We start from the raw sequence: 72,089 nt of genomic DNA, 5'->3' as shown, positions 1-72,089 counted from the left end.
TCTCAACTTTCATGGCGTCAAGCCAAAGGTTTGATTCAGAACAAGCCATTGCTTGGCTATAGGAAACAGGATCATCCATGTCGGAGACGGCTACAAGAGAGTCTCCATAAGACATGTACCTGTCAGGCTTTTGAGTAGCCCTCCCACTACGTCGAAGTACTACTTGACGAGATTCTGATGAGTTAGGTTGTGTTTCAGTTGGGGTAAGAACAGTTCTTACAGACGAGGTAGAAGCTTCCTCACCCAACTTTTCTTCAAGCACAATTTTGCTTCTAGGTTTCGCATCCTTCATAAAGTCCTCCTCAAGGAAACGAGCATTCATGCTAACGAAAGTCTTATCGTCCTCGGGACTATAGAAAGTAAAACCTTTGGTTTCCTTCGGATATCCTACAAACAGGCACAATTCTGACCTACTAGCCAACTTGCTAGTCTTTTGCCTCAGCACGTGTGCAGGGCAACCCCAAATTCGGATGCGGCCAAGATTCACTTTACGGCCAGTCCATCGTTCATAAGGAGTACCAGGAACCGTCTTGGACGGAACTTGGTTCAGAATGTAGGCGGCTGTTTCGAGGGCATATCCCCAAAAGGAAAGCGGGAGTGATGAGTAACTCATCATTGATCTAACCATCTTCATAAGAGTTCGGTTTCTTCTCTCTGACACTCCGTTTTGTTGAGGTGTGCCAGGTGCGGTAAGCTGAGAAGCGATACCTTCTTCTTTAAGAAAGTCATCGAACTCTCCAGACATATACTCACCACCTCGATCAGATCGAAGGGCTTTGATCACTTTGCCAGTTTGCTTTTCCACTAAAGCCCTAAAGACCTTAAATACGTTAAAGGTCTCGGATTTGTGTTTAAGCAAATAGACAAACCCATATCTTGAGTAATCATCAGTGAAGGTAACGAAGTATTCGTATCCTCCACGTGCCTGTTGGTTGAGCGGACCACATACATCAGAATGTATTAGTTCCAGCAACTCAGTGGCTCTTCGACCCTTATCGGAGAAAGGTCGCTTAGTCATTTTTCCTTCTATACAGGATTCACAAGTAGGTAGTGAGCCTATTGCAGAGGCTTGGAGTGGACCATCCCTCACAAGTCTCTTAATCCTATCTAGACTGATATGACCAAGTCTTAAGTGCCAGAGGTATGTTGATTTTGTTAGATCGGAGGATTCAGAAAGTTTGATCCTCTTTGGCTCCCTAATTAGATCGTTATCTATTTCGGTGTCTAAGAGAGAAGGTTGAGTGGGATAGATGTAAAAAAGACCATTCTTCATACATGCATCAGTGACGAAAGAATTAGAAAAAGAAATACGAATTCCATTCTTTATAAACTTTAAATAATAATCTTGCTCGAAAAGTTGAGCAACAGATACTAGGTTTTTCCCAAAGGAAGGAACATAGTAAACATTATTCAAATTTAAAGTTCGATCTTCAAAAGATAGCGTCACGGATCCCACAGCCTTCGCAGACACCACGCTCTCATCACCCCACTTGAAGCAGAAGTCGCCATCCTCTAAGCTTTTGCTTTTCCTAAAACCAGTCAAGGAGCAGCAAATATGGTTAGTAGCAGCGGAGTCAATAATCCACGATGATACATTATCAGCTACTAAACAGGCTTCAGTAACAAGTACAATACCTTTAGCTTTGGTATTGAGGTAGGCGGGACAGTTCCTACGCCAGTGACCAGGCTCGTTGCAGTGGTGGCACTTGTCTTTAGACTTGTCCACCTTCGGAGCCTTTGGCGCCTTCTTCTTCGTTTGAACCTTAGGTTGGTTCTTCTTCTCGGCATTGCGAGGTCTCTTCTTAGATCCAGAGGTGGAGGCAGTAGCATGTACTTCTCCTTGAGCCCTCTTTTTCTTAGTGAGTGCCTCAGCGGTTTGAAGTTCCTTCATGAGCTCGGTAACAGTGTACTCTAGCTTGTTCATGGAATAATTCAACTTGAAGGTATCAAAAGTTTCGGGGAGAGTTTCCAAGATCATATCTATTTTAGTCTCCCCATCAATCTCAGATCCAAGAATCTCCATCTCGTTGAGATAGCTAATGATCAGCATCATATGATCTCTAACGGGAGTTCCATCCTTCATACGACAGTTCATGAATTGTCGGACCGCTTGTTGCCTAGCTTGACGTCCTTGCCCTCCAAACATCTCATGGAGATTGTAGAGCATATCGGTGGCAGTTTCATAATCACGATGTTGTTGTTGCAACACATTGTTCATCGATGCCAAAATATAGCATCTCGCAATCTCATCGGATCGAAGCCAGGCCGCCAGGACGTCTTTCTCCTCTTGCGTCGAATCATCATTCGTTTGAGGACAGGGGGTGGTGAGAACCCATTTGTGCTTGTCGACAGTAAGGACTATGTCGAGGTTACGTTTCCAGTCGACGTAATTGTCGCCTTCGAGTTTATTTGAGGAAAGAATTGTAGAGAGAGGGTTGAGAGACATATTGCCTATAAAAGTTGAAACAAGTTTATGATTAGTCTTTGGTTTAGGATTTAAGTTTCATTAAGACTTTTGTAAAATCCAAAGGTGTTATAAACTAAACGATAATTTACTCCCTCAAGAGAAGGCCGCAAAAAATCTTCATTTATAAGTAAATGACACATCATTAATGCTAAGCCAAGATGTCAGTACATCATTTTGACTAGCCACCTTGTAAATTGGTTTGATCACTCACATCCTTTCGGTTAGCCTTAAGGAAGGATACTAGGGATTGAGCCTAAGTGTGCAACCAACCACTTAGTCCAAAAGATCGGCTTTGAAAAACAATCCCCCAAGGGGAGGCCTTGCCATCATTGCATCACTCTCGGACGTAGCTCATTGAGCAATGATCGAAGCAATAACGCCTTGGAGTACTCACATTTAAGTGAGGGTCGCAAGAGCGGCTCTTAGTCCCACGTTATTGCATCTTTCACTAGTGTTGGGGATCGCGGGTTACAAACAACGAATATAACCCTCCCACTTAGTTTTTGGAGTTGGTTCATCGACTCTTTTAAGTTCGGAAACAGATTTCCTAGTTAGAGAGCGACAGAGCGGACAACTAGAAGAGAATCCTAGATCGACATGTTCAGAGCAGTATTAGTGCATAAAGGCACAAGGGACATACTCGATCTTTTCCTATTTTCTATTTCGGGAAAGTGCGTGAGGGAAGTGTGAACTTCAACTCACTCGAACACTTGAAAGTTTGAGATTACACATCTTTTTATTTTTCGGCTTGTGAATAAGTTAGAAACAATGTATTGACGAGGAGCTAACAAGTCACATTGTTTCATCCAAAAGAGTCAAGACTCAATTTGGACACTGTCCAGTTCATTTATTCACACTCCAAGGAACAAAGCATGAGGTGACATACATTGCATTTCAGCAATCTTGTACATGAATTCCATATCTATGAGAACTTCACAAAGTTACTCATGACAGACTCACAACTTAGTACTTCACCAATAGGCCTTGTTCGGAATCACATAGTGAGTCCGAACTTTGACTTTTTCAAATGAGAATACTAAGGTGTGAAATGGCATGTCTCATTTCAGGATTAAGGTAAGCATGATGCAATTCATACATAGTGACTTCGAGACATAAGAGGTTAAATGGTTTGTTCTTATCTTGTCTCTAGAAGTGCACTGGTCAATTCAGTACCTTCGGAAGATACCTAGAAGAACTATAGAGTTCCTAACTCTCAATGCCTCATAACCAGACATCATAGATTCTTCTAACAATCATACTGAGGTCAATAGTCCTTTGACCCTAAGATTGCGAATATATCGTTTTAAGCAAACTACGAAGAGTTTGTTCATGCAAATCTACATTTGTCTCTTCGTAAGTTGTTAAGTTTGTTTATGGACTAAAAGACTATGGTTTTATCATAAAGCTTCAGACAAGGAAGATTGAATGAACGTTTCAACTTTATTAATGAATGAATAGGCAATTACAAGCAAGAGTCTTCATGAGACTTTATTACATCAAATGTTCAAAATAAAGACTACAACTCTTCTTGTGGGCACCATTGACAACAAGGAAAAGCTAGAAGAACTCCTCACCTCCTTCATCACCGAGTCTCGAACGCGAATGACAAATCAAGAGGCGCAAATCCTCGAGACGACGGTGGGGCAACTAGCGAAGGATTTCCATGCGAGAACCCAAAACGTGCATCCTAGCACCTCCAAGGTAAACCCAAGAGAGCATTGCAATGCCATCTCACATTATCATGTTGCAGCTGTCGGAAACTCGAAGAAAGATGAGGGAAAAGCTCTCATGATCGTTGTAACTCCGAAGCCACCCTCTCCGGTCCACGTCCACGAGCCGCCACATCCGTTCCTGCAAAGCACCACGATGACATTTTCTGCGGAATGTAGCGCGCTTCTACAACAAGAACTTCCACCAAAATTGGAGGATCCCGGCCAATTCACGCTGCCATGCACCATTGGAGACGTCTGCATCGACAACGCTTTGTGCGATCTAGGTTCGGGCATCAACCTCATGTCTGTGGCCATCTTCAACAAGCTAGAAGTGGGTGAACTAAAACCCACGCGCACCATTCTCCAACTGGCGGACCAGTCTGTAAGGTGTCCGCGCGGCTTCACGGAAGACATCCTCGTCAAAGTCGGAAAATTCACTTTCCGAGCTGATTTCTACATCATCGACATGGACGAGAACCGCGACATCCCCATACTCTTGGGACGAAGTTTCTTAGCCACGTGTGGTGCTCTCATCAACGTGACAAAAGGTGAACTGAAGACGCGAGTGAAGAATGAAGAAGAGACGTTCGGGATCTACAAAGCCCGAAAGCGCGAAAATGAGAAAGAAGGGGTTTTCTTCCTCAAGACAGACGAAGTCAAACCTCTGCCGCTCCCATCACCACCACGTACTCCTCCAGACAAAACTTTGAAGGGTAAGAGAAGGGATGCGACGCTGAAATCACCAATCAAACCGACGCGAGGACAATGGCCAACACCATTTAAAGAAGTGCGGAAGAAAACAGAGCATCAGAATGAAAATGAAGATCCACCGCCGCTTGAGCGCGGTGGTCACGAGTAGGGGCGTTCGGCCACCCCCGCAAGGTAAGTCCCTCTATCCATATTTTGCATAATTACATTGGGGTCAATGTAAATTTTAAGTTTGGGGGGATAATTGCTTGTGATAAGTGAGATTCATTCACACTTATCTATGACTCTTAGATAAGAATCGAAGCTTGTTCTTAATGTTTTTGATATTATTTTGTAGTTTTTATTGCATTTTCAGGTTTGAGAGAGTATGAGAAGGTGGTGATGCGAAAACGGGCTGAATCGGAGCTAAATCGAGCAAGTTATGGTCATTTGAAGTCAAGTCAACAAAAGTCAACGACGGTCAATGGAGTCAACGTTTCTCGAGAGGCGTGCCGTGCCTAAAACATGGCGCGCTCCGCCCTGGTGCCAAAATTTATACCGAGAGCTCGAGGAGATGACGCGCGAGAGAGGCGCACCGCGCCTTCAAAATTTTACGAGAGGCGCGCCGCGCCTGTTATGTGGAGCGGCGCGCCTATGTGATTTCGCTTAAGGGGCGCGGCGCGCCTGATAAGTAGCTCACCGCGCCATATCACTTTTCAGCTTTTCCAAAAGCTCGTTTTGAGCTATTTTTTACCCTTGGATTCGATCCTAGGGCTGATATTTGTTCCGAAAACCCTCCTTCAACCCTCATATACACTTGTTTGAGAGAGGGAAAACAACTTTTACATTCATAACACTTTTACATTTTGTTCTTGAGAGTTTGGAGAGAGTTTTAGAGAGAGAAACTAGGTTTAGAAGGAGATTTCTTGGAGTGAAGAAGAAGAAGGAGAGTGACAACCTCCATCATCATCATCAACTCCATTTGTTCACCCTTAACTCTCTCTTTTTACTTATTTCTTGTTTATTGAACTTATTACTCCATTTATTGCTTTGAACATCATTTATTGCTTGCAATCTATTTCTATTGAGTTTTAGTGATTACTTTAGTCTCTTGAACATTGAATATTTGTGTTTTGAATTTATTGTTTTGGTTGAGTGGATTTTTGGAGTTGGTGGTAGTATATTAATGAGAGCTGAAGTGTTTGTTTATTTTAGCACTAATGTCTACTTATTTTATTGCTTTAATTCTTTTGTTAATTTCTATTTTGCTTTGTTTATTCATAATCATGAGTAGCTAAGTAGATTTAGGGGTGCGATGTAGTTAAGTAATTGAGTTGGTTGGTCAAACTTTTAGATTAGATTTTGTGCTTCATGGTTGGGTTGAGAGTGAAACATTATGGGTATGGGTTGTGTGTTAACGCTAATTAGAGTAGCTAACTAATTAGTGAACCTTAGACGAGTTTAGAAACCGAGAGGTAATAAACGAGTGAGCTCTACTCGTCCCATCATTAACCTTCCTAGAGCTATAGAAAGACTAGGGGGTAGATGTAGTTGATTGAAATCCCGGGCTAAATGCGGTTTTGTGTTTTAGTAGGACCCAAACCGAGAGGTGTAAGTTCGACACGTAGCTAGATTCCTAAAGACTCGAGAGAGATTAGTGAATGTTTTAAGAGGGATTGAGACTAAATTTTACAACTCTAAACCCGAGCTTAGAATCGTACCAAGACCGACCGACTCGATGAAATAACGAAATCGTGCCCCTTCCTTTTAACTTGTGCTTAAATAGTGTTTTCACTCTTGTTTACATTTCATCTTGTTCTTAAAACAATCAAAAACCCCCATTTTTCATTTCCATAACTCGAAAAAGAAAGCTAGTGAGTTTGCTTCGGAAATAGTCTAGAGTCCTTGTGGGATCGATATCCGTGATTTTGCACTCTATTACTTGACGACACGTTCGCTTGCGTCGTGTAGAATTTTTCTTTAGTTAAGAAAATTCCCATCAGCTTGTCTTGCGGGGGATTTTTGTACATTAGTAGTTTTTTTTTCTAGGTTGTTTTTGTTTTGTTTTAGGATAATTGGTAGAAATTGGTGTTTGTGTGCTTTAACTGACTCAATAAATGTTTGTCGATGATATTGATAGTCTTAAGGCGTAGACATGTGAAAAAAATCCGTGAATTACCGAGTGAAAAAGAATCTTGTTGAGTTTTGTGTTATCACTTAAAGCCCGAATAATGTTTGTCTCGATGTTTAGAAGACCTTGAGTAGTAGTCTAACTAAGTTCTGAAAAGTGATCACCGAACACACTAAGAACCTTTTCGGACCCCTAGTCGAAGCGAAATTGAGCGCACATTGATCTAGTAGGAATGATATAGGCGTTAGGAATAACCCGTCGAGCCAAAAAGCCAACCCGATAATTTTTATCAATTAGAACTCACTCACAAAAAGACGAACGATGTACCTTTCTCGATACTTAGTCAGAAAAAACCGAGCCAATAATTTTGAAATCCCACAAAGAACCTCATTGACTTTAGCGACTCTTGAGTGACATTGTGGAGTGAATATTTTTTTTTTATGACATGTTCTCCGACTCGTCTCTACATATTACATTGTCCACTAGACACACCACGCCGGTGTTTATTTATATTGTTACGTACCGAAAAAAAAATCTGAAAAAATGCGAAAAAAAAGAAAAAAAAAAGTGTTTATTTATGTCATTTATTTTTATTTTGGCGTGGTGTTCTATGTTTTTGTTTTAGAGACTTGTCGTTTATTGTTGTTGAGTTGAAGTTTGGGGGGAAAACATGGGAAATAAAAGACTAAGGAAAACGTTCATGTTAGGCAAAAGTTGATGCCAAGAACGTGGGGGGTGAGTGAACGAGCTTTGTATGAGGGTTGTGATTTTGGTGAGAGATTTGAGTCGCTAAGGTCGATGTTTGAGCCACTAAAAATTCCATTCCGTACCTTTGACATTAGCCTGTAACATTACAAGTCTTTAAGACCTATTGACGAGCTAGAAAGGACATGTGCGCATTAGTGGAGATCAAGGGTGAAGAGAAGGCTTATGGTGTGTCAATCGAACAAACTATCATTCAAAGAATCGATTCTTGTGGTCGCATATTAGGATTGGGAAAGGCTACGAGACTTGGGAATCAAAAGCTAATCGAGACAAAATAACATTGCAAACGGCTTGAGCTAACACGAACTTGTATAGATTCTTTTACATTTGGTAGTTGACTTAGAGTTTAAAACCATGAATTTCCGTGTAGATGTAAGTCTATAGGTTTGAAATTGAGGCAAATATGAGTCAGTTATTTTACTTAAAGCATTGAGATTTACCAATTTAGTGTAGGTAACTTCTTTTGTGTGTTTTATTTTCTGTTATTTGATTTATTGCTTGAGGACAAGCAACGGTTTAAGTTTGCGGGTATTTGATAGGTGCGTTAATCACACGGAAAACTCATATTTTCCCGACTAAATCCGAGCTTGTTCTCGAGTATTTGTGATGTTTTTTGTGTGATTTTGAGAGATTGTAGGTTTTAGAGGCCAATGAAATATTAAGGAGGTTAGTAGAGCATCACGTGAAGCAACGGAGCCATTTTGAGAAGATTCGAAGACTTTTCGCCAAGTTATAGCAAAGAAGAAATACAGCGTCCTCTTGTGAACAATTCTGAGAGTTTGAATTAAAGATTTTGGATGATCCAATTCCATGATTGGATAGAGCTCTCTCTTAGCTTTCCAACGCATGTTTATTTGCAAGAATCGGACATCGGAGCTAGGAGTTATGGCCGTTACAAAATCGGTGCGCGCGGGAAGAAAAAGCGCGCGGGTCGCAGGGTCGCGCCGCGAGGTTTCGAAAATCGCCGAAATCGATCTCCGAGCATGAAGCGCGGAACGCGAGGTCTTCCGGGATGTCAACCTCGCGGCGCGACCCTAGAACTGCGCGCCGCGAGGTCCGCCGAGACAAAAAAAGAGGAAACGCTGATTTGGAGTCAATCTGAGCCGTTGGATCACTTTTAATTACCCAATCAACTCCGAAAATTAAGAGAAACCCAAGGATTTTGACCTAGGCCTATAAATACACCTCTCAATCTCCTGTTTATGACTTTTGGCACTTTTTCATTGTTTTTCTTAGTGTTTGGGAGAGATAGAGAGAAAGAGGAGAGCCGTTCTTCATCAATTCGCGCCAATTACAGTTTTCTTCTTCTCTTTTACTCTTGAACTCCCGTATTTTAATTTTCAATTTAGTTTTCAATTATGGTTTCTTCTTCTTCTTTTTCATTTATTTTATTTTTGTTTTCTCGCTACGCCATGAACTAATTCCATTAAGGACTATGGCATAGCGGGTTTAGGATTCGGTTATGGATATGATTTAATATATTGAAGTTCAATTTCCATTCTCTATTACTTTCCTTAATTCAAATCCGTTTTTAATGCTTGATCGAGATTAGCTACCTTGTTCATGATTTTATACTTCAACTTGATGCTTGAGAAAGATTAGGTTGTTAGTGTTTTGGTTTGAATTACTATGATGCATGCCTAGGCTAGAGATAGTTAGGTTGCCATAGAATCGTGTGAATACTCTTGATATGAATGCATGTTTTTGTTAGGGATTTAGTTCGAGAGAAGATTTTCCTAGCGTTGACATAGGTTGTTAGATGCTCAAAAGAGATTTAGCAATAATATTATGTGAGTATGGTTAGCAAAGAGTAGTGAGTTGATTATTGATTGTGCGTCAAATTTGTGTATCCAAACCGTTGAATAACCCATGAAGCCTTGGTCATTAGCCTCTCTTTCTGCTTACAACTTTTATTTGATTATTTTGTTATTTAAGTGTTTTAAAACTTGTCAATAATTTGTGACATCTTTCCATCTTTCCTTTTAGTTCAATTCGTGCTAATTGATTTGTTTGCTAATTAAGCTTGTTCCTCGTGGGATCGACACTCGTACTTAAATCACTATATTACTTGAGCGACACGTGCACTTGCGCGCGTAAAAATCGCAACAGGGACATGCTCAGATATTAGAAGATCAGTCACTGGTTACTGCGTGGTAATTGGGGACTCTTTGGTAGCTTGGAAGTCCAAGAAGCAAACTTCAGTATCACGTTCTTCAGCAGAGGCAGAGTACCGATCATTAGCTTCAGCCACAAGCGAATTGATTTGGTTACAAAACTGTTGAGAGACTTCATGTTGTTCAACAAAGTCCCACAGTCCTGTTTTGCGATAACCAAGCAGCGATCTACATTGCTACCAATCCCGTGTTCCATGAACGTATAAAACACATTGAGATTGATCTCTATTTTGTACGCGATCATGTGCAACAAGGTGATTTGAAGTTGTTACCAGTTCGTTCCCAGCACCAACTGGATGACGCATTTACAAAACCTCTTCCTGCTCCAGCATTACGTTCGTTTATGTCCAAGATGGCTCTCAAGGGCATCTTTCGTCCATCTTGAGGAAGAGTAATGGAATCTAGTTGTTTTTATTTGCAGCAATAGTTAGTTGAGTTGCTTAGTCTGCAAGTCATAAGACTTTACCGGTTTTATGATTTGTTTCAGCCTTTTCTTTTCCCTTTATTAGTTTACGATTTTGCCCTCTTATTGTGTTAATAAGTGAGGTTATTATCGTCTTTTACCAGATGATGTGTCTAGTAGTTTCGTTCGTTATATACTCTGTATTTTCTTTTGGTATGGTCAATAATTCAATTCAATTCAGTTGTTTCATTTTCATTTCTTCATCTTCTTCATTTCTTCATTTTATTTTTGGTATAATTTGTAATAACATTCACAACTAAAAACAGGTTTTTATTGTGATGAAATAAAGAATTTTCCAATGGTATTATTCTCTCTCTTCTTTGAAGAAGTTTGAGTATTGTACATTGAAAATAAGTTTGGAGGGTATTTTTATCCTTGTTTACTATTTTTAAAAAATATTAACGGATATTTTGATTTCAATTGTATCCAGTAGTTTCCTAAATGTTTATTCCAATTTGTTGTTACGATCGAGTTGGCATTATTTTTAGTGCAAGTTGTTAAGGAAAGATGTTGGTGTACATGCTTCAGTATCTGTCGAGAATCATTCTCCTTGTGTGCAGACTGTTTTTCTGGCAAGTTTCTTGTTTTGCCAGATCGTACCGCCGAAGACTCTCCTTGGTGATCTTCTCGCATTTATGGGTAAGGAAACCCTAGATTTACTTCCAGAGATGTATAACTGCTAAAAAATATGTGCGCTCCCCCCTTAGCAGTCTTGAGGCTTTAACAAAAGAATTAGGGTTCCTAGACGTGCACGATCGGCGGACTGAGAAACTAGTTGTTTTGTTTAGAGCGGTGTTATTCCTCAAACACTATTCCAAAAGTCTGAGTGTTTGTGAGATTTGGGTTTTGTGATTGCGTGATTGAAGTCTTCACGTGCGTTAAGATTGATGTTGACCAAGCATAGGCGCGTGCTTGAAGAGTAGAACTAAAAGGGGTCTCAAATTCAAGAGGAGTCACTGTTCTTGGTAATCAATAGTAGTAATAGTTTCTAGGGCGTTGATATTTGTTGTATTCATATAAGTCCTGTTTGTACTATTGACTACTTGATAGTGAAATCCTTTCCACTGGCTATGAGTCCCCTGACTTAGATGACGTTACACCAAACTGGGTATCCATATTGTGTGTCTTTTACTTTTACGCACTACTTTGTTGATTATACATTATATGTGTTAAAGAAAGTTGTCGGACACATTTACTCTACATTGTGTACGACATCTTGTATTTCACTCTAAACAGAATTTCAATTGGTATCAGAGCAGACACCCAAATATTAGGGTGGTTTCCTGTTTATTCTATTATGTTTGCCTGCGATGTATAGTTCCAGGGAAGAAGGATCCGTTAATCGTCCTCATGTCCTTGAAGGAACCAACTATGGTTACTGGAAAGCTCGTATGGGCGCCTTTATGAAGTCCATTGACAGCAAGACATGGAAGGCTGTGATTTACGGTTAGGAAGCCCCGATAACTGTTGATGATAAAGGGGCAGAAACCGGTCTCAAACCTGAGAATGACTAGAGTCCTACAGAGGATGAAGCTGCCTTGGATAACTCTCGTGCTCTTAATGCTTTTTTTAATGGCGTTGACAAGAATGTTTTCAGGCTCATAAATACCTGCACGAGTGCTAAAGAAGCATGGGAGATCCTTGATGTTGCCTATGAAGGGACCACCAAAGTGCGCGAGCAAAACTTCAATATATTACCACAAACTTTGAAGCTCTCACCATGTTTGAAGATGAATCTGTTGCCGACTTCAACATGCATATTCGAGATCTTGCTAATGAGTCCTACTCTCTTGGCAAACCCATGACGGATGAGGATTTGGTCTATAAAATGCTGAGGGCTCTAAGCCCAAGATTCAAGATGAAGATCACTGCCATTGTGGAAGTTCAAGACCTGAAGACATTGAAGTTTGATAAACTCAGGGGATCTCTCATGACATTCGAGCTATCTCTTCCCAAGATCGAGAAGAAAAATAAAGGAATGGCTCTTCAGCTCTATCCTTGATCAGAAAGAGCAGGTATACTCAGACTCGGAGAATGAAATTGATGACACTATTGCTATGCTTGCCAAGAATTATAACAGGGTGATGAAGAGGTTCAACCAGATAACCGGGAAGAATGTCCCTCAAGATGTGAAAGACAACTTTCAACAAAATTTCAGAAGAATGGGAACTTTCACAGAAATGGCAAAGGTGAAGATCGCTCTCACAACAATGCTGGTAAAGGGAAAGGTATTCAGTGTCATGAATGTGAAGGTTATGGACATATCCAAAAAGAGTGTCCGAATTTCCTGAAAAATAAAAAATAAAAGAGGGGTTACAGTGCCACTCTCTCTAATGAGGAAGAAGAAGGGAGTGATTCTGACCAGATAAGCAATTTTGTTGCCTTCACTGCCACTATTCCTAATCAAAATTCTGAAATTCATATTGATGCTGCTAGTTCCTCAAAGATTAATATTGTTTATGTTGATGAGGATGAACTTTCTGATGATACTCTTGATGATGCTTATAGTATTTTGCATACTAAATGGGTTGAAGAATCTCAAGTTCTGGACAAGCAAAATGATCTTATTCTTGCTCTCACTGAAGATAAAGCAAGGCTCCTGGAAACCATTGTTGAATTGAAGCGCGAAGTAAACCGTCTAAATGGCGAACTTGATCAGATGACTAAATCCGTCAGAATGCTGAATTCAAGCACTGACAGCCTTGAAAAAATTCTTACTGTTAGAAAACCTTCTAAGAATATGAAAGGGCTTGGGTATACTCATGGTGTATCTACTTCTCATACCACTTTCATTCATCAGACTTCTGCTTCCCAGATGCCTCGCAATATTGCTCAGACATCTGTCTGTGACAAGTTCCAAAATCAGCCTCAGCGGCAATTCAATAGACCAACCAGACCTCGTTGGATCTGCCATCATTGTGGGTGTATGGGTCACATCCGCCCATTCTGTTATCGTCTGTATGGGAGGAATCTTCATCGACATCAATCCCCCCACAGGAAACCTCGACCTCGACACATGTCACGACCCGCGAGCGACAGCTCGCCCACGAGCCGCGACCGATCGACTCTCATATTATACATATTAAACAATAGATCATAATACTTTTATATATTAAAATAGTTAGCGAAAATCCGGGGAAATTTTTCGCGTTTATAACTTAGAGTCTTATAGCGACTCCTATATAAATACGTTCCGGAACGTTTTAACAAAAGACACTAACCCCCGGTTCAGAAACCCCATAGCCCATAGGTCAAGGCAATACGTGCTCGGTCTCGGTCTTCGATCTCGTTTCCCGCTTACAAGCTTTTCCTTTATCTACATTACCAAGGGTCGTAAAACTATGAGTCGATTGACTTAGTAAGTGGGAATCTAACTTAGGAAAAGAAAAACAACTAATGCCATGTGACGTGCAAACACATAAAATGCAGAATGCATAAGCATATGATTCAAGAGCATGCCTAACGCGAGGCCTCGCTCTACGCTATCACTTGTCATTCCACAAGGTTATACAACATCCACTGCTATAACCCTTGGAATGACAAGAAACCAACCTCAAACTTCGAGCAGTAGTCATCAGTGGCTTAGTGTTTTAAGACTGTCTGGGATCCACTAGTGGTACCATCTTCGTCAGGCGCCGACGCTACGTGCCGTCATGACACAGCAAATGGGCTCGCCGGGGCGACCTTTCCCATTGCAGAACGGGGTGCTCTCAGCAGCGCCCGTTGAGTACTCAGCGCCATCAGGACCGTCTTAGTCCTCAACACGAGTCGGAACTCGTGGGTACCACCGACAACATTATTTATTATTTGGATACTCTAGCTTATAGAGTATACAACTAATATTAATTACAAACAAGAGAGCGTCTCGGGATTAATCCCGAAAGAATTATGGTTTCACTTTCATGCTCGTTAAGTGTTTTAGATCGAAGACTCAGGACATGACTCCTGGTACTTCTACCCTCGGCTCGAATCCGAGAGTCCAACCTGCTCTCCTGTCACCTCAGATCTAGCCAAACTCTATGGTTAGCAGAGGGATCTAACTATAACAAAGTAGCAACGTGGCTGGTTCAAGTTAGCGTTTGAACCTATGGGTATAAACCCAACTAAATTTTCCATAAAGAGTGGCCGAAGCCTTAATCTTTGATGTTTGTGTCTTTTAAGGCTTTTCCTACTCTCTATTATTCTTAACACGTAAATGCACGTAAACAAGATTATTCTCTTGGTAAGTAGTTGACTTATGTCTCCACACTTACATGGAATAGTCAAACTGTTAGACTTGCGCGTCCTGACATTTCGCCTCGCGTTGCACGTCTCCGCACGCTCCTCGAAAGAACTTGGCACGTCCTTGAGTTCGTTAAGAATATTAAAATTCTTAACTGAGGCTTCGTTAATTATTGGGTTCGGGAAAAAGAGAGTTGAATCTGGGATCGTTAACGGAACAAACGCGTTTTAATTTGATATTCGAGAATTTAATTTATTAATTTCCGATCCTCGGAAATTAATCGTTATTTAAGACCCGTCATAGACCAAAGGTACCGTAAAACGATACGAAAAATAATTTATACTTGGCAAGAGTCCAGCGATTATTTATTTACCGCTTAACCCTTTTTCGGGCCTTAAATAAAAATCTAAAAATCCTTTAAACCTAGATTTTCAGATTATCGACCAATTAAATTTTCGAACATCAAAGAATAACCATAACATACGAGAGAAACTAAACGCTACTCAAGCGAATAATATTACTCACGTTTTAGTCCAGATCGGAAGCTCGTCTTCGATTTCCCGTTATTCTTCGCGTGTCGTCCCGGTTCGTTCACACCGTTCTATAAGGTTAAATAAAACCAAATCGATCGTCAGATTCTCAAACCTCAAAACGAATCACCATTGCTAACCGAGACCCAAATAATTAACACCGACTTAGTCTCATATTCGATTTATTTTTCCGGGACTATTGTTCGGCCGAGTGAATCAGGAAATTTCACCGTAATTAAATGGTGATATCTCTGAACAAAACTCATGCCAAAACAACATACAAAACACAGCCACATAACAAGTCACAAAATCCTTAACTTGTCACAAAATTCACGGCCCGACCATTCGGCTCGTACCGATTCGGACAGCGACTGGAAATTGAATCATAACTTCAGCTACACAAACTCAAATCAAACGATTCCAATTCCATAAGAAAGACAACTTCCGTAGCTTTCTAAAAACATATTATAAGACCAATTTCAAGAATCATAGCTATCTGAAAAACTGTCCGCAATTTCGGGTCGCTGTTCTGGAAATTCACAGTTCACAGCTTTGAATACCAGATTTCAAAAATTCACAACTCTTTCAATACTCCACGGATTTACACGTTCTTGGTCATTTTAGAAAGCCCATAACGTCTACTTTCCAGGAAAAATACTAACAAAAATAATCTCATAACACATCGGACTGCCCACGTCCGTTTTATTACCCTGTCCGAAACATATTCATTTTCGTCCAAAAATTCAAACAAAAAACCAACAGCGATCTCAAACAACACCCGAGCACCAAACGAGTCACAAAACGTCTCATAAACATCAACTAACACGCAGGAGCAAAAACCCCAAAAAAATCAAACCATAAACCCTTGTTCATGGAAAATTTCGGCCAAATCATCACCACACCAAGCAAATTCACGTTCAATTGACAAAATCAAATCATAACTAACAATAACCGAGATGAACAAATAAAACCACCAAAATCTCAGATTTCATCTCGGATCAAAAACCCCCAATTCTCCAAGAACCCTAGATTTCAATCCAACCAAGGGGAAGAAATTACCACTTCCAAACGTGAGATTAAGCTTCCTTGGCGAGCCACCACGCCTTCCTCGGCGGTTTCTTTTGCTCCGGCGTCGCCGTGGCTCTCGGCGACTTCGTCTTTCTTCTCAGGTGGCGCGCGCGGAGGAGATACTCGGCTGGAGAAGATGGAGCTCGGCGAAGAGAGAGGAAGAAGAGAGGTAGAAGATGGCGGTGATGATTTTGGGTGGCCGGCCGGGGAGAGATACCCGGTTGTTGTTGTCAATTTTTTTTTTTCTTGTTCTTTCTTTCTTGCAGAACCGCGCGGCCAAAGAGGAAGAAGAAGATGACGTGAAGCATAAAGAAGAAGAGATAAGAAGATAAAAGGAGGGAAAAAAAATGGATAAGACTTACACGTGGCCTCCTCTCATTGAGCCACCTATGCACTGTGGGCCACCACAATTTTTACATTTCTCTCACAAACAACCCCTTTTTTTATTTTTCTCTTTCAATCTCATCCTTCATTTGTTGCACATAAGTCCTTCCAAAATAAATCCTCTCAAACTCGTCCTTAATTAAAAAAAAATAATCTTGAAAAATAACCAAGAATTTCTCATTAATTCTCGTTATTGTAAATATATTTAAGGGATTTCGTAATTTATTTTCACTCTTGAGATTTCAAGTCTCCGAGTATGTTCCGAATAATTTTATTCGGAAAATAATATCGAGTTTACTCGAATATCCTTATTCCAAAATTTCATCGACCTTAAATATATTTATGATTATTTTTTTTCAAGATATTTAAAAATTAAGGATGTCTCATTTGCAACAAGAATTTGATTCAAAATAAAACTCGTTTATTTTATTCAAATTCACAAGTCGAGCGTTACAAAAATTTGTATATTACAACACACCCCCCACCTCAAATGGAGTGAAGAGTTAAAAATACGTCTTATCGCGCCAACATTGCCTATACCTCTCTTCGTGCTTCCACTGGTAATGATTGGTATTTTGACAGTGGGTGTTCTCGTCACATGACAGGTGTCAAGGCCTTTCTATCCAATATAAAACCTTACTCTAATTGCCATGTCATCTTTGGTGATGAAGTCAAGGACAAAATTATTGGTAAATGTCAGCTTAACTATCCTGGATTATCTTGTTTAACAGAGGCGTTGTTGGTCGAAGGTTTCACTGCTAATCTCATAAGTATTAGCCAACTCTGTTATTTGAACTTATGTGTTAACTTTACTCGTGATGAGTGTGTTGTGATAAACAAGGAACATGATGAACTTATGAAAGGAACCAGATCTCAGGACAACTGCTACATGTGGTCTCCAGTCAAAGATTCCTAGGTCACCAAGTGTCTCATTTCTAAAGCTGATGAAGCAAAGCTATGGCATCAAAAACTTGGCCATCTAAATCTCAGAAGCATGCACAATATTGTCTCTGAGAAGGCTATTGTCAGGCTCCCTGATCTTAAGATTGTTGAAGGAAAAATCTGTGGCGATTGTCAAGTAGGGAAACAGGTCAAGAAGTCTCACAAGATGGTGCAACATCTTACCACCTCTCGTATTCTTGAACTCCTACACATGGATCTGATGGGGCCGATGCAGATTGAGAGCCTTGGTGGAAATAGATATGTGTTTGTGTGTGTCGATGACTTCTCTAGGCACACTTAGGTTGATTTTATTTGCGAGAAATCTGACACTTTTACTGTTTTTGAAGCTCTATGCAAGCAAGTGCAAAGGGAAAAGGGAGAAAGTATTGGCAAAGTAGTCAGAATCCGAAGTGATCATGGGAGAGAATTTGAAAACATTAGTTTTGCTAACTTTGTATTGCAGAAGGAATTTCTCATGAATTCTCTGCCCCCATTACCCCGCAACAAAATGAGATTCTTGAAAAGAAAAATCGTACTCTTCAGGAAATGGCTAGAGTTATGATGCTTGCCAAAGACATTCCTCTACACTACTGTCACTCATCATGAGATATGGAGGGAGAAAAAGCCAAATGTTAAGTACTTCCATGTCTTTGGCTCGGTGTGCTATATCCTGGCTGATCGTGATCCTCGTCCGAAGTTTGATCCAAAGAGTGACGAAGGTATCTTTCTCGGTTATTCTAGAAATAGTCGGGCTTATCATGTCTTTAACAAACGCATAAAATCCATGATGGAATCTATAAATGCGGTTGTTAATGAGTCCTCTGATGTTTCTGAAAGTATTGATGATTAGGATGAAGTTATGCCTAGTAGCACAGATGTCAGGATAGATGTCGGTGACAAGTCCAACGGCATTGTGCCAGAAGATGAGCCTTGCTCTGAGGAGTGAACCCCTGACAAAGGCACAAAATCCTTACCGGAAAGATGGGCTCCATCCATGAGAGTTCAGAAAAATCATCCTGTTGATGAGGTTATTGGTGATGTTGAAGATGGGATACGAACTCGCACAAAAAATCCAGTCAACTACAGAGAAATGGTTGGTAATATCTGTTTTGTTTCTAAAATTGAACCTAAGAATGTTACTGAGGCAATTGATGATGAATACTGGATTACTGCTATGCAAGAGGAACTTATGCAATTTGAAAGAAATGAAGAATGTGAATTAGTTCCTAAACCAGAAAATGTAAATGTCATTGGAACTAAGTGGATTTTTAAGAATAAATCTGATGAGCATGGCAATATAACTCGGAACAAGTTAGGCTTGTGGCACAGGGTTATACACAGGTGGAAGGGGTGGATTTCGATGAAACTTTGGCTCATGTTGCTCACCTCGAAGCCATCAGATTATTGCTTGGTATTTCTTGTCATCTTCATTTAAAGCTCTTTCAGATGGATGTCAAAAGTGTCTTCCTAAATGGGTACATGAATGAGGAAGTGTATGTTACACAACCTAAGGGATTTGTTGATCCTAGCTCCACTCAACATTGTGTACAAGCTTCAAAAAGCTCTCCACTGACTAAAACAGGCACCTCGCGCCTGGTACGAAAGATTAACTCAATTTTTTGTGCAGAATAAATACATCTGAGGCGGAGTTGACAAAACCATGTTCATAAAGAAAGAAGAAGGAAATCTCATGATTGCACAAATATATGTTGATGACATTGTTTTTGGTGGAATGTCGAACAAGATGGTGGACCTTTTTGTGCGACACATGTAATCTGAGTTTGAAATGAGCATGGTTGGTGAGCTCAATTTCTTTTTGGGTTTTCAGATCAAACAGATGAATGATGGTATATTTATCTCTCAAAGTAAGTATGCCAAGAACATTGTGAAGAAGTTTGATCTGGAGAAATCATCTCACAAACGGACTCCAGCTGCCACTCACGTGAAACTTACTAAGGATGATCTTGATGAATCTGTTGATCAAAGTCTGTAAAGAAGCATTATTGGAAGTCTTTTATATCTCACTGACAGTCGTCCAGACATTGCTTACTCTGTTGGGGTATGTGCTCGATATCAAGCCAATCCCAAAGTTAGCCATCTTTCTCAAGCTAAGCGTATTGTGAGGTACATATCAGGAACTGATGATTTTGAATTATTATACACATTTGACACTACTTCTACTCTTGTGGGATACTATGATGCTGACTGGGCAGGAAGCGCTGTTGATAGAAAAAGCACATCTGGTGGCTGTTTCTATCTTGGAAAAAATCTGATTTCATGGTTCAGCAAGAAGTAGAACTGCATTTCTCTATCCACTGTTGAGTCAGAATATATTGCAGCAGGAGGTAGCTGCACACAGTTGTTGTAGATGAAACAAATGCTTGCTGAGTATGGTGTTGGGTAAGATGTCATGACTTTGTTCTGCGACAACATCAGTTCCATCAATATCTCTAAAAATCATGTCCAACACAGCAAGACGAACCACATTGAAACCAGACACCACTTTATTTGTCATCTTGTAGAGGATAATAAGATTAGACTCGAGTACATTCACACTGAAAGACAACTCACTAACATCTTTACCAAGGCGTTAGATGCCAGTCGGTTTGAGAGTCTCCAATCATCTCTTTGTCTATGTGTTATTGATCAATAGCAATTACAGAGCTATTGCCAAATGTGTGCTTGTGAGTCTCCTCTTTATTGTGGTAATTCTTTTCTGATTCGTGTTTCTTTGTGCTACAATAGTTCTTTTTCACGGGCCCATGTATCTTGTTGGCCCATTTAACATGTTTACAGGGCTATAACACCATTATGTTCTCGTTTGGGCTGTGGATGGATTACGACCCAATTGGTTATACGTTGTCGTTGTACTCATCGTCAGATCCTAAGCATGCAATATATGGTTTGTATTTCGAGAAAGGTTGAGAAGTTACTCTTTTTCAAAATTCGATGAGCTTCCGATTTCCTGTTTTCTCGCCTTTCTCTCACACGATTTCTTTGATTCATGTAACCATCTCTCGCAACGGTTATTTTTGTGGTAGTTATCTTGTTATACTCGTCAGAATAGTGGGAACAAGAAGTGGAATCAGTACCACAGTCTTTGCGAAGAAAGAAAAGACTAAGATGAGACGAAGAATGTCAAGAAGAAATGGTCTACGTCAGAAAGACAAGCATGGTGTCCGGGCTCGAGGAATGCGCGCGACCTAGTGACAGCACCGATGGTAAGTCCGGAGATGCTATCGTTGGGTCCTCAGTTCCTCTTGCAAACCCCTCTCTCGTGGTCGCCAAAAAGGCGATGCTCGAGAAATCTGCTCTCTCCATCGCCTACATCTTTGGAGATGTTAGTTCGAGCTATTCTTCAGGAGAAATGGCTGAAGAGACTGCTGTCGTGGCTGAAGAAGATCCCACAATTTTCTCTCCCCTTGAAAGCCCTCATGTCTTGATTCAAGGTAACCCTATTCCTCTCATGCGTTCTGATATTGTAGAGGGAATCTAAGAGATAGTGAGAATCTGGAATCCCTCTTTGTCGATCATGAACCCTCACAATGATGTGTGCAATTCTGCTCTTCTGTCTGAAAAGAAGAAGAAAAAGAGGAAGATCTCAGAGGTCAACAAGCCTAAGGACGCCCTTGTTAAGTCCAAGAAGAAGAAGAAGGCCAAGGTCGGCCTCAACAAGAAATTGATGAAGAAAGCTGTACTGGAGGATGTGGTCAATCCCTCTAACAACTCTGCAGATGTTGAAGAAGAGGTACCTCCTTTGTCTCTCTCTCTCTCTCTCTCTCTCTCTCTCTCTCTCTCTCGAATAGAAGGTATGTGGGAGGACATAAGCTTCCCAAGAATTTCCCGGCTGCTCCCCTAGACAATGTTTCCTTTCACAAGGAAGACTGTGTTCTCAAGTGGCGGTTTGTTTATCATCGTGCGATCATTCCTGAGAAAGTGCTATCCAACGAAGTTCTGAAGATTGGAGTCATTATGGAGCTTCTGCATGATGCTCAGTTGATCAAGACAGTCACTGATATTGGCGTCTACTACCTACTTTGGTGAGAGAGTTCATAGTCAATCTCTCCTCGTCCTTCGATGTTCCTGATGACGCTGAATTCAGGAAAGTGTATGTCAGGCACTGTTTTGAGATTTCTCCTGAAGTTATAAACGACTTCCTTGGTTGAGGAAAAATCATCACTGCGGATCGTGTTCATTCCTTGGACATCATTGCTAAGGAAATCTCAGGTGATGACACCAAGGTCTGGACTACCAAGGTACACTGCCTTCTTCTGATATTTTTGCTAAGTACTCTGTTCTTTATCGCATCGGCATTGCAAACTGGGCTCCTTCCTCGCATGGTTCTAGCATCAAGGCAAAGCTGGCCTGCTTGATCTACCAGATAGGTACACGCTCCTCTTTTGACTTTGGAGAGTTTGTATTTGATCACTTGGCAAAGCACGTCAAGTTTTATGCTGTGAAGCTTTCCATTGGCTTTCCTTCGATCATCACTGGTATTTTGCTCAATCAAAACCAGAATATATTGCGGAGTACTGATATTGCAGGGAAAAAGCCTAGCGTCCTTAGTCACAAGCTCTTCGAAGGGAAACATGCCCGTGATCTTGTTAGGCCTTCTATCGCGGCATTTGTCGCCTCTGGCAGCACACTGAAGATGGCTCATCTCTCAGAAGTTGTGCAGAGCAATCTACTGAAGGGAACAGGTTACACTAATTTAATTTACAAACAATAATTTACATCACTTGGAAAATATATATATATATATATATATATATATGATTAGTATCTGATATAATATATTTGAACTTCCATTTTAGTTGTACTTTCTTGAGGTTCTTCAGTATTTCCTACATCTGATCCAGAGTTCTTCGGAATCATCGGTCAGTTGACTTGTTTTATTTTTGCAGTTAGTTCTTGTTCTGATTCTATAAAAATCAATGATCGTTTACTATATATTAGACATAAACCTCTTAATATTGTAACAGGAGTGTAAAAGAAGAGGCTGTATATGAAGTTTATCTACACGTCTACAAGTATTAAGGTCAGCCATTCTTCTATCGCCTAATTATAATATACATCTAGTGTCCTATATCCATCATCATTTATTGTTAGAAAATTTTTGAACTATAATTGAAATATATATATATATATATATATATATATATATATATATATATATATATATATATTGATGAGAAACGAAAATTAATTAGAGCAATTATCTGTGTGCAAACAAAATGCAAATTGAACCGGGACGATTTATGTATTAAACCAGTGGTCCAATTTAAAATGATTTTATGCAATCTGATCCCATCCAATTCATAAGACCGGTCTATAATGATCGGCACATCTTCAAAAAATTAAAATCACGGTTTTTTCAGTTTTAAAATACTTTTTTTTTTAATTTTAAGGTAATTATATTTCATCCGATCTTGATTCTCAAGTATATAATCAAGCTCAATTATAGATGTTGTAGCTACTCTCTTACTATTAAAGACCATATTAATTGATCACGTAACTTCAAATAATTAAGGTTTAATCTTAACTATTCCAATAAAGGTAGCAAACACAAAAAAATAATTATTGATGTAGAATGCATCTCAAACAGTCGAACTTCATTTTGAATTTTCGTGGGTCACAAACTCTTAATTAGGATATGATCTTTCCGTCTCGATTTGTTATAGATATTGATAATGATAAGTATTCAAAATTTAAAGGAATATTGAATAAAAATAAGTACGATTTTATTGGTGATCAATGAACAATACAAATACACGAGAATCGAGCTTGGAAGCCTGAAATACAAAGAATAAGTGAATTACAATATGATAACAGAAAGATTGGGGATGCCGAATTTGACTGTCTGAGGCTACCACAACAATCTGAAGCTTTATAGATGGAAACATCAGTTGCGACATAAAGTCGTAATTCGACTTTTTCAAAATATAAAAAGACGGCATTGAGTCACTGCTCAAAATAGCATTTTAGTCATTTTTGAAATTTTTATTTATTTGTAAAAGTCAACACCTAAACCTATTGTACAAACCAAAATATCTTGTTATTTTTTTAAAAGAAACTAATTAAATTTTATATATGGCCTAAAAGTATAAACTAACAGTGATATTGTGGCTCTATTGCAGTTGGCATGCCCACACTAAATGTTTCGTTCATGTTATTATTTTTTTTAAAAGTAAAACGCAGTACCTGTGCGAAGATCCGAAACTTTTAAGGATATATAAAATGATCTAAGCTTTTTATTATATATAAAAAAAAAAGTCCAATGGTGCAGGGACAACTATTTATATAGACAGCAATGGTGATTATTGCTACAGTAATTGGCCCTGTTGTGGAATGTGCATCGCCTCATGTAGCCAAGCGATGGAAACACCATAGAGACATAAAAAAGAGCATGCACTTTCTGAATGAGGCATGGGAGAAACTCAGACGTCGAAAAGCAGATCTTAAAATAAGACTCGAGACCGAGGTCATCCCTGGAGAGACCGAGGAGGTAGAGGAGCTCAAATTCTGGCAGGAACGTGTGGAAACTAAGATAAGTGAAGTAAGAGAAATAAAAAAAGAAGTGAGGAAGGTCAAATTCTTATCCCGGGCAAGGCTGGGGAGAAGAGTAGAAGAAATGATACTGGATGTGAAAATGTTGTACGATGAAGGTGCTGAATTTCGAGAAGGAAGTTTGGTCAGAACGCTAGCGCGACGTGGGAGCGAGAGGCCAACGTCGACATTGATATTTGGAGATGAAGCAACGGGCCAGAAGACGAAAAGAGAGATCTTGCATTGCTTGGTGGACGAGAAAGTTATGAGGATCGGAGTTCATGGTATGGGCGGACTTGGTAAGACAACCGTGCTCGAACATCTCCATAACGGCCTATTGAAACTCGGCGACGAAATTGGAAGCAAGTTTGACAAGGTTATCTGGATCACAGCGTCAAAGGCATCCGGTGTAAGAGGTTTACAGGATAAAATCGCGCGTGAGTTTAATTTGAGTTTAGACCAAGGTTCGACTTTCCGGGGAAACCGGCCGGAATCCGGCCGGAATTCGCCGAACCGGAGGTCCCCGGGAGGGAATTCGAAGAAACCGGTGCCGTTCGGGAATTTCGGCCAGATTCCGGGAATTCCGGCCAAATTTCGGGAATTCCGTCGTTTTAGGTGTGCATCCCGCCGGATTCCTCTTAGCTCAAGCCAATTTTTCTCAGATTTCGGGGAAACCGAGAGGTATCATCCGAGGGTTTCGTTTTTTAGGGGTTTTTTTTCAAATTTTCATGATTTTGTGTCTTAAACTTAGAATATGATGATGGATTGATATGAATTGATGATTATTATGATGATATTGTTGAATTTGAATTAATTTCGAGATTATTTGATTATTGTGATGGTGATGGTGTTAAAATGTTGAATTAATCTTCATTAGATTATGACTTGGTGATGAGAGGTTGGCTAGAGCCGTCAACCGGTTCTTCAGTCACGAGTGACGAGACACTCAAGACACTCCACGTATAATTAATTACTAAGTAGTGTGTTTTATATTTTGTCGTACGTGTGTTTATTTAAACTATGAGAAGTGTGTTTATTTAATAACTCAATTTTTGTTTGGTTTGGTATATTTGAAGTTTGAACTATATGAGAAATGTGTTTTTTTAAGAACTCATTTATGTTTGATATGTTTAAAGATTGAACCTATGAAAAGAATGTTTGTAATTTCAAAATATTTTCCTGGATACCCCTCGGTTTCCCCCACTTTTGCCGGTTTCCTCTCCGGTAAACGGTTTCCTGTCGGTACCGGTTTCATTTTTCTTTCCTGAATTCCCCCCGGTTTTCCCGACGGTAAGCGGTTTCCCCTCAAAATTGAAGTCCCGGTACGAAAACGGTAACGGTAAGTCGATCCTTGGTTTAGACGAGAAAGACGATGAAGAAAATAGAAATTAGGGCAAAGTTGCTGTTAAGGGAGTTCAACATGCCCAAAGACAAGAGGTACCTACTCATCATCGATGATATGTGGGAAGAATACCCACTTAAAGAGGTCGGAATCCCCGACCCGACCCTTGGAAATGGATGCAAGTTAGTACTAACGACTCGTTCTCGCAACGTCTGTAGCAAGATGTAATGTGATGAGATAATACAAATGGGACTTCTACCGCAACAAGAGGCAGTGGAGTTGTTTATGGATAAGGTTGGGAAAGACGTGGCTTTGGACCCAGAACTCTGCGAAATGGCAAGGCAACTTGCTAGAGAATGTGCAGGTCTTCCTTTAGCGATCGTCACCATGGCTGGAAGCTTAAGAGACAAAAAAGATGTGAGAGAGTGGGAGGTTATGCTAATGGAGCTAAAAGATGCCACATCTTCTATGTCAAAAAAAAATCACGGCGATTTTGAGGTTTAGTTACGATCGGTTGAAGGATGAGAGACTAAAAGACTATCTTCTTCATTGTTCGTTGTACTCCGAAGACCAGATGATCCCTAGAGACTTGTTGATCGACCAGTTGATCAGCCTAGGAAGTGGTGATGGAGCTAGTACATGGAAACAAAAGACGGACAAATGTCACGTTATGTTGAACGAGCTCGTGCGTGATAGCTTGTTGATCGAAGCGGTCAACCACATGCAGGAAAAATGTGTGAAGCTCCATGACTCGGTGAGAGATATGGCGATACAAATCATGCGCGAGAGTCCTTCCCGGTTCCTGGTGGAGGCATCCGGGGCAGAAAAATGGAACGAGGGACTCGAGAAGGAATCGTTCACATGAAACAAAGAAATCAGCGTTACCGGACCTCCAACGTGTTCCAGACTATCGACACTATTGTTTATCAATACAAATGGATTGAAAAGTATCTTTGAAGATTTCTTTATGCGGATGAAAGGACTGTGTGTTCTTGATCTATCTCACACAAGTATCCAAACCCTTCCTGGTTCCATTGCTGGTTTGGAAAATCTTACTGTGTTGTTGCTTAGAAATTGTACACAATTGACGTGTGTGCCTGATCTCTCAAAGTTGACAAACTTGATTAGGCTGGACATGAACAATACGGGAATCATTGAATTGCCTCGAGGATTAGAAAAGTTGGTTAAATTGACGTACCTTGACTTAGGTGGTGTCGAGACTAAGAATTACCCCAAAGGGCTTCTCTCTAATCTCTCCAACGTTCGTTACCTTTGGATTGAGTTGCCACGTGAAGCTGAACTTGATAGTGTAAAAGAGTTGGTAGCTCTGAAGAAGCTGAAGACTCTAAAAGTGGCATTCAGGAGTTTCAGCCTGTCCAACGCATATCTTCGGATGATTCCTAGCGGAGCGGCAACGACGCAAGTGTGTGATTTCAGATTTGAAGTGGGAAAGAAATCCTGGTTTTCATTTGGCGAATTCCCGAACTCCATAAACCTATGCTGCTCCCGGCCCAGAATGGAAATTCATGATGATGGCTTATACGATTTCCCGATTCCAATACCCAAAAATGTTGAAAAGCTCACTGTGAATAGCTGCAATGCAGAAAGTTTGTGCCGTTTCACATCCGTCGAGAACCTAACAAACTTGCAGAGCCTCTATATTCAGTGTTATAGTGCGATGGAGTACATGTTTATTCACCGGCAGTGTTTCCCCTGCTTCAAAACATTAAGGAGTTGGAACTTCTTGATTTATATAACATGCGCGCACTGATCGGTCCCGAGAGAGATGAAATTGCTTCTTCTCCACCGCCATTGCCACTCGGGGCATTTTCAGCTCTCAAGATATTGACTCTCCAATTATGTGAGAAATTGACGACGTTGTTTGTTGTTGACAAAGAGGCCTCGTTGCCGAGTCTGGAAGAGATCACTATCAAAGGCTGCAGCTAGTTGGAGGAAATAATAGCATATGAAAATGAGGATTCAATAATAGTGAACCTTCCCAGTCTGAAAAAGATTTCCTTGATCAATTTGCCCAAATTGGAGAGCATATGGTTTGTTGCAGATTCCGTATCGCACGTTGAAATAAGTAAATGTCCTGAACTGAAAGAGGTCACCCCATCTTTCTAACCTTTCTTCGATATCTAAGACCCTTTTACCAAAAGTGAATCAGCAGAGGAATGAGCCTCTTACAAATGCATGTTGTTTTAATAAAAAGGTATAAGTTTATGCCTAGTCATTTTTCGTTTATTTATTTCTAAGCATTTGTGTGATGATAGGTTACACATGGAGAATTGATACTCTCGGTGACATCGTACATTCATTTGGATATTTTTCTTTGTTTTGTTTTGAATTTTGTAGCGGATAGTTTTGCATTTGAAGAGGCTATTATAAGTTGATCGTCGGTAGCTTAAAGAACCCAACAGCTGAATCAATACCTCAGTCAAATGATGGCTTTGTTGATGTTGCTTGAGAATCTATATACCTCTGCTATGGCATTTCTTTCCTTTCTAATTGACCCTTTTCTATTTTAAATTTAATGAAAAAAAGAGAGTAAATAAACTCTTGTCTATACTCTAAAAGTGTTCAAATGTTACTGTTAGTAAGTTAAGCCTTCATATCCTCTTCTACACGTGGCGAGCTTCTGAAGCTCAATCAGGATGCAGACGGGACCGTTGGATCATCAGAGAGGGGTTGCTTAGCTGGCGAGCTTCCGTAGGCGGGTGTATAAATATGATAGTCTTGTTGGTTTGTTTTATGCATTGTAATAATCTGTACTCAATTATTTTTCTGAAAACACTGAGAGTCTTGGAAGAGAAAGTTCTGGGTTAGAACTTAGATCAAGAGGGGTGTGCTGAGAGAATTGTATCTGGTGAGGTTCAGAGTTTTCTTCATTGATAGTTGATTGACTTTGAATGCTGGAGTAGGTTCAAGGCCGAACCAGGTAAAAGATTGTGTCTCTTTCTCTTTTCTTGCTCAAATTCACAAACAAAGCTAGGTCATAGAGATTGCTTGCACTGGAAGTTATCTCGCGCGGAGTGAAAATTCAATTCAAAAGGGGTTTTTACATAACAGTTACAAAATAGAGGAAAGCGCATAGCTTACGTTGACGGAGACAGATTTTTGTTATATTTCGCCAAATAGATAAAATTTTATACCCAAATTTTCAGGGATTTAAATTCAGTCCATCAAAGAGAGAGCATAAATTACAGCTCGGCAGTGACGAGAGGTGGCGTCGGTGCGAGTTTCCATAAGTGGGGATCATATTTTTAAAAGCTTTTCACATAAATATTTTTGTTCATCATTGTAGTCTAAGCCAAGGAGGGGACATAAATACATGTCCTGATATATGACCATTATTTGAATAGACAGGAAAAAAGTGTAATTACACGATAGAGTGAGTGTTATTTAGAGTTAAACAACAGATTGTTGATACGTTGTTTTGTTGGCTTTATTTTTTAGTGCAAGTGGTATGGAAAGATGTCGGGTGTTATGTTTCCACTTCTGGTTTGACATCTTTCCTCGTGTGTGCAGACAGTATTTCAGGCAAGTTTCCAGTTTTGACAGATTGCTTCGCTGGTGACTTATTGCTGAGTTATTGCCTCGCTGCTGTCTTCATTGCAAGATATCTGCCTCGCTGGAGCCTTCATTGCAAGATATTCTTCGCTGCTGTATTCATTACTCGAATATTCACCTTGATGGAGTCTTTACTTTGTGATATTCGCTTGAGGCCGGGTAAGGAAACCCGAGATATCTTCCAGGATTGTCCAGCTGCTATAAAAGCCATGCGCTCTCCCTTAGCAGCTTTGACACTTTTGATCAAACACTTAGAGCTCTTAGACGTGCAAGATCGGCGGACTGGGAGGCTGTGTGTTTTGGTTATAAGTGGTGTATTCTCTCAAACACTATTCCACATAGATTGAATGTATGTGAGAGTTGGGTTTTGTGTTCTCGTGATTGAAGGTTCACGTACTGCTGAAGACTAGAGGTCATCCGAGCCAGGAGGTTGCTCGAAGGGTGGAATTGAGACGGAGCTCAAATTCAGGGGGAGTCCTTGTCTAGGTGATCACTGGTAGTAATAGTCTCTAGGTTTTATTGATTTGTTGATTGTAATCAGATATAAACCTTGTGTGTACTATTGACTACAAGATAGTGAAAATCCTTTCCACTGGCAGCGTGCCCCCAGATGTAGGTGTGTTTCACCGAACTGGGTAACCATATCGTGTGTACTTTGTTCTCTGCACTGTTTTGTTGTTTATCCATATCTTTGTTCAAGCAAGTTGTCGGACACATTGTCAACACATTGTGTGCGACATCTTGTCTTTGCGACTAATCAGAATTTTAATTGGTATCAGAGCAGGCACCTTAATCTCTTTGGTGGTTTCCTGGATTTTTTTTTCTGATGACTTAATATGGATAGTTCCCGAGAGGGAGGTTCTGTCAATCGCCCTCCAGTACTCGACGGAACCAACTATGGTTATTGGAAGGCACGCATGACTGCCTTCATGAAGTCCCTTGATAGCAGAACCTGGAAAGCAATGATACACGGGTGGGAAGCTCCTGTTCAGGCTGATGACAAAGGAGCCCCTATTGGTGCAAAACCCGAAAAAGACTGGACTCCTGCTGAAGAGGAGGCGGCCCTTGGTAACTCACGTGCTCTAAATGCTATATTTAATGGGGTCAATACAGATGTTTTCAGGTTGATAAATACATGCAATAGTGCCAAAGAGGCCTGGGAAATCCTTGCTGTTGCGTATGAGGGTACCACAAAGGTCCGTGAGCAGAAGCTCCAATACCTCACAACCAATTTTGAAGCCCTTACTATGCTTGAGGATGAATCTGTTGCTGAATTCAACATTCGCATCCGAGACCTTGCCAATGAATCCTACTCTCTTGGGAAACCCATGACCGACGAAGATCTTGTTCAGAAAACTCTGAGAGCTTTGAGTCCCAGATTCAAAATGAAGATCACGGCTATTGAAGAAGTCCATGACCTCAAAACCTTGAAGTTTGATGAACTTATGGGGTCTCTCATGACATTTGAGCTCTCCCTGCCCAAGACAGATAAGAAACACAAAGGGGTGGCCCTAAAAGGCTCTATTCATGAACAAAAGGATCAGGTATACTCAGATTCTGATAGTGACATTGACGATACTATAGCTATGCTTGCAAGAAATTATAGCAGGGTCATGAAGAGATTCAACCAGATGAATGGAAAGAATGTCTCACAAGATGTTAAGGACAAGTTTCAACAAAGATTCCAGAAGGATGCCAACCCTCACAGGAACAGTGATAGCGGTGAACGACCTGGCAAAGGCAAAGGCATTCAGTGCCACGAATGTGAAGGTTTCGGACATATTCAAAAGGAGTGTCCCAACTTCCTCAAGAAACAGGAAAAAGGGTACAACGCTACCTTTTCGGATGAAGATAGCGACTCTGATAAGATAAGTAATTTTGTGGCCTTTACTGCTCATGAGTCTACTGATAAACTTGGTGAGTGCTCTCAGAAATTTGTTCTAGATGGAGAACTATCTGACGATGTCATGAATGACGCATACAATACCTTGCACACCAAATGGGTTGAGGAGTCTCAGATTCTCGACAAACAGAGTGCTCTTATTCTCACTCTGACTGAAGACAAGGCAAGACTACTAGAGACGATTGTGGATCTAAAGAAGGAAGTCAATCGGCTGAATGGAGAGCTGGATCAGATGACTAAATCTGTCAGGATGCTGAACTCCGGCACCGACAGCCTTGATAAAATTCTCACAGTTGGAAAGCCTGCAAAGAACATGAAGGGGCTTGGGTATACTCACGGTGCTTCCACGTCTCAGACTACTTTTGTCCCTCAGAAGTCTGCTGTTGGAAAGCCTGCAAAGAACATGAAGGGGCTTGGGTATACTCACGGTGCTTCCACGTCTCAGACTACTTTTGTCCCTCAAAAGTCTGATGCCCAAATGCCGCGAAATATGTCTCAGACATCTGGTCGTGACAAGTTCCAGAATCAGCATCAGCAACATCCTTATAGACCAACCATGTCTCTTGTCAACAGACCTCGTTGGGTCTGCCATCACTGTGGACGTAGGGGTCATATTCGGCCATTTTGTTATCGTCTATATGGGAGGAATCTTCATCGGCATCAATCATCCCATAGGCAAGCTCAATCAAGTCGTTCCCCCTCATCTCGTATGGAATGGAAAGTGAAAAATAAGTCATATCGCGCCAACATCGCTTACACCTCTCAGCATGCCTTCACTGGTAACGATTTGTACTTTGACAGTGGTTGTTCTTGACACATGACAGGTGACCAAACCTTTTTATCCAACATAAAACCTTACTCTAACTGTCATGTTACTTTTGGTGATGGAGTGAAGGCCAAGATTATTGGAAAATGTCAACTTAATTATCCTGGTTTGTCTTGCTTAACAGAGGCTTTGTTGGTTGAAGGCCTCACTGCTAATCTTATTAGCATTAGCCAACTTTGTGACTTGAACTTACGTGTTACTTTTACTCATGATAAGTGTGTTGTGATAAATAAGGAACAGGACGAGCTTATGAAAGGGACCAGGACTCCGGACGACTGTTACATGTGGTCCCCGGTCAAGGACTCTCAAGTCACCAAGTGTCTCTTGTTCAAGGCAGATGAAGCTAAGCTATGGCGCCAAAAACTCGGTCATCTAAATCTCAGAATCATGCACAAGATTGTCTCTGAGAAGGATATTGTCCAGCTCTCTGATCTTAAGAGTGTTGAAGGAAAAATCTGTGGTGATTGACAGATAGGAAAACAGGTCCAGAAGTCTCACAAGATGGTGCAACATCTTATCACTGTATGTGGTCTGGAACTCATTCACATGGATTTGATGGGTCCTATGCAGACTGAAAGTCTCGGTGGAAAGAGGCAAGTGCAAAGAGGAAAAGGAGAAAGCATAGATGGAATAGCTCCTGAATTTTCTGGCTCCATCATCCCACAACAAAATGAGGTTGTTGAAATGCAGAATCGGACTCTTCAGGAAATGGCTCGAGTGATGATGCTTGCCAAAGACATTCCTCTACTCTTAAGGGCTGAAGCGCTCAACACAGCATGCCATATTCATAACAGAGTTATCATTCGTCCGGGTACTCCTATAACTCATTATGAGATATGGAGGGGGAGAAAGACATACGTCAAGTACTTCCATGTCTTTGGCTCAGTGTGCTACACCCTTGCTGATCGGGATCCTCGTGATCTCAAAAGTGATGAAGGTATCTTTCTTGGGTATTCCAGAAATAGTCGTACTTATCGTGTCTTTAACAAACGCACCAAGTCTATAAATGTGGTTGTTAATGACGTTCATGATGATTCTGAAAGAGCTAATGATGAGGATGAAGTTTTATCTAGTAGCACAGATGTCAGGGTATATGTTGATGACAAAGTGGTCGACATTGTGTCTAAAGATGATTCTCCTCGTGATAAGTCATTCCCTGACAAGAAGACTGAAGCTTTGCTTCTAAGATGTGCCCATTCTACAAGAATTCAGAAAAATCACCCTATTGATGAGGTCATTGGTGATATTAAAGATGGGATACGCATTATTGGAAGCCTTTCATATCTCACCACCAGCCGTCTTGATATTGCTTACTTTGTTGGTGTGTGTGCGCGATATCAAGCCAATCCCAAAGCTAGCCATCTGGCTCAAGTCATGCGAATCATAAGGTACATCTCAGGAACTGCCAATTCTGGCCTCTTATATACTTATGATACTTCCTCTACGCTTGTGGGATACTGTGATGGTGACTGGGCAGGTAGCACGGACGATAGAAAAAGTACCTCTGGTAGATGTTTCTACATTGGAAACAATCTCATCTCCTGGTTCAGCAAGAAGCAGAACTATGTTTCCTTGTCCACAGCTGAAGCCGAATACATCGCCGCTGGGAGTAGTTACACTCAGCTCCTCTGGATGAAGCAGATGCTTGCTGAGTATGATGTTGGTCAAGATGTCATGACATTGGTCTGCGACATTAGCGCCATCAACATCTCAAAGAATCCCGTTCAACACAGTAAGATCAGACATCACTTCATTCGAGGTCTTGTGGAAGAAAGGAAGATCAAACTCGAATACATTCATACCGAAAAACAGCTTGCAAATATTTTCACCAAGGCTTTGGATGCCATCCAATTTGAAAATCTCAGATCCTCTATTGGTTTATGTGTTATTGATCAATAGCAATTACTGTTTATCAGAGGGATTTTTGGTCTTATGACATGTGCGAATCCCTCACTGATTCTTGTTCGCGTGTCTGTTATGAATTTCATTTCATGGGCCCATGTATCTGGTTGGCCCATTCGACTGATTTGCCGGGCTAAAATGCCAATTGTTGTCTCTCTGGGCCTAAGAACGATCAAGGCCCACCTTAAGTCACGACATCGTTTTACTCCCTACCATGCTTTCATTCATGCAGACGGTTACACTCTCGAGAAAGAAAGGGAAGTTACCACTTGTTTGAACTTTGAAATTTCTCATTTTTCTTCGCTGATCTTGAGCTTTATTTCGCGTATTTGCTTGCTTACCCTCGTTGACAGTTACCTGTGTGGCAGTTTCCTTAAATTTTTTTTCAAAATGGTGGGCACAAGAAGCGGGATCAGTACCACTACTCCCTCTGGAAAAGTGAAACCCCCAATGAAGAAGAAAAATGTCACAACAAAGATACCTGGCGCTGAAAGCAACATGCACGGTGTTAGGGTTCGAGGTCTGAGACTCAGCATACGCGCCGATGGTCAGGCCGGAGGTGCGATCGCTGGGTCATCGGCTCCTCCTGAGAATCCATCTCTCTCTGCCGCCAGAAGCGCAATCCTCAAGAAAGCTGCTTTTTCCATCACTGACATCACAGGAGAAGTAAGTTCCAGCAGTTCGTCTGAGGAAGAAAGAAGAGACTACGACGCTCCAGAAGAAGAAACCATCTCCGGTGTATCCCCTGTCGAAAGCCCTCACAAGGTTGTGCTAGGTAATCCTGTTGTCTCTGTCTCTCCTATTGTCAATCCTAGGGATAGGGATTCGCTGCCCCATTCTCAAGAGCCTTCTCCTGAAGATTCCATTGGAGGCATGTTGGGCTTGAGTAAAGATGTTGCGAAAGATGTGCCTACATCTTCTCAGGGGCAAGAAAGAACGTCTGACCCTGTCCAGGATGCTAGAGAGGTTATCCTTGCTTCTCTGAAAAAGAAGGTTCAAAAAGATGACGACGTGTGTCTAGCCACTCTTCTCTCAGAGAAGAGAAAGAAGAAAAGAAAGCTGGTGGAAGAAGCTGCTCCCACTACCATCCCGGCTAAAAAGAAGATGAAGAAACCGGTGAAGATGGGCTTGAACAAGAAGAAGCTGAAGGGAAAATCTATTGAAGAGACGATTGCAGATGTCCTGAAGGATTTGGAAGAGGAAGAAGATGTTGCCCGTCCTGAAGGCGTGTCTCTCATCTCCAGGAAATCTGTCGGAGGCCAAAAGCTTCCCAAGGATGTCCCCGCCGCTCCTCTGGATAATGTCTCATTCCATGAGGAAGATCGTGTTAGAAAATGGAGGTATGTCTATCACAGATCTATTTTTCCGGAAAAAGAATTGTCTAAGGAGGCCCTGAAGATTGATGTGATCATGGAACTTTTGTCCGACGCTCAACTTGGGAAAACTGTCTCTGGGATCGGGCCTTATTATCCTAGACTAGGAAAGAGTGCATTGTGAATCTGTCCTCTGAGATTGACCAGCCTCATCACCCTGAGTTTGGGAAAGTCTATGTTCGTGGCCATTGCTTTGATATATCGTCCACTGCCATCAACGAGTTTCTGGGTAGAGGAAAAATTGTCACTGCTGATCGGCTTCCTTCCTTGGATGAGGTTGTCAAAGAGCTCACTAACGATGAGAAGAAGACTTGGCCCACCAAGGGTTCTCTGCCTTCCTCAGATCTCTCGGCAAAGTACTCTGTTCTGTACAGAATTGGGATTGCAAATTGGGCCCCTTCCTCTCACGGCTCAAGCATCAACTCCGACCTGGGATGTCTCATTTATCAGATTGGTACTCGGGCGTCCTTCGACTTTGGGGAGTTTATTTTCTGCCACCTGGCTAAGCATGCTAAGTCCTATGCAGTGAAGCTTCCTATTGGCTTCCCTTCTCTCCTGTCAGGCATGTTGGTAGCTCAGAAGAAAGATTTGCTCAGGGCTGACGATGTTGCAGGTTAACCTCCCAGTGAACTCTCTTTCAGTCCTAAGTTGTTTGAAGGGAAACATGCCAGGGATCTTGTCATGCCTTCTGTCGCAACATCTGTCTCGCTTGGTGGTACCATCAAAGTGGCTCCCCTGTCAGAAAGTGCCAAGAGCGATATTCTCAAGGGTTTGATGGAAGAAGTTGCTGCACTTAAGGAAGTCATTGCTATCTCCTCTCGAAGACAGACTGCGTGTGAGCGTCTTATCTCTGTCATGACTCTCCCATCTACCACGGATGGTGCTTCCACTTCTCAACCAAGTCCCTCTGCGTGTCCCGATGATCAAGAGACAGATGACGGGTTCAGTAGTGATTCTCAGGGTTCTCATGCCAACAATGTCTCTAATCCCTTTGGTTTATGTCTGTTTGTTCTGGTCTGTAACATCTAAACATCTTTTTAGACATCGTTTTGGTTTCTCGCTACTTTTTCTTGTGCTTCAAACTGATGTTTTTTCTTCTGGATGGTTTGTAAGACAGCTTTCTCGATAAATGATATGCTGTTTTCCTAGTTCTCATTCCCTTTACAGGCTGTTGTTCCTCCCTCTGTGTTGGTCGATCCTTGCCTTTGGTATCTTTTTGAGGCAATCAGGGGGAGAGGTGTCATGAGGTCATTTATTTTGACTCTCGTTCTGGTCATGACGCTTGTATGAGAACTGGTCCTGGAAGTGCTTGCCTAAAAAATAGCCAAAGGGGGAGATTGTTGATACGTTGTTTTGTTGGCTTTATTTTTTAGTGCAAGTGGTATGGAAAGATGTCGGGTGTTATGTTTCCACTTCTGGTTTGACATCTTTCCTCGTGTGTGCAGACAGTATTTCAGGCAAGTTTCCAGTTTTGACAGATTGCTTCGCTGGTGACTTATTGCTGAGTTATTGCCTCGCTGCTGTCTTCATTGCAAGATATCTGCCTCGCTGGAGCCTTCATTGCAAGATATTCTTCGCTGCTGTCTTCATTACTCGAATATTCACCTTGATGGAGTCTTTACTTTGTGATATTCGCTTGAGGCCGGGTAAGGAAACCCGAGATATATTCCAGGATTGTCCAGCTGCTATAAAAGCCATGCGCTCTCCCTTAGCAGCTTTGACACTTTTGATCAAACACTCAGAGCTCTTAGACGTGCAAGACCGGCGGATTGGGAGGCTGTGTGTTTTGGTTATAAGTGGTCTCAAACACTATTCCACAAAGATTGAGTGTATGTGAGAGTTGGGTTTTGTGTTCTCGTGATTGAAGGTTCACGTACTGCTGAAGACTAGAGGTCATCCGAGCCAAGAGGTTGCTCGAAGGGTGGAATTGAGACGGAGCTCAAATTCAGGGGGAGTCCCTGTCTAGGTGATCACTGGTAGTAATAGTATCTAGGTTTTATTGATTTGTTGATTGTAATCAGATATAAACCTTGTGTGTACTATTGACTACAAGATAGTGAAAATCCTTTCCACTGGCAGCGTGCCCCCAGATGTAGGTGTGTTTCACCGAACTGGGTAACCATATCGTGTGTACTTTGTTCTTTGCACTGTTTTGTTGTTTATCCATATCTGTGTTCAAGCAAGTTGTCGGACACATTGTCAACACATTGTGTGCGACATCTTGTCTTTGCGACTAATCAGAATTTCACAGATCATTCCTCGACTTCAAAACTACCATTAAGGAGCCAAAGGTCGAGATCTTGGGTTGCTTGGTGGAAAATAAAGTTACAGAGTATATTCTGGAAATTGTCGGCAGTATATTGTTTTTATCGTGGTAATTGTATTTTTAAGTAGTAAATAATCAATTTTTTATGTTTACAAATTTTTGTAAAAAAAGAAATAAAATCAACTCCAATTAATTGAAAACCAACAAAGTGAAAGCCAAACATCATCCATTCATGTCACGGGTTTTAAAGCACTCTCAACCGTAAAATTAGAAAGTAGCTAATCATAGTTATTAAAGTATAAAAACAATCGAAATCATAATCAAAGAAATAGAGGATGAGAAAGAAGGAAAAACAATGATTGGATTCATGAGTCTTCATTTTGACGTTAGAAGTAGCTCCTCACCAAAGCTTGTGTCTTTAAACGCTCCCTCAATCTATAAAACTCTTTAAAATTATAATGGAAGTCTTCTAGGTCGAAATCATGGGGTCCTCTTTTAATACAAATAAAACGGGCATAAAAATAATACTATAGGCTTAAAATGTAGGAAATCACCGTGATGTTTTTTTCAAAACTGCCACGGTGATTTTGTGATTTTTTTTATTTTTTTTTATTTTTTTTTTTATTTTTTTTTTACATTTGAGTGATTTTTCGCTCAATCACCACAGTGAATTTTGGAAGATTAATGTAATGAATTTTAACTATGGGCGACCACTCACAATTTGGACGTAACTTCTTGCTCTCATGTCCAATTTTTGTAAATATATAGATCTTGAGAAGCTTGCGGACAAGCACTGTTTGACGGTGTGAAAAAATCCTCCAAACTCTTTATTTTATAATCGATAAATTATGTGTAAGAATACCGTTTTGCTTACTTTGATCTAATGTACGGAACCACTTTTTAGAGCACAAACATAAATTGCTAATCATACTCCCTAACAATATTTTTAGTTCCTTACAGAAGATCTTCTTTTACGGACCCTTTTTTGGGGTCTAAAAATTCTCTTTACACAAATATTATTTTATCATAATACGATAAAAACTACAAAAAATTGGCTGCTTAAGCCACATAATGTGTAGCAATTTAAAATTGACCAACGGTTTGTTAATAATCCGTAAATAGCCTAGATGCTTACGTGACAACTCATTTAAGAAGAATTTTTTTACTGATTTGCCATTGTTTGACCGATTTAGTAACTTCTTTTTTAGGCAGTTTTTTTGTTTGAAATTTGAAAAAAAAATTCGGCAAGTTTTAATTAAACAATATTCAATTTTTGCGAGAATTTTGAAAATTCTGATTCAAAATTTTAATTTTGAATTCGTGCAGGTAGTTATTATGAGCGCATATTTGTAGGTTATTAGTTTCTAATTTTGTTACAAATTATTTATTGAAAATCTATTAATAATAATTCTATTTATTGAAAATATTAGTAGTTGATATTTGTTAAACGCTTTATTCAGATACGTTTGGCCGCCAATAGTTGTTCAAATTTTTATTTTCCAGGTTTCAACGTTTGACAAATTTTTTATTCCCAGAAATTAAACCGTCCCAAAGCATGGATGAATGGTCGTCCTTTTCTCTAATTGATTCAGGTATTTTTTTTTTTTTTTTCATTTTATGCAGTTTTGATAATTGTTTCCTTATGCAATTTTACCTTTTTTTCAGTGAATTTATTTCAGCAACAATGTCATGAATCGTCGAAAGCTTTATTGTCTCATTCTAGTCATGAAGAACCCCCGGCAGAAATTGTTTGTATGATGAACCGGATTTGAGGAATTTTCCTATGAATTTTAAAATTAATGTTAATAACGTATTTAGACGCAAAGATGTACTTCAAATGGCTATTGGCATGACTGCAGTTCGCAACAATTTTGAATTAAAGGTGTTGAGATCCAGTACAACGCGTTATAGTATTGGTTGTTCGGATATGCAGTGTTCCTGGAAGTTAAATGCGTCGGTTTGCAAAAATTATGGATTATGGGTCATAAGGTCATATGTTAAAGACCATACTTGTTATGATAAATCTATTGTGCACAAGAATAAACATGCATCGTCTGTTCTTATTAGCAAATGTGGCAAAGATGATATTCACGGGTCATTGGTAAATCAAATTACACCTTCCGGTGTGGCTGAAATTATGAGGACCCGATTTAATGTGGAGGTAACATATTTTCGGGCATGGAAGGGTCGTAAAGAAGCTTTGAGGGATCTTCGTGGTGATTTTGAAGAGTCATATAGTCATTTACCACTAGTTGGTGAAATAATCAAAGAGAAAAATCCAGGTTTTTATCTACAGCTTATTTACTATAATTGTAGTCTGTAAATATTATATATATTTACAATATGGATTCAGTTTTCTTTTGTTATTTACTGAACTTGTAAATTAATGACTTATTTACAACTATAACGCGTTATGTTTGTAGGGTCTTATACTGTGACCGAGATCGAACCTGATGGGACATTTAGGTATTTCTTCTTGGCATTTGGTGCTTCTGTACAAGGATTTCAATATTGCCGCCCGGTAATATCTGTTGATGGTACTTTCTTGAAAGGAAAATCTCATGGTACATTACTTCTGGCCACTGCTCAACATGGTGATAATCATTTGTTTCCATTAGCCTTTAGTATTGTGGATTCTGAAAATGACAAATCTTGGTCTTGGTTTATGATGCATCTTCGAATTGTGTATGGTGTTCGAAAAGACTTGGTTTTTGTTTCGGATAGGCACAAGTCAATTAACAAGGCGGTTGGCAATGTTTTTCCGGAAACGAAATTTGCTATATGCATGCAACATCTTTGGGGTAATGTGAAAGCCAAATTTGGTAAAATATACATTCAGCCACTTTTTTTATAGATGTGCTAAAGCGTATTCAGTAAGAGAGTTTGAATATTGGCTTAATATACTCTTCAACAACAAAGTAAAAATCAAAAAGTATCTTCTCAAAGCTAATCCAGAGCTGTGGGCTAGGAGCAAGTTTCCGGGGAAGAGGTTTGATGTAATGACCACAAACATTTATGAGTGTTTGAATGCTGTTTTGCGAGAAGCTAGAGGCTGGCCGGTTGCATGTCTTGTTTTGAGTTATAGAAGTCTAATTCAAAATTGGATCAACAAGAAGAGGGAGCTAATTCCAAAGATGCATTCAGGACTTACAGGAACTGGGTTCAAGATGCTATTTGATTCGCATGAGGCTGCTCGATCAATGAATATGAGTTATAAACAATTCCAGTTTTTGTTAATTGCATTATTATTTACAACCTATTAACAGCATCATTTGACAATATTTATTTACAACCCATCTATATTGAATCATGTTTTCTCAGCGGCATAGTTTTTGGATTTCTTTAGGGAATGGCATAGTGCGTTAAAGCTAACCGCGCCCCATGGATTTTGAATAATTCTGTGTCAATGGCCATTTTTAAGTGGTCATCGGGAATTTTAGCTTGTCGTTCCCTAGGCAGAATCATCGTCTCTAGTATGGCCACGTTAATAAGTGCAAGTCGTTCCTCGTCCGTACCTCCAAATTTGCTGCTGAGAATGCCAAGTAAGAATTGTGCACGTTGAGTTCCGGTCACCTTGAAGTACTCATCCTTCAAAGGATTATCGGAGCGTAGCTTGTCGTGTATACGTGGCACTCGATCGCAATTCAACCCTGTAAATAACATTCCTTAAACCGTAAATAACTCATCAATTTACAAATACTACGTGCTATACTCAGCAACTACGTATGTTGAACATTTACCTGATATTAACTCAAAGTCATATATATTGAAAACCAATATGTTTCCACATATATTGAAATGGAGTTCATCTACATTCCCGGACTCTACTTGACTGAGCACTAGTAAATGCGCCAGTTTTTTGGGATATACATGGCCTTGTAGGTGTTGAAGATGAGCAAATGGCCCACGGCTGAACAGCTCCTGTTGGTATTCTATTTCTAGGAGTCACATGAGGTTGCTAATGACGTTGAATGATTAATGAACTATGATTCGTTGTTTTAAATCCTAGTTCTTCCTTTCTACAATCATGTCCCCTACACACAAACAGCATAATCAAATCATCAAAAAAATTCAACATGCTCTCATTTCATATCTTAGAGCTAAAATTTATTTACACAACACTACTATTTATAAACTTATTTACATCCCCATCATTTTCACTTTTTAACACTAATTTAGTGTATATACCAACTTTACATAATTTATTTACATATTAACAGATAATCATATGTATTTCCATCAACCCCAAATTCCTAACCATTTTCATTCAGCCCAATACCATTTCGCTGTATTTCTCAAATTATATTAACTTCTACTACATTAACCACGTGTTCAAAGAACATATTTACATATTCACAGTTTAACCTAAAACACTTGTACTTACAATCAAGCGGTCAGTACCTTAAAATACATTTTTTTACGATTTAAATCAAATATCTTGAATTCTTCAAGTTTATTAACCATTATCGAGAATGAAAATAAAATCTCGGCATAAAAAACATACCTTTGTTGCATTTTTCTTTTCTGACTGGATTTATTCACCTTTTCTTGGCTCACTTCAGGGTGGATTTTTTTCTTTGAGGGGGATTTCCTCGCCATTGTTCTTTACCACAGCTATGTCGTGTGTTAAAAAAAAATAAAAACAGGAAAACACATATTATCAGTGTTTGCGTCTGGGTAAATTATGTCGATTTCCTAGACATGCAAAGAAACTAACCTTTGTTCGTTCTACTTCGTCGTCGCTGTTTTTGAAGCCTTTCTTGTCTGGGTTTCGATTTCGTTTGTAAATAAAGGGGTTGAATTTTATTTCCGGATCAAATTTGAGCAGTTGCTTGTTCGCGATTTTTTGGGCTTTTTTTTTTAAACTAAATTTGAGGGGTTGCGTGTTAATGTGAATGTAGCTGACGGTTATAATTACTGTCACGACCCGCAAGCGATAGCTCGCCCACGAACCGCGACTGATCAACTCAAATCTGTACATAACTCATAATATAAACACATAAATTAAACATAATAAAATAGTTTGCGAAAATTCGGGGAAATTTTTCGCTTTTATAACTTAGAGTCTTATAGCGACTCCTATACAAATATGTTCCGGAACGTTTTAACAGAAGACACTAACCCCCGATTAAGAAACCCCATAGCCCATAGGTCAAGGCAATACGCGCTCGGTCTCGGTCTTCAATCTCGTTTCCCGCTTACCAGCTTTTCCCTTATCTACATTACCAAGGGTCATAAAACTATGAGTCGATTGACTCAGTAAGTGGGAGTCTATCTATAAAGTAAAACGACTAATGCCATGTGACGTGCAAGCAAATACACAAGAATGCAGAATGATTGCTAGATATAACTAGAACATAACATTAGAGCATGATTGACGCGTGATATCACACTCTATCTATTCACCTGTCGTTCTGCAAGATCGTACATCCTCTTCTGCTACGATCTCCACAACGACAATAAGGCAGCCTCAGACCTCGAGCAGCAGTCTTACGGCGGCTTGGGTGTTTTAAGATTGTCTGGGATCCACTAGTGGTACCATCTTCATCTGACGTCGGCGCATGTGTGCCCCCTTGGCACGACAATGAGTTCACTCGAGGCGACTGCTCATTGCTGAATGGGTTCACTCTTGGCGACTGCCCATTACCATCGGGTTCGCTCGTGACGACTGCCCGTTACCGTTGGGTTCTCCCCAGTTTTGAGTACTCAGCGCCATACAGACCACCTAGGTCTGCCACAAACACAAGTCGTTGACTTGTGGGTACCACCGACACGAGTTTAATTAAAGTTTGGGTACTCTGCGGCTAGCAGCGTACACGTTAAACTTATATACGGAAGAGCGTGACGGGATAAACCCCGAAAGAAATTATTGTTTCCCTTTGAAGCTCGTTTAGTGTTTTAAGTTGAAAGCTCGAAATGTGACTTTCGAACTCTCTACTCTCGATTGAATTTGAGAGTCTATCGCTCTTCCGTCCTCTCGATTCTAACCTACTTCCTAGAGTTAGAAGAGAAGTCTAACCACACACAAAGCAAACAAGGCTGGTTCAAGTTAGCGTTTGAACCTAACGGGCGAACCCGAGCTAAGTTTTCAAGCAAGAGTGGCCGAAGCCTTAACTTTCGAGTTTATTCATTTTTAGGCTTTTACCTACTCTTGTTTACTAGCAAGCAAATGCACAAACAAACAGGGTTATACCCTTGGTAAGTAGTTGACTTATGTCTCCACACTTACCTGGAAAAGATCGTCTGAAAACTTGTTGACTTCCGGAGTTTCCTTGCTTTTCACGCTTCCCGTGACTCTATACATCCTGAAGCGTTAACACGTCCTGAAGCGTCGAGAAACTAAAACCTGAAGTTGAAATCTCATTAGTCAATGATTCGGGAGAAGCTGACGAGCTTAAGGTTCGTTATCGGGATTCACTGCGAGTCGGTTCAGGGGTTCGAGAATTTAATTCACTTATTTCTCGGCTTTTCGGAATTTAAACTTATTCAAGACTCGTGCGAGTTCGTACCAGAGAACGAGTACGAAATAAAATCCAAATCATTATTTAATGAGTCTTAAATAAATTAAATGAATAATCCGAAAAATCATACAAACCGAGAATTCTGAATTAATTAACCAGAATTTAAATTCTCGAACATCTCTTAATAAGATAATTAAGAATTCTTGAATACAATCTCAAATCCAAAATTAAAACTCGAGTCTAACGCTATAAAGCGATAAACGACTCACGAGTGAGATCGAGCTTTAGAATCTTTTTCTGAATTCACTACTCTTCGGCTTCGACGCGCTCAGTTTCCGCCGGTTCTCGCTCGCTTTGACTTGATCTGCGACTGAGCTGTGAAATTCAGAAATGAACATCGAGTCAATTCCTAAAGTCCAACTCCCGACTCAAACCTAGAATCCGAAAACGAACAACTAGCACGAATCTCAACTTGTCACAAAAAATTCCCGACTCATCAACAAATACAAAACAAGCTCAATATAAATCATTCCCGAGGCTTAGAGTTTAGCAACATAACTAGTGAACTAACACACATAACCGAGACCAAACTCACGGCCACAAACAACCCTCGGCCAAGACAACACTCGGCCACGATAACAAACAAATCTCAAGTATCCAAGATTCACAAACAACTCATCATGGCCTCAAATCATCATCAATCCAGATTCCAGAATTTACAAATATCATCACAGCCTCGTAACAACAACAACAATCAGAAAACCTCAAATAAACACACACACGGCCAGGTTAGAAATCTCAAAGAAAATTCGTCCAAAAATCAAGAAAAAATCCAACCAGCCATATTGATCAAAACCCAAGCCTTAAACAATCTCAGAAACGTCTCAGAAGCATCAACTAAAACGCAGGAACTCAAAAGCCCCAATTACCAACGTCCAAAACCATAAGCTATGAAATTTTCGGCCAATTTCATATCAAAACCAAGAAATCCTAAATCAATTCATAAACCCAAGCTACAACCATCACTAAACAAGTTCAATGAACAATTAGAACCAATCAATTTCTCAGAAATCATTCACGAACTCAAAATCCCCAAAAAATGAAACCAAGAACCCTAGATCTCACAAATCCATTCGGGTTTGATTTCTTACCAAGATTTCCGTGAGTTTGGACTCATCGGCGAGCTCTTTCTCTTTCCCGGCGTCTCTTTCTCGGGCGGTGGCCACGGCGAGCTCGCGGCGGCGTTGCTCCCTCGACTGGTGCGCACGGTGGACGAGGGTGGTTCGGCTGGTGATGGCGCACGAAGAAGAAAGGAAGGAGAAGAGAGAGACGAGATGGTGCTAGTGATGGTGATCGGCAAGAGTGCAGATCCAAGCTAACCCAATTTTTTTTTCTTTTCCTTGTGTCTGCAGATGAGCGCGCGCGAAGAAGAGAAGGAGAGAAGAAGAAAGAAAGAAGAAGAAAGAGAAAGAGAGAGAGTGAAATGATGAGGTGGCCGAGAGTGAGAGATGAAGAGTAGATTAAGAGAATACGTGGCTCTCTCACGTCACGCCACCCGTGAACAAGTGGTCCACTAATATTTTAACACGAATCTCTTAAAACGACCCATTTTTCTCTTTTTCTTTCAATCTCGTCCTTCAAAACGTTGCACATAAGTCCTTTCAAAATAAAATCTCACAATCCTGTCCTTAATTAATTAAAAATAATCTTGGAAAATAACCGAGAAAATAATCATTATTTCCCGTTATCATGAATATATTTAAGGGATCTCGGAATTTATTTTTACTCTCGAGATTTTTAAATCTCCGAGTCTATTCTGAATAGTTTTATTCGGAAACAATATCGAGTTCACTCGAATATTCTCATTCCGAAATTTCATCGACCTTAAATATTATCATTTTCCAAGATATTTAGAATTTAAGGACGTCTCATATGCAACAAGAATTTGAATTAAAACTCGTCCATTTTATTCAAATTCACAAGTCGAGCGTTTACAAAAGTTTATACATTACAATCCCTACCCCCTTAGAAGAGTTTCGTCCTCGAAACTTAGAACAAGGCAGGGTATTTCTTTTGCATTTCGCTCTCAAGTTCCCAAGTAGCTTCTTCCGCGGAGTGACTCTTTCAAAGTACCTTGACCAGAGGTATAGTCTTAGTCCTTAAGACTTTCTCCTTACGATCTAGGATTGCGACAGCTGGCTCTTCATATCTGATTTCAGCACAGATCTCAACCTCTTGCTCTTGCAGAATATGCGAAGGGTCAGACACGTACTTTCGTAGCATGAACACGTGGAATACATCATGGAGGTTGGACATAGATGGCGATAACGTCAAACGATAAGCTGTCTTGCCTACACGCTCAAGGATCTCAAAAGGTCCAACATATCTTGGACTGAGCTTCCCTTTCTTCCCAAACCTCATAACTCCTCGCATGGGTGAGATCTTCAGAAAAACTTTCTCTCCTGCTTCGAACTCTAGAGGCCTCATACGCCTGTCAGCGTAGCTTTTCTGACGACTCTAGGACATTTTCATTCGAGCTTGGATCTTCTTAACCGCTTTTATGGTTTGTTCAAGCATATCAAATCCAATAAACTTGCTCTCACCAGCTTCATCCCAAGGAACTGGAGAGCAACACTTCCGCCCGTACAAAGCTTCATACAGCGCCATACCAATTGTCGCCTGATAGTTGTTGTACGAGAACTCAACTAGCGGAAGGTAATGACTTCATGAGCCTTGGAAGTCTAAAACACAAGCTCGGAGCATGTCTTCCAACACTTGGATCGTTCGTTCGCTTTGACCATCGGTTTGTGGGTGAAAAGCAGTACTAAACTTCAGGCGAGTCCCCAGGTTCTCTTGTAATCCCTTCCAGAAACTTGATGTGAAGTGAGCATCACGGTCAGAAACAATCGAGCTAGGAACCCCATGAAGATGTACAATCTCTTTTATGTAGAGTTCAGCGAGTTTATCCACGGTGTGAGTGGTTTTGATGGGCAGGAAATGAGCTGATATGGTCAATCTGTCGACAATGACCCAGACTGAGTCGTGACCAGCTGTGGTTTTTGGAAAACCTGACACGAAATCCATCGTTATCTGCTCCCACTTCCATTATGGAATGTCAAGTGGTTGCAGCATTCCAGCTGGCTTCTAATGCTCTGCCTTAACTTGTTGACAAGTTAGGCACTTTTGAATGAACTCAGCTACGTCTTCCTTCATTCATGGCCACCAATACACATTTCTCAACTCTTGATACATCTTTGTCACACCTGGATGTACCGAATATGGTGTCCCGAGAGCTTCTTTCATCAACTGCTTCCTGACTTCCTCGTTGGACGGCACACAAACTCTTTCGTTGCACCGTAGAACCTCATTCTTATCCAACTTGAAGTCACCATCTTTACCGTTTTGTGGTCTGTATAGATGTCTCAATGGACTCCGTATAGGTAGTGTCGCCATAACTTTCTCATGTTGCATCAAAACTGTGCCCAAACCTTGCTTAGACATGTCACAGTAAATGGCGAATCCATCAATTCCTTGTGGAATGGTGAGTACTGACGCGGTTGTCAGCCGATTCTTCAGCTCTTGGAAGCTCTTTTCACATGTCTCGGTCCAAAGGAACTTCTGTCCTTTACGGGTTAATTGAGTCAGAGGCATGGCAAACTTCAAGAATCCTTCTACAAACTTCCTATAGTAGCCAGCAAGACCCAAGAAACTTCTTATTTCAGTGACCGTCTTTGGCTGACTCCACTGTCTCGCGGCTTCCGCTTTAGCAGGATCTACCATGATACCAGCGCTACTGACAACATGGCCATCAAACGTCGGAGGCTTCTACTTACAAAACCTCTCGTATACCGGCTCGCTCACCGGAGGAACGACGTCAGGAGTCCGGAAGTTCAACTCTTCCTGAAGATCCACGCGTGCCTGTGGTGGATTTTCACCTCGTTCACCTTGAACTGGGGGCTTAGTGTTTGGTGGAGGTGGTGTATTCAATTTTGTCAAGACATCCGCAATCGTGCGGCTATGCTGCTCTATCCGTTGAGCAAAGCTTGATAATGACACCCCGCATGTACGTCTCATCGAGCGTGCGTCTAATCTCTTAGAGATCCGCAGCTGAAACATTCTCGGCATTAGACGTATCTCGTCAAGACCCCACTTCCTTCTTATTTTCACATATAAGAGGATAGGCATGGTTGAGTATCACAATCAACCATAATGAGAATGCATAACCAACATGGACTAGCCTTTCAAGGCCTAGTCAAACGAGAGACTTTAACACAAAACGCTAGTTCTCTCGTTACACACACGAAGCAACCACTCTCGTGGTTGACAAGCAAATGTCTACGCAGCTGGGTCGTCCGAAGGCTCAGTGGGATCCTCCTCGGAATCTCCCTCGTCACAGTCAACCTTCTCGTCATCATGCGGAACAACCACCGGAAAAACAATCATCGGGGGTAAGGTACTCATATACCACATCGCGTCACGACGAGGAACTCAGTCTGCATTCGCAAGACAGCGAACGAGAGACAATCAGATTCCAACGTCAGATATTGGAGCTCTACACTAAGCTCCCAATACTTATTACCTCGCTGGAGTCTATCCTCGAGCACATCGGACACCGGTCCACAATCTCCTGGACAATCGATTTCCATATCGGACAACCGATTCCAACCCAAGCTAGTAGAATCCGTAAGCTTACTCCTCCCACTCGTCCCTCTCCCCTGGCCCCGAACGTGTATTGTATCACCTTCTAGAACATCTCATAATCTCGGCTGATAATACCGTCAGCGGTGAAACGAGTCCATCGACTTAACGTTGGCCAATAAGGAAGGGTCATCGCGATACATACGAATCTCATCGGGGAGGAGAGATCTAACTCCTAACAACTCATTCTGCATCATGTCGAACCTATCTCTAGACAGGTCGACTCTGAGCACAACACTATCACATGGCATACTTGCGACCTATACCGAGAACACGTATCCCAAGTCTACAGAAACGGCTAAACCTGGGGCTCTGATACCACAAAATCTGTCACGACCCGCAAGCGATAGCTCGCTCACGAACCGCGACTGATCAACTCAAATCTGTACATAACTCATAATATAAACACATAAATTAAACATAATAAAATAGTTTGCGAAAATTCGGGGAAATTTTTCGCTTTTATAACTTAGAGTCTTATAGCGACTCCTATACAAATATGTTCCGGAACGTTTTAACAGAAGACACTAACCCCCGATTAAGAAACCCCATAGCCCATAGGTCAAGGCAATACGCGCTCGGTCTCGGTCTTCAATCTCGTTTCCCGCTTACCAGCTTTTCCCTTATCTACATTACCAAGGGTCATAAAACTATGAGTCGATTGACTCAGTAAGTGGGAGTCTATCTATAAAGTAAAACGACTAATGCCATGTGACATGCAAGCAAATACACAAGAATGCAGAATGATTGCTAGATATAACTAGAACATAACATTAGAGCATGATTGACGCGTGATATCACACTCTATCTATTCACTTGTCGTTCTGCAAGATCGTACATCCTCTTCTGCTACGATCTCCACAACGACAATAAGCCAGCCTCAGACCTCGAGCAGCAGTCTTACGACGGCTTAGGTGTTTTAAGATTGTCTAGGATCCACTAGTGGTACCATCTTCATCTGACGTCGGCGCATGTGTGCCCCCTTGGCACGACAATGAGTTCACTCGAGGCGACTGCTCATTGCTGAATGGGTTCACTCTTGGCGACTGCCCATTACCATCGGGTTCGCTCGTGGCGACTGCCCGTTACCGTTGGGTTCTCCCCAGTTTTGAGTACTCAGCGCCATACAGACCACCTAGGTCTGCCACAAACACAAGTCGTTGACTTGTGGGTACCACCGACACGAGTTTAATTAAAGTTTGGGTACTCTGCGGCTAGCAGCGTACACGTTAAACTTATATACGGAAGAGCGTGACGGGATAAACCCCGAAAGAAATTATTGTTTCCCTTTGAAGCTCGTTTAGTGTTTTAAGTTGAAAGCTCGAAATTTGACTTTCGAACTCTCTACTCTCGATTGAATTTGAGAGTCTATCGCTCTTCCGTCCTCTCGATTCTAACCTACTTCCTAGAGTTAGAAGAGAAGTCTAACCACACACAAAGCAAACAAGGCTGGTTCAAGTTAGTGTTTGAACCTAACGGGCGAACCCGAGCTAAGTTTTCAAGCAAGAGTGGCCGAAGCCTTAACTTTCGAGTTTATTCATTTTTAGGCTTTTACCTACTCTTGTGTACTAGCAAGCAAATGCACAAGCAAACAGGGTTATACCCTTGGTAAGTAGTTGACTTATGTCTCCACACTTACCTGGAAAAGATCGTCTGAAAACTTGTTGACTTCCGGAGTTTCCTTGCTTTTCACGCTTCCCGTGACTCTATACATCCTGAAGCGTTAACACGTCCTGAAGCGTCGAGAAACTAAAACCTGAAGTTGAAATCTCATTAGTCAATGATTCGGGAGAAGCTGACGAGCTTAAGGTTCGTTATCGGGATTCACTGCGAGTCGGTTCAGGGGTTCGAGAATTTAATTCACTTATTTCTCGGCTTTTCGGAATTTAAACTTATTCAAGACTCGTGCGAGTTCGTACCAGAGAACGAGTACGAAATAAAATCCAAATCATTATTTAATGAGTCTTAAATAAATTAAATGAATAATCCGAAAAATCATACAAACCGAGAATTCTGAATTAATTAACCAGAATTTAAATTCTCGAACATCTCTTAATAAGATAATTAAGAATTCTTGAATACAATCTCAAATCCAAAATTAAAACTCGAGTCTAACGCTATAAAGCGATAAACGACTCACGAGTGAGATCGAGCTTTAGAATCTTTTTCTGAATTCACTACTCTTCGGCTTCGACGCGCTCAGTTTCCGCCGGTTCTCGCTCGCTTTGACTTGATCTGCGACTGAGCTGTGAAATTCAGAAATGAACATCGAGTCAATTCCTAAAGTCCAACTCCCGACTCAAACCTAGAATCCGAAAACGAACAACTAGCACGAATCTCAACTTGTCACAAAAAATTCCCGACTCATCAACAAATACAAAACAAGCTCAATATAAATCATTCCCGAGGCTTAGAGTTTAGCAACATAACTAGTGAACTAAAACACATAACCGAGACCAAACTCACGGCCACAAACAGCCCTCGGCCAAGACAACACTCGGCCACGATAACAAACAAATCTCAAGTATCCAAGATTCACAAACAACTCATCATGGCGTCAAATCATCATCAATCCAGATTCCAGAATTTACAAATATCATCACAGCCTCGTAACAACAACAACAATCAGAAAACCTCAAATAAACACACACACGGCCAGGTTAGAAATCTCAAAGAAAATTCGTCCAAAAATCAAGAAAAAATCCAACCAGCCATATTGATCAAAACCCAAGCCTTAAACAATCTCAGAAACGTCTCAGAAGCATCAACTAAAACGCAGGAACTCAAAAGCCCCAATTACCAACGTCCAAAACCATAAGCTATGAAATTTTCGGCCAATTTCATATCAAAACCAAGAAATCCTAAATCAATTCATAAACCCAAGCTACAACCATCACTAAACAAGTTCAATGAACAATTAGAACCAATCAATTTCTCAGAAATCATTCACGAACTCAAAACCCCCAAAAACTGAAACCAAGAACCCTAGATCTCACAAATCCATTCGGGTTTGATTTCTTACCAAGATTTCCGTGAGTTTGGACTCATCGGCGAGCTCTTTCTCTTTCCCGGCGTCTCTTTCTCGGGCGGTGGCCACGGCGAGCTCGCGGCGGCGTTGCTCCCTCGACTGGTGCGCACGGTGGACGAGGGTGGTTCGGCTGGTGATGGCGCACGAAGAAGAAAGGAAGGAGAAGAGAGAGACGAGATGGTGCTAGTGATGGTGATCGGCAAGAGTGCAGATCCAAGCTAACCCAATTTTTTTTTCTTTTCCTTGTGTCTGCAGATGAGCGCGCGCGAAGAAGAGAAGGAGAGAAGAAGAAAGAAAGAAGAAGAAAGAGAAAGAGAGAGAGTGAAATGATGAGGTGGCCGAGAGTGAGAGATGAAGAGTGGATTAAGAGAATACGTGGCTCTCTCACGTCACGCCACCCGTGAACAAGTGGTCCACTAATATTTTAACACGAATCTCTTAAAACGACCCATTTTTCTCTTTTTCTTTCAATCTCGTCCTTCAAAACGTTGCACATAAGTCCTTTCAAAATAAAATCTCACAATCCTGTCCTTAATTAATTAAAAATAATCTTGGAAAATAACCGAGAAAATAATCATTATTTCCCGTTATCATGAATATATTTAAGGGATCTCGGAATTTATTTTTACTCTCGAGATTTTTAAATCTCCGAGTCTATTCTGAATAGTTTTATTCGGAAACAATATCGAGTTCACTCGAATATTCTCATTCCGAAATTTCATCGACCTTAAATATTATCATTTTCCAAGATATTTAGAATTTAAGGACGTCTCATGTGCAACAAGAATTTGAATTAAAACTCGTCCATTTTATTCGAATTCACAAGTCGAGCGTTTACAAAAGTTTATACATTACAATTACTCATCGATTTTCGCGTGCATTAATATCCAAATATTAGAGCTGATCACGTATTAATGTCCCGATACATAGTGGGCGGGAAAATATAAGGGTAGTCTCGTCCTATTTTGGCTGTAAATAAATCCTCCTGGCTATTTACCACTTATTAACAAAATGTGGGCTAAAAATAAATTGACTATTTTCAGGAGGCTATTTAGCTTAATTACCCTAAAAACTATATATTTATCAAGCTTTATGAACACCTGCTCTAACGGTATATACAAGCATAACTCTTTTTATTATAAATTTACCTGGAAAATATGTATCAAGAGTATCAAGAAGTTCACTTTCTTTTTTTCCTTCTGAACAGATTGAGAAGTTCAAGAATATTGGTGCCACTGATTGGTCTCTGGTCCAATTTGCTCTTGATGATCGTGAACGAAGAAAATTTGCATAGTAACAATGCGACATTATTTGACATACCTGGACAGAACTCCACTGGTGAGTCTGAAGTTTTGGCTTCTAATTTCTCGTTTAAATAACTATCAAACAAATGATTGCTAACGTTAGACATAGAAACCAGCCATAGCAAAAGGGCTACGAATAGGCCTGGTTTTGTACTTCTTAACATGATACGTAACTTAGCTATCATCAAATCCTAATTCTACACAAGCACATATTTCACAATTCGACGGAAGTTCAAGGAAAAAAGAAACACGAGTTGAAATTAAGAGAGATATACTCACATTGCGAGCTTTCTTAAAAAGCAGTCTAGTCTCTTTGAGGTACGAATATTAATATCTTGAAATTAGAATCCAACCCTGCAAAGCAAAAAGAAGGCTAAAATCAGTATGTAGTTGAATTGAATCACACACAAGATTATATAATGTCATTCCACTTTTAGTCTTACAAAACTAGAAATTAAAAACTAACTCAGACGAAAGAGTGTCGCTCCCATCCGAATGTTTTTTTTTTCAATCAAATCAACAGAATTTCTCTCTCGCAAGAAACTAACAAAGTTCCCAAAAAAAGAAATCGGAGATCCACCATCTGTTTCGGCGATATATTGACGGCGATTTGGTGAAATCGGAGACGGAATGAGGTTTGGGTTTTGATTCGGTGCCACGCGGTACATGGTTACGGCTTTTGGTACGTGATGTGAAATGTGATTGTGTTTCATTGGTTTTGTTTGCGAGGGTGTAAAAGTATTTTCGTGTATCTATAAGTACAGGATTGTTTACTTTAATAATTTAAAGGTTCAGCGGGGTCAACAACAACAAAACATGGACATGGTGTTCCCTCAATAATAAAAAAAAAAAAAAAAAAAAATGGTGTGATTGGTTATCAAAATATTTGAATATTTCGAAGACGAAAAAAGAGTAGCTCTTTATGAGAAAAATAAGAAAGAAATTGCATCAACTATCACTATTTGATAATTTTTTTTTTCAATTTTTTACCAAAACCTTAATTTGTTCAAAAATATTAATAAACTACTTGTACAAATATAATTTTACCCTGAGCATTATGTCAATAATTGACATCTCTATATCAACAGTTGACATCTATTATTGACATATGTGAGTTTTGTGTTCTCTGTTTGTCGACATAGATGTCAATAATCGATATCTATTATTGATATTTATGTCAACAATTGACATCAATTTTTTAGAGTATAATTGTATTTGTACGAGTGGTTTAGTAATATTTTTGACCAAATTAAGTTTTTAATAAGAAATTGAAAAAACTTATCAAACGGTGGTAGTTGAGGCAATTTCTAAAAAAGAAAAGAAAAAAAGAGTAGCTATTAGAGTTAAATTTCATTTTAGCTTTGCGAAAGTTAGCTGTTTCTCTTAATTATCTCAGTGGAAGAGCTTCTACGCCTGAGCTCAAGGGCGATGTAGCCTTTGGTAGTGAACATTGGTAAAATAAAATCTCGTCTCAATCTTTACTTTTCTGCTAAAACTATTAGATCTGTGTATTTGGCCGATTTTATATGTGTTCTGATATATTCTAGATTATTTAACTTTTATTGATATATATGGGTACGTAATAGTTTGTTCTGATATTGCTGATTCCGCTAGCTAGTCTGCTTTGAATCAGTCGAAGTACTACCTGATGTTAGATCTTTGATAGTTTTTTTTTAATTACTTAATTCTTCTGATAGTCCTATATATATATATATATATATATATATATATATATATATATGTGTGTGTGTGTGTGTGTGTGTGTGTGTGTGTATGGCTCTTGGTTCTGATGTGAACCTTTTATCACTTTCATATGGTTTTTTTGGCTTATGGTAGTGTATAAGATCAAATAAATAACAAGAAAAACGCAACAGAGACTTCAGAATCATTAGTACTTCAAAGAATTATATATATATATATATATATATATATATATATATTAATTAGCATGGGTTTATTGTGTTAGATATGACTAGCTGTCTAAAATTCAAGATTTTATAAAATAGTTTGACGATTCACAATCGTTTGAGAACTAGCCATAGTACTTAAGCTAAGAAAAGCATTTTTGAATGCGAATTAAAACACACCCAAGGTACTAAGTTCACAATAAAATGTGAAACCTTTACTTGACTAATTTGATAAATAAAAATTGTTCATACATTCACTATAAAATTTGTTAATATTTTTTCCCCTCTATTTGCAGTGATCCGTACGTGTACACTTTGTTGAAATCTATTGTGAATCATCAAGCAAGCAATTGTCTTGTATTTGTGTCGTAAGTTCTTGAACTTATTGTTAAATATTTTTTTCTTTAAACATATAATCCTTTAATTTTTTTTTTATTATTTTTTTTTTGTGGCAATTCTCTCGTTAATATTCCTTGAGCATATTGGTACAACACTCATTAGTTTTGAAGAATTTTATTCATTATTTATAGAGTTCAACACCAGAAACATAGTTTACAAACCAAAATATCTTGAAAGAAACTTATTAGATTACATTTTGACCCTAAAAACATATATTAAAATGAAGCAATTTCAAAGCTTTAAGGTATTATTTTAATTTAAATATAATGATACATTTTTAATATTACATATAAAGCATATGGAACATTAATACGGTGGTTCTTTTGCGAATTTCATGCATCTTTCATTTACGAATGGTAACTTTTTAAATGTAAATCACACTAACAGTAAAGAGTAAATTTCAATGATGTAGGAATGGAGATTGTCGCTGCAGTAATTGGCCCTGTTGTGGAATGTGCATCGTCTGGAGCAGCCAAACGATCGAAACATCACAGACACATAAAAAAGAACATGCGCGCTCTCAGAAAGGCCTCGGAGAAACTCAAGTGTCGAAAGGAAGATCTTAAGTCGAGACTCGAAACCGAAATTATCCCTGAAGAGACCGAGGGGACAGAGGAACTCAAATTATGGATGAAAAGTGTGGATGATATGACTTGTGCCGTAGAAGAAATCGGATACGAAGCGAGGCAGGTAAAATTCTTAGAACGGGCAGGGGTGGGAAGAAGAGTTGAAGAAATGATTCCAGAAGTCGATAAACTATACGAAGAAGGTGTTAACTTTCGAGAAGGAAGTTTGGTCAGGACGTTACCGCGGCGTGGGAATGAGAAGCCGACGACGACAGGGCTGTTTGGAGGCGACACGCCGGCGGAGAAGACAAAAGGAGAGATATTGCGTTGCTTGGCGGATGAGAAAGCAATGAGGATTGGAGTCCATGGGATGGGTGGGGCTGGTAAGACAACCATGCTCGAACATCTCCATAACGACCTTCTAAAAGTCGGCGACAAGATTGGAAGCAAGTTCAAAAAGGTCATCTGGATCACTGCGTCAAAGGCATCCGATGTAAGTTGAAATTCTGATTAGTTGCAATGGCAAGATGTCGCACACAATGTGTTGACAATGTGTCCGACAACTTGCTTGAACACAGATATGGATAAACAACAAAAAGTGCAGAAAACAAAGTACACAGGATATGGTTACCCAGTTCAGTGAATCACACCTACATCTGGGGGCACGCTGCCAGTGGAAAGGATTTTCACTATCTTGTAGTCAATAGTACACACAAGGTTATATCTGATTACAATCAACAAATCAATAAAACCTAGAGACTATTACTACCAGTGATCACCTAGACAGGGACTCCCCCTGAATTTGAGCTCCGTCTCAATTCCACTCTTCGAGCAACCTCCTGGCTCGGATGACCTTCAGTCTTCAGTTGTACGTGAACCTTCAATCACGAAAAGCACAAGAACCCAACTCTCATACACTCAATCTGTGGAATAGTGTTTGAGAGAATACACCACTTAAAACCAAAACACACAGCCTCCCATTCCGCCGGTCTTGCACGTCTAAGAGCTCTGAGTGTTTGATCAAAAGTGTCGAGTCTGCTAAGGGAGAGCGCATGGTTTTTATAGCAGCTGGACGATCCTGGAAGATATCTCGGGTTTCCTTACCCGGCCTCAAGCGAATATCACAAAGTAAAGACTCCATTAAAGTGAATATTCGAGCAATGAAGATAGCAGCGAAGAATATCTTCCAATGAAGGCTCCAGCGAGGCAGATATCTTGAAATGAAGACAGCAGCGAGGCAATAACTCAGCAATAAGTCACCAGCGAAGCAATCTGTCGAAACTGGAAACTTGCCTGAAATACTGTCTGCACACACGAGGAAAGATGTCAATCCAGAAGTGGGGACATAACTCTCGACATCTTTCCATACCACTTGCACTAAAAAATAAAGCCAATAAAACAACGTAACAACAATCTCCCCCTTTGGCTATTTTTTAGGCAAGCACATCCAGGACCAGTTCTCATACAAGCGTCATAACCAGAAAGAGAGTCAAAATAAATGACCTCATGACGCCTAATTATCTCCCCCTTTGGCTATTTTTTAGGCAAGCACATCCAGGACCAGTTCTCATACAAGCGTCATAACCAGAAAGAGAGTCAAAATAAATGACCTCATGACGCCTAATTATCTCCCCCTTTGGCTATTTTTTAGGCAAGCACATCCAGGACCAGTTCTCATACAAGCGTCATAACCAGAAAGAGAGTCAAAATAAATGACCTCATGACGCCTCTCCCCCTGATTGCCTCAAAAAGATACCAAAGGCAAGGATCGACCAACACAGAGGGAGGAACAACAGCCTGAAAAGGGAATGAGAACTAGGGAAAAACAACATATCATTCAACAGACAAAAGTACGATAATATTACACATCAGTCTGAGGCACAAAGGAAAGTAGCAAACGATGTCTAGAAAAGAGAAAGAATATTACAGACCAGAACCGAAACACATCAGTCTGAGGCACAAAGGAAAGTAGCAAACGATGTCTAGAAAAGAGAATATTACAGACCAGAAACGAATCAACCAACAGTATCCTGATCATTCTCAGAGACATACACATCATCTTCAGAATCTTCAGTGGCTTCAGAGACATGAGATCCGGCGGCTGGACTTGTCTGAGAAGAGGTGGCAGCGCTCGGGGTAGTAAGGTCTTTGAGAAGAGCTTCACACTTGACTTTCCTGGACGAGAGAGTCTCGATGGTCTTTTTCAGAATCTCAACCTCTTCAAGGAGTTCCTTCACCACGTTTCTCTGAACATCTTCAGACATGGAACTCAAGTGAAGTTTGTTCACAGGTGCGTCAGATGTCTCGCCAGAAGGTCTGACAAGATCCTGAACATGTTTCCCTTCAAATAATTTGGGACTGAAGAAAAGGGCACCAGGACGCTTACCCACCACATCAGAACTCCTCAAGATGTTCTTGTTTTGATCAAGCAGAATCCCAGTGATAAGGGAGGGAAAGCCGATGGGAAGCTTTACTGCAAATGACTTGGCATGTTTTTCCAAGTGATCAAAAACAAAATCACCAAAGTCGAAAGAGGAGCGAGTACCTATCTGAAATATGAGCCGAGCGAGATCTGCGGTGATGCTGGACCCATGAGAGGAGGGAGCCCAGTTGGCGATGCCGATGCGATATAGGACAGAGTACTTGACAGTGAGCTCGGCAGAGGGCAAAGTTCCCTTTGAGGGCCAGACCTTGGTCTCATTACCAGTAATTTCTTGCACGATGACGTCTAGAGAAGGAACTCGATCAGCGGTGATGATCTTCCCACGACCCAAAAACTTGTTGATCACATCAGGAGAGATCTCAAAACAGTGACCTCTGAAAAAAACCTTCCTGAACTCTGGGTCTACAGGAGAATCAAAGGAAGATGAGAGATTAACAATGAACTCTTTAACCAGCGCCGGATAGAACACTCCAATGCCAGTGACAGTCCTTAGCATCTCGGCGTCGTGAAGAAGCTCCATAATGGCATCAATTTTCAGCGCCTCTGTGGACAATTCCTTTTCAAGAAAAATGGCGCGATGATAGACAAATCTCCACTTGAGAACACCATCTTCTTTGTGGAAGGAGACATTATCCATGGGAGCAGCAGGGATATTTTTCGGCAGCTTTTGCCCTCCTACAGACCTCTTGTTTCCCAATCCAACAGGGATAACAGAGTCTTCTTCTTCTTCAATCACCTGATCCACAACGACGGGAGACAGAGGAGTCTGAGCCGTCTTCTTCACCCGTTTCTTGATCATGCCCATCTTTTTCTTTTTCTTTTTCTGAGCCGGGATGGGGACAGTCGAAGAGCTTTCTTCTGGAGACTTCTTCTTCTTCCTCTTCTCAGACAGAAGAGTGGCTAAGCACACATCCTCATCTCTCTGAGTCTTCTTCTTCAGAGAAGCGAGAATGTCCTCTGCAGCCTCCTGAACCTGGTCTCCCTTCCTCTTTAGCCCCAGGGAAGATGTGGGCACATCTTTCGTGACATCTTTATTCAGGCCTATCATCCCTCCAATGACATCCTCAGGTGTAGGCTCATGAACATCAGGACGCGAATTCTTATCCCTAGAACTATCATCAGGGATGTTAGGAGCTTTAGGGTTACCTCGAACAATCTTATGGGGGCTCTCGATAGGGGACTCTCCAGACCTTACTTCTTCTTCGCGATCAGCTTCGTTTTGTCCCTTTTCAGAGGAGGAACTGCTGGAGCTTTCTTTTCCTGTGATATCGGCGATGGAAAGGGCAGCTTTCTTCAGAATAGCGCTTCTGGCGGCAGAGAGAGATGGGTTCTTAGGAGGAACCGATGACCCAGCGTTCGCACCTCCGGCCTGACCATCGGCATGTATGCTGGGTTTCAGACCTCGAACCCGGACACCATGCATGTTACTCTCAGCCCCAGGTTTCTTTGTGGCGACATGTTTCTTCTTCATCGTGGCTTTCTCTGATGGAGTGGTAGTGCTGATCCCACTTCTTGTCCCAACCATTTTGTATAAGATTTTAGGGAAACTGCCACAAAGATAACTGTCAAAATGGGTAAGAAAGCAAATTCGGGAAACAAATCTTAAGAGCGCTGAAGAAGAATAGGAAATTTCGAAATTCAAACAGGAAATAACTTCCCTTTCTTTCTTGGGAGAGTAACCGTCTGCATGAGCGAGATCATGGCAAGGAGAAAAACGACGTCGCGACTTCAAGTGGGGCTTGATCGTTCTTAGGCCCAGATAGACAACAATTGGCATTTTAGCCCGGCAAACCAGTCGAATGGGCCAACCAGATACATGGGCCCATGAGAGAAAGAACACAAGAGTGACACGAACAAGAGTCAGCGAAGGATTAGCGCAAAAGTTAAGACCAAAAAATCCTTCGATAAACAGTAATTGCTATTGATCAATAACACATAACCCAAGAGAAGATCTGAGATTTTCAAACCAGTTAGCATCCAAAGCCTTGGTGAAAATGTCTGCAAGCTGTTTCTCGGTGTGAATGTATTCGCGTTTGATCTTCTTTTCTTCCACAAGATCTCGAATAAAATGATGTCTGATCTCAATATGTTTGGTCTTACTGTGTTGAACAGGATTCTTTGAGATGTTGATGGCGCTAATGTTGTCGCAGAATAATGTCATGACATCTTGTCCAACATCATACTCAGCTAGCATCTGCTTCATCCAGAGGAGCTGAGTGCAACTACTCCCAGCAGCGATGTATTCAGCCTCAGCTGTGGACAAGGAAACACAGTTTTGCTTCTTGCTGAACCAGGAGATGAGATTGTTTCCAAGATAGAAACATCCACCAGAAGTACTCTTTCTATCAACCGTGCTACCTGCCCAGTCAGCATCACAGTATCCCACAAGCGTAGAAGAAGTATCATAGGTATATAGTAAACCGAAATCAGCAGTACCTGAGATGTACCTTATCATTCGCTTGGCTTGAGCCAGATGGCTAGCTTTGGGATTGGCTTGATAGTGTGCACAAACCCCTACTGAGTAGGCTATGTCTGGTCGGCTGGCAGTGAGATAAAGAAGACTGCCAATGATGCTCCTGTAGAGACTTTGATCAACAGATTCTCCATGCTCATCCTTAGTGAGTTTGATGTGAGTAGCGGCGGGGGTCCGCTTGTGAGAGGATTTCTCCAGGCCAAACTTTTTCACCAAGTTTTTGGCATACTTACTTTGGGAAAGGAAGATACCATCATTCATTTGTTTGATCTGAAAGCCCAGAAAGTAGTTTAATTCGCCGACCATACTCATCTCAAATTCTGACTGCATTTGTCGAACAAAAAGATCCACCATCTTGCTTGACATTCCTCCAAAGACGATGTCGTCAACATAAATCTGAGCTATCATGAGATTGCCATTCTCCTTTTTCACGAACAACGTCTTGTCAACGCCACCTCGAGTATACCCATTCTGCACAAGAAATTGGGTCAGTCTTTCATACCATGCACGAGGGGCCTGCTTAAGGCCGTAGAGAGCTTTTCTGAGTTTGTAGACGTGTTGTGGAGAGCTGGGATCAGTAAACCCTTTTGGTTGAGCTACATAAACTTCCTCATTCAGGTACCCATTGAGGAAAGCACTCTTAACATCCATCTGATAGAGCTTGAATTGCAGGTGACACGAGATGCCAAGCAAGAGTCTGATAGCTTCTAGTCTCGCAACAGGGGCAAAGGTTTCATCAAAATCAACGCCTTCCACCTGTGAATAGCCCTGCGCCACAAGTCTAGCTTTGTTCCGAGTTATATTACCATGTTCATCATATTTATTCTTAAAAATCCATTTAGTCCCAATGACATTTACATTGTCAGGCTTGGGGACCAGCTCCCAGACTTCGTTTCTTTCAAACTGAACCAGTTCTTCTTGCATAGCATTAACCCAGTATTCATCATCAATAGCCTCGTTAACATTTTTTTGTTCAATCTTAGAGACGAAGCAGAGATTACCAATCATCTCCCGGTAGTTAACAGGAGGTTTTGGACGAGTCTTTATTCCTTCATTGATTTCGCCAATCACCTCATGAGCAGGATGATTTTTCTGAATTCTTCGAGAGGGAACTCTCTGTTCAGTCTCAGGAGGGGAGCCTTCATCTGGAACAATGTCGCTAACTTTGTCATCAGCATCAGTCCTGACATTTGGATTTCCAGTGGAGATGTCGTCCAAGGGGTTATCAGCATCTGTCCTGACATCTGGGTTACTGGGAAAAACTTCATCCTCATCATTAGGACTGTTAGTAGCATCATGATCATCATCATTTATCACCACATTTATTGATTCCATTATAGTCTTAGTGCGTTTGTTAAAAACACGGTATGCACGACTATTTCTAGAGTATCCAAGGAATATACCTTCATCACTTTTCGGGTCAAATTTACGCCGTGGATCCCTGTCAGCAAGAATATAACACACCCAACCAAAGACATGGAAGTATTTCACATTTGGCTTTCTCCCCCTCCATATTTCATAATGAGTGCTGGAAGTACCTGGACGAATAGTAACTCTATTGTGAATATGGCAGGCAGTATTGAGAGCTTCAGCCCAGAAATGTGGTGGAATATTCTTGGCCAACATCATTACTCTAGCCATCTCCTGAAGGGTTCGATTTTTCCTTTCAACAATTCCATTTTGTTGAGGTGTGATAGGAGCTGAGAACTCATGTCCTATCCCTTCTTCAGTACAAAACTTAGCAAAGCTCATGTTCTCAAATTCCCTCCCATGATCACTCCGAATTCTGATCACTTTGCCTATGCTCTCTCCTTTTTCTCTCTGAACCTTCTTACAAAGAGCTTCAAAAACAGCAAAAGTGTCAGATTTTTCACGAATAAAATCAACCCAAGTGTACCTGGAGTAGTCATCCACACAGACGAACACATATCTCTTCCCTCCAAGGCTCTCGCCCTGCATCGGTCCCATCAGGTCCATGTGGAGAAGTTCCAGAACCCGAGATGTGGTAAGATGTTGCACCATCTTGTGGGACTTCTTGACCTGTTTCCCAATCTGGCACTCACCACAAATTTTACCTTCGACAATCTTCAGGTTTGGGACACCGATGATAGCATTCTCAGAGACAATTTTCTGCATACTTCTGAGATTTAGATGACCAAGCTTTTGATGCCACAGCTTGGTTTCGTCAACTTTGGTCAAGAGACAATTGCTTGTTGGTACGGGGGACCACATATAGCAGTTGTCACGAGATCTGTTTCCTCGCATAAGTTCATCCTGGTCTTCATTAATCACCACACACTTATCACGAGTAAAGTTGACATGCAAATTCAGATCACAAAGTTGACTAATACTAATAAGATTAGCAGTGAGTCCTTCTACCAACAAAGCCTCAGTCAAACAAGACATACCAGGATAGTTTAATTGACCTTTACCCACAATTTTGGCTTTGACTCCATCTCCAAAGGTAACATGGCAGTTGGAGTAAGGTTTTACGTTGGTCAGGAAGGTGTGATCCCCAGTCATGTGGCGAGAGTAGCCACTGTCGAAGTACCAGTCATTCCCGGTGGAAGCACTCAGAGAGGTGTAGGCAATATTGGCACGATAAGAGGCATTTTTCACTCTCCATTCCAACCGAGTAGCAGGTTGTTGATGAGAAGAGACATTTCTGTGGATGGACCTGTGCTGACGGACATTCCTCCCATACAAACGATAGCAGAAAGGACGGATATGTCCCTTTCTTCCACAATAATGGCATACCCAACGAGGTCTGTTGGCAGGAGACCTGTTTGGTCCAAATTGATGATATCGAGAAATGTCATGAGATTTGTTGTTACCAGATGGTTGAGGCAAGTTTCGCGACATCTGACTAGTCTGCTTTTGAGGAACGAACGTAGTCTGGGATGATGAAGCTCCATGGGTATATCCAGAATTCAGCATTCTAACAGTTTTAGTCATGTGCTCGAGTTCGCCATTCAGACGACTGACATCCTTCTTCAGATCCACAATAGTCTCCAGAAGCCTTGCCTTATCTTCAGTCAGGGTAAGGATGAGAGCACTCTGTTTGTCTAGAATCTGGGATTCCTCAACCCATTTGGTATGAAGGGTATTATAGGCTTCATTCATAGCATCGTCAGATAGTTCATCATCAAGAACATATTTCTGAGAGCATTCACCAAATTCATTAGTAGACTCATGAGTATGGACAGAAGCAGTAAAGGCTACAAAATTACTTATCTGATCTGAGTCGCTCTCTTCATCTTCTTCATCCGAAAGAGTAGCGTTGTATCTTTTTTTCTGTTTCTTGAGGAAGTTGGGACACTCCTTCTGAATATGTCCAAAACCTTCACACTCGTGGCACTGAATGCCTTTGCCTTTCCCAGATCGTTCACCACTTTTACTATTCCTGTGAGGATAAGTATTTTTCTGGAAATGTTGTTGGAAATTGTCCTTGACATCTTGTGAGACATTTTTCCCATTCATCTGGTTGAGTCTTTTCATGACCATGCCATAGTTTTTTGCAAGCATAGCAATAGTATCATCAATGTCATTGTCAGAGTCTGAATATACCTGATCCCTTGGTTCATGAACAAAACTTTTGAGGGCCATCCCTCTTTGTTTCTTTTCCACCTTAGGAAGAGAGAGCTCAAATGTCATGAGAGATCCCATTAGCTCGTCGAATTTCAACGTCTTTAGGTCATGAACTTCCTCAATAATGGCATACCCAACGAGGTCTGTTGGCAGGAGACCTGTTTGGTCCAAATTGATGATATCGAGAAATGTCATGAGATTTGTTGTTACCAGATGGTTGAGGCAAGTTTCGCGACATCTGACTAGTCTGCTTTTGAGGAACGAACGTAGTCTGGGATGATGAAGCTCCATGGGTATATCCAAGTCCCTTCATGTTCTTCGCGGGTTTGCCGATGGTGAGGATTTTGTCAAGACTGTCAGTCCCAGAATTCAGCATTCTAACAGTTTTAGTCATGTGCTCGAGTTCGCCATTCAGACGATTGACTTCCTTCTTTAGATCCACAATAGTCTCCAGAAGTCTTGCTTTATCTTCAGTCAGGGTAAGGATGAGAGCACCCTGTTTGTCTAGAATCTGAGATTCCTCAACCCATTTGGTATGAAGGGTATTGTAGGCTTCATTCATAGCATCGTCAGATAGTTCATCATCAAGAACATATTTCTGAGAGCATTCACCAAATTCATTAGTAGACTCATGAGTATGAACAGAAGCAGTAAAGGCTACAAAATTACTTATCTGATCTGAGTCGCTCTCTTCATCTTCTTCATCCGAAAGAGTAGCATTGTATCCCTTTTTCTGTTTCTTGAGGAAGTTGGGACACTCCTTCTGAATGTGTCCAAATCCTTCACACTCGTGGCACTGAATGCCTTTGCCTTTCCCAGATCGTTCACCACTTTTACTATTCCTGTGAGGATAAGTATTTTTCTGGAAACGTTGTTGGAAGTTGTCCTTGACATCTTGTGAGACATTTTTCCCATTCATCTGATTGAGTCTTTTCATGACCCTGCCATAGTTTTTTGCAAGCATAGCAATAGTATCATCAATATCATTGTCATAGTCTGAATATACCTGATCCCTTGGTTCATGAACAGAACTTTTGAGGGCCATCCCTCTTTGTTTCTTTTCCACCTTAGGAAGAGAGAGTTCAAATGTCATGAGAGATCCCATTAGCTCGTCGAATTTCAACGTCTTTAGATCATGAACTTCCTCAATGGCCGTGATTTTCATCTTGAATCTGGAGCTCAAAGCTCTCAGGGTTTTTTGAACAAGATCTTCATCTGTCATGGGTTTTACGAGAGAATATGATTCATTGGCGAGATCACGAATGCGAACGTTGAACTCAGCGACAGTTTCGTCCTCGAGCATCGTGAGAGCTTCAAAATTGGTTGTGAGGTACTGAAGTTTTTGTTCCCGGACCTTTGTAGTTCCCTCATAGGCAACATCGATGATTTCCCAGGCCTCTTTGGCAGTAGTGCAAGTATTTATCAACCTGAAAATATCTTTATCAACACCATTAAATATAGCATTGAGAGCACGGGAGTTACCAAGGGCCACCTCATCCTCAGTGGGGGTCCAGTCTTTTTCCGGCTTGGTTCAAGTACGGGCTCCTTTGTCATCAGTAGTCACATGAGCTTCCCACCCATGTATCACAGCTTTCCATGTTCGACTATCCAGGGACCTCAAGAAGGCGGTCATGCGTGCCTTCCAATATCCATAGTTGGTTCCGTCGAGTACTGGAGGGCGATTGACAGAACCTCCTTCTCGGGAACTATCCATAATAGGCAATTAGAAAGAAAATACAGGAAACCACCTAAGAGATCAAGGTGCCTGCTCTGATACCAATTGAAATTCTGATTAGTTGCAATGGCAAGATGTCGCACACAATGTGTTGACAATGTGTCCGACAACTTGCTTGAACACAGATATGGATAAACAACAAAAAGTGCAGTAAACAAAGTACACAGGATATGGTTACCCAGTTCGGTGAAACACACCTACATCTGGAGGCACGCTGCCAGTGGAAAGGATTTTCACTATCTTGTAGTCAATAGTACACACAAGGTTATATCTGATTACAATCAACAAATCAATAAAACCTAGAGACTATTACTACCAGTGATCACCTAGACAGGGACTCCCCCTGAATTTGAGCTCCGTCTCAATTCCACCCTTCGAGCAACCTCCTGGCTCGGATGACCTTCAGTCTTCAGTAGTACGTGAACCTTCAATCACGAAAAGCACAAGAACCCAAATCTCACATACACTCAATCTGTAGAATAGTGTTTGAGAGAATACACCACTTAAAACCAAAACACACAGCCTCCCAGTCCGCCGGTCTTGCACGTCTAAGAGCTCTGAGAATTTGATCAAAAGTGTCAAGGCTGCTAAGGGAGAGCATACGGCTTTTATAGCAGCTGAACAATCCTGGAAGATATCTCGGGTTTCCTTACCCGGCCTCATGCGAATATCACAAAGTAAAGACTCCATCAAAGTGAATATTCGTGCAATGAAGATAGCAGTGGAGGATATCTTGCAATGAAGGCTCCAGCGAGGCAGATATCTTGTAATGAAGATAGCAGCGAGGCAATAACTCAGCAATAAGTCGCCAGCGAAGCAAACAGACGAAACTGGAAACTTGCCTGAAATACTGTCTGCACACATGAGGAAAGATGTCAATCCAGAAGATGAAACATAACACCCGACATCTTTCCATACCACTTGCACTAAAAAATAAAGCCAACAAAACAACGTAACAACATCTGTTATTAGTTTAATTATTCTAAACATCGCAAATAAGTAGGAAGATATATTTTATCTTATCTGTTAGTTGTTAGCCTGATTTATGGGAGTAAGTTGTAACCGATTGGATTCATTGATGTATATAACTACTCTGTAAATTCATCAGTTAATAAGAAGAAAAAATCGAGTAATTCATATACTCGATTTCTTTATTGAGCAATTATCACATTATTCCCAGACTTCCACTAGTACAAAATATAGCATCAGATGCGACTTTTTTCGCACCTGAAAGTACTTTCAGGTGCGACTTTAGATGCGACAAAGTCGCACCCGAAAGTCCGCACCTGATAATCCTCTTGATTATCAGGTGCGAAAAGTCGCACCTGAAAGTCTTCTATTATCAGGTGCGACTAGTCGCACCTGAAAGTCTTGACTATCAGGTGCGACTAGTCGCATCTGATGCTCTTTATCTTAAAAAAAAAAATTAATATGCTGATTATATATTAATTTTAACCTAAACTAATTTTAACCTAAACTTAATTTTAACCTAAACTAATCACATTATTACAATTACTAATCAATTAACTAATTACAATTCCTAATTGATAAACTAATTACATTATTACAATTATTAATCTTAATTTTATTTTCATTAACTAATTACAATTCCTAATTGATAAATTACAATATATCAAAACTAATTAAAACAAAAACAAATTTAAACTAATTACATTATTACAATTACTAATCAATTAACTAATTAACTAATTACAATTCCTAATTGATAAACTAATCACATTATTACATTATTACAATTATTAATCTTAATTTTAATTTCATTAACTAATTACAATTCATAATTGATAAATTACAATATATCAAAACTAATTAAAACAAAAACAAATTTAAACTAAACACTAACCTAAACATATTAGTATATCACAAACTAAACTAATTATAATTTCACAAACTAAACTAAACTAAACATATTACTATTTCACAATTTCACAAACTAATCACAAATTCTAAACTAAACACTAACCTGCAGAGACTCGGGACGAGGCGAGCGCACGGCGGAGAGTGAGTAGGGGCTGAGCGCACGGCGAGAAAAATCAAAATCGGACCACGCGAATCAGAAAACACGGACCCTCACTCCTTCTTCCTCCTCGGATTTTGCGGCGTCGGTCTCACAAGAATCGAACGCTCGACAAACATAAACAAGTCAAAAGAATTCCCGACAGCCTGACCCACTAGCGCTTAATCCATCATAACTCGAGGTACAAAACTTGAAATCGATTCATTCTAGCGGCAAATGAAAGTAGACTCATGTAGCTTTCTAACGAGATATTACACGCATATATACGACAAGAATAGCTATCTCAAAAACAGCCCGTGATTCACTGTTACAATTCTGGAAATCCCGTTTTACTGTTGCGAAACACAAACTTTGGAAATTCATAACGCATTCAATACTCAATAGATTTACATGTTCTTGGTCATTTTAGAAAGCTCATACAATCTACTATCCATGAAAAATATCCAAAAATAAGAACTCAAATCATATCGGTCTGTCCACGTCGATTTACAGAGGCAGTTCAAGCAGTTTTTCTTTTTCACAAATTCGGCCAAATTCAAACCACAACCAAGAAATCCGAAACCAATCACCAATTTCAAGTCCTCAACATCAATAATCGAGTCCAAAGATCAACTAAACACAATCAATTGCTTAGAAATCATCCAGGAATCAAAATCCCCAAATTATGAGCAGTAAACCCTAGCTCGAAAATCCATCCGAGAAAGAGACTTCCTCACCTTATTTTCGTGGAATTAGATTCTCCGGCAACCACTCACTCCTTCCTCGGTGGTCGCTCTTGCTCCGGCGTTCTCGCGACTCCCGGCGACATCTCTTTTCCTCGGCCTGAAGCGCGCGGTGGAGGATGGGTCACGGCGGCCACGGCGAGCTCGCGGCGGTGGCGCTCTGCTCGGCTGGGACGCGCGCGCGGTGGAGCTCTCTCTCGGCTCTCTCTTTCTCGGCTCCATCTCTCTCTTTCCCTTTCTCTCCTCTTTCTTTTCTTTCTTTCTTCTCTTTCTCTTTCCCGTGTCCTTTCTTTTCTTTTAAATTCTTTCCCATTTTAAAACTGAATGAAAAAATGAGGGGGAGAATTGGCCCGCTTAAAATTTTAAACAATCAGGTGCGACAAAGTCGCACCTGATACTCAAAAGAAAAAAAAAATTAGCGAAATTTTTTTGAACTTCTGGTTGACAATCTGATGCGACTAGTCGCACCCGAAAGTCATTTAGATGCGACTTTTAGGTGCGACTAGTCGCACCTGATAGTCATGCGCATCAGAAAACTAAATTTGTAGTAGTGTTCTTGATGAATATGGTTTGATCAGTCACTCCCCTACTGTATCCATTTTGGGTAAGATACTCAGCCAGGCAATCATACCCTGCTTGGGGGGCTTGCTTAAGTCCATACAGGGCTTTTTGAAGTTTGTAGACATGATTAGGAAAAAATTGGTTAACAAACCCTTCAGGTTGCTCCACGAAGACTTCTTCATTTATTTGACCATTTAAGATATCACTTTTGATATCCATCTGAAATAGTTTGAATTTCATAAGGCAAGAAAGTCCTAAGAGAAATCGAATAGCTTCCAATATGGTAATAGGCACAACTATATCTTCATACTTAATACCCTCCACTTGAGTATAGCCCCGAGTAGCAAGTCTGGCCTACTTGCTGGAGACATTCCCAAGATCATCATACTTGTTCTTGAAAGTCCACTTGATCCCAATGACGTTGACAGATTCAGGCCTCGAGACCATCTTCCATACCACATTTCTTTCAAACTGAACCAGTTCTTCTCGCATGACACTCATCCAGAATTCATCATGAATGACTTCAGTGATATCTTTATGCTCAATTATGGACATGAGGCAAACATTTACAATAAAATCTTCTTCTTCACCCGAGACAGATTCTGGATCATAGTTCTTGACAGTGTTAGGAACACCATTCGAGACATCACTAGAGAAAGCAGCGAGTTCTTCATCTCTGGCAAACTCTATCACATTTGAAGGCTCCATAACTCTTCAAGAAATATGACAATGCTTGACCCTGGGTTCTCTCCCCCTCCACATTTCTTAGTTGGTGGACGAATTTTTGGGTTTTCCACACCCCATCCCAAACGTTATAGGAGATCTTCTTGACATGAGGCATAACACGTGCCATTTTTTGGATGGTTCTGCTTTTGCTTTCCCTTATGCCATTATGCCAGAGTTTTGTGACAACTTCCCTGCTTACTAGACAAGCAATAGAGATAATAGGAGGAAGACTCCAAAAGTAGCAGTTGTCAGGAGATCTAGATCTCTTCATGAAAATTGTATCATCATCGTCTCCATTAATATAACAGTAATTTTGGTGAATGTAACTGTCAAATCTTGATCACATAATCGACTAATACTGATCAGATTAGCTTTATGACCTTCTACCAGAAAAATGTTATCAAGAGTAGGCAAACCATAAACATTTACCTTTCCCTTACCTACCACAGTACCAGTTGTACCACCACCCTAAGTTACATGACCTTTAGCACAAGTCTTCACAATGTTCAAAGAAGATTTTTCTACAGTCATATGACGAGAGAAACTACTGTCAAAGTACCAAACATCACTAGTTGGAACCCTTAAAGAGGTGTAAGCTACCATGGCTTTGTGATCTGCCTTGATTCTCAACTCCCTATTAACCACCATGGGAGGATTATTGATGGTCTTCGTCTTCAAATCAATCTTCACATGAGGAAACTTGCTCTGGATGGGGATAGCCGTATCCTGAAGTCTGTCACCAAGAGTCTTTCCTTCCGAGAACCTGCAATATAGGGAGTAACAAAATGGACGTATGTGCCCCTGCTTCCCACAATGGTGGCATCTCCAGTTACTCTTTAGATTGAACCTCATACCATAATTCTTAGAAGTTTTTTTTTTTGGGTGTTGAAGACTTCAGTTGAGACGTCTAATTAGACACCTTTGAAGAAGAGCAAACACAATCTTCTGGGGAGAGCTTGAAGAGGCATGATAACTAAGGCCTCTATGACATGATGAGGGATGACCAGTCTTCAATATATCATTCATATTAGTAGTACCTGAATTCAACATTTGAATTGATTTTTTCATAGTGGCAAGCTTATTTGTGCACTTCAAGACTTGCTTCTTCAATTCTCCAATAGTTTCAAGGAGATTTGTCTTCCCAGAAAGAAGAGATTCAGTTATCTCTTTCAGAGACTCTGGAGAATCCTTCTTCAGCTCAACAATCGTTTCCAAGAGGTGTACTTCTTTCACTTCTAGGACATCAATCCTATTCTTTTGCTTGAGAAAGACATTAGACTCATCAGTCCATTTTACAAACAGAGTCTTATAGGCTTCCAGAAGAACTTCATCACTCAATTCATCTTCTTCCAGAGGATTATCGTGAGGAAGTGAAGAATATCCAGCCTGAGACATAACTATCTCTTAAGCTTTGAGAAGAAATTCATCATCTTTAAAATTAGAGTTCTGAGGAACATTGGTAGAACGGATTTGAGACACGTAGTCAGACTGCTTGAGTTGCCATCTTCTTCCCCACTGTCTGACTCACTTTTTTCATCACTGAGAGTAGAGTTGTAGTTTTTCTGTTGTCTCCGCTGGTAGTTGGGACACTCGACTTGTATGTTCCAAAACCCCTTATATTCCCTACACTGAATGTCTTTCCCTTTGTTGGAATGAGCAGTGTAACTATCTTCTCTCCCTTTTCTATAGCTGTTCCCCTGTTTGTACCGGAGGCTTTTCTCTATTGAACGGAGCATTTTGAGGACCTGACGTGTTTGTGGTATGCTTCTCAAATCGTCTCATAAATTTACCATAGTTCTTGGCCATCATGGCAAGAGCTTCTTTGTAATACTCACTGGATCCATCTGCCTTTCAAAAAGACGATTCAGAATTGGCAGCTTTTAGAGCGACTCATTTGGATTTCTTCTCTGGTCAATCGTTGAGGGCCATCTCATAAGTTAGAAGAGAACCAATCAGTTCATCCACTTTCATCTTAGATGTGTCATGGACTTCATCAATGGTAGTCACTTTGATCCTGAATCTCTCAAGAAGAGACCTCATAATTTTCTTCATAAGTTTACCATCTGACATGGGTTCTCTCAAGGAATGAGACTCATTAGAGAGATCTCTAACTCGCACATAGAACTCACTTATGGTTTCTTCTTTCAACATCTTCATGTTCTCA

At 40.6% G+C, this 72,089-nt stretch overlaps 1 protein-coding gene and 3 long non-coding RNA genes across 4 annotated transcripts; all 4 read right to left on the bottom strand.

Moving 5' to 3' along the window:
- Positions 1-42,191: 42,191 nt before the first annotated feature.
- On the bottom strand, positions 42,192-44,131 carry LOC149398153 (uncharacterized). The gene is made up of 3 exons (XR_016297113.1): positions 44,007-44,131; positions 43,506-43,622; positions 42,192-42,493 (listed from the first exon to the last, which is right to left on the bottom strand). It is a non-coding gene; the product is annotated as an uncharacterized LOC149398153 (long non-coding RNA).
- Positions 44,132-45,861: 1,730 nt separating this feature from the next.
- LOC149398152 (uncharacterized) lies at positions 45,862-46,224 on the bottom strand. The gene has a single exon (XM_089614481.1). It carries the CDS (start codon positions 46,222-46,224, stop codon positions 45,862-45,864), a length of 363 nt encoding a protein of 120 aa, XP_089470607.1.
- Positions 46,225-48,807: 2,583 nt separating this feature from the next.
- Positions 48,808-50,700, bottom strand: LOC149398151 (uncharacterized). The gene is made up of 3 exons (XR_016297264.1): positions 50,576-50,700; positions 50,075-50,191; positions 48,808-49,062 (listed from the first exon to the last, which is right to left on the bottom strand). It is a non-coding gene; the product is annotated as an uncharacterized LOC149398151 (long non-coding RNA).
- Positions 50,701-52,915: 2,215 nt separating this feature from the next.
- On the bottom strand, positions 52,916-53,331 carry LOC149398150 (uncharacterized). Its single transcript, XR_016297114.1, has 3 exons — positions 53,211-53,331; positions 53,047-53,121; positions 52,916-52,964 (listed from the first exon to the last, which is right to left on the bottom strand). It is a non-coding gene; the product is annotated as an uncharacterized LOC149398150 (long non-coding RNA).
- Positions 53,332-72,089: the final 18,758 nt, after the last annotated feature.

The sequence above is a fragment of the Urtica dioica genome, chromosome 5 (assembly GCF_054948205.1).
Source record: "Urtica dioica subsp. dioica isolate 48M chromosome 5, U.dioica_male_clone48M_v1_H2, whole genome shotgun sequence".
In the NCBI taxonomy this organism is placed as follows: Eukaryota; Viridiplantae; Streptophyta; class Magnoliopsida; order Rosales; family Urticaceae; genus Urtica; species Urtica dioica.
The sequence above is the reverse complement of the archived record's forward strand: the minus strand, read 5'-3'. Positions and strand labels throughout refer to the sequence as shown.

Coding starts and splice junctions, on each gene's coding strand:
- LOC149398152 (XM_089614481.1), bottom strand. CDS start 46,224: ATGAGGCCTCTAGAGTTCGAAGCAGGAGAGAAAGTTTTTCTGAAGATC.